Source organism: Beta vulgaris, chromosome 5 (assembly GCF_026745355.1).
Source record: "Beta vulgaris subsp. vulgaris cultivar EL10 chromosome 5, EL10.2, whole genome shotgun sequence".
NCBI lineage: Eukaryota > Viridiplantae > Streptophyta > Magnoliopsida > Caryophyllales > Amaranthaceae > Beta > Beta vulgaris.
The window spans coordinates 5,983,327-6,055,415 of NC_079206.1; the positions used below are offsets into that span (position 1 = coordinate 5,983,327).

The 72,089-nt window shown below is 34.4% G+C and overlaps 5 protein-coding genes across 5 annotated transcripts; 2 read left to right on the forward strand and 3 right to left on the reverse strand.

Moving 5' to 3' along the window:
* The first annotated feature begins 22,650 nt into the window (after positions 1–22,650).
* Positions 22,651–25,190, forward strand: LOC104892409 (AT-hook motif nuclear-localized protein 22). The gene has a single exon (XM_010678335.4). The coding sequence runs from the start codon at positions 23,684–23,686 to the stop codon at positions 24,629–24,631; it is 948 nt and encodes a 315-aa protein (XP_010676637.1). The 5' UTR covers positions 22,651–23,683; the 3' UTR covers positions 24,632–25,190.
* A 6,797-nt stretch (positions 25,191–31,987) lies between these two features.
* On the reverse strand, positions 31,988–37,883 carry LOC104892410 (putative cyclic nucleotide-gated ion channel 8). Its single transcript, XM_010678336.4, has 7 exons — positions 37,342–37,883; positions 35,579–36,149; positions 35,028–35,240; positions 34,271–34,578; positions 34,047–34,158; positions 33,235–33,471; positions 31,988–33,042 (listed from the first exon to the last, which is right to left on the reverse strand). Exons 1-7 carry the CDS (start codon positions 37,392–37,394, stop codon positions 32,314–32,316), a joined length of 2,223 nt encoding a protein of 740 aa, XP_010676638.2. The 5' UTR covers positions 37,395–37,883; the 3' UTR covers positions 31,988–32,313.
* Positions 37,884–45,233: 7,350 nt separating this feature from the next.
* On the forward strand, positions 45,234–47,321 carry LOC104892412 (protein DETOXIFICATION 56). Its single transcript, XM_010678339.4, has one exon. The coding sequence runs from the start codon at positions 45,475–45,477 to the stop codon at positions 46,996–46,998; it is 1,524 nt and encodes a 507-aa protein (XP_010676641.2). The 5' UTR covers positions 45,234–45,474; the 3' UTR covers positions 46,999–47,321.
* LOC104892411 (ATP-dependent Clp protease ATP-binding subunit CLPT2, chloroplastic) lies at positions 47,322–57,660 on the reverse strand. Its single transcript, XM_010678338.4, has 5 exons — positions 57,299–57,660; positions 57,157–57,192; positions 56,903–57,012; positions 49,509–49,688; positions 47,322–47,687 (listed from the first exon to the last, which is right to left on the reverse strand). Exons 1-5 carry the CDS (start codon positions 57,556–57,558, stop codon positions 47,551–47,553), a joined length of 723 nt encoding a protein of 240 aa, XP_010676640.2. The 5' UTR covers positions 57,559–57,660; the 3' UTR covers positions 47,322–47,550.
* A 12,903-nt stretch (positions 57,661–70,563) lies between these two features.
* Positions 70,564–72,028, reverse strand: LOC125497362 (long chain acyl-CoA synthetase 9, chloroplastic-like). Its single transcript, XM_048643929.2, has 4 exons — positions 71,813–72,028; positions 71,329–71,446; positions 70,801–70,932; positions 70,564–70,720 (listed from the first exon to the last, which is right to left on the reverse strand). The coding sequence occupies exons 1-4, from the start codon at positions 71,974–71,976 to the stop codon at positions 70,589–70,591; spliced, it is 546 nt and encodes a 181-aa protein (XP_048499886.1). The 5' UTR covers positions 71,977–72,028; the 3' UTR covers positions 70,564–70,588.
* Between the last annotated feature and the right edge of the window lie 61 nt (positions 72,029–72,089).

Consider the following 72,089-nt stretch of genomic DNA (forward strand, 5'->3'; position numbering starts at 1 on the left):
TAATTAACCACTCAAATGGTGGAGAAGAGAAGAAAATAAAAGAGAAGAGAAGAGGTGGTGCGCAAAGGGTGGTGCGCAAGGGGTGGTGCGCAAAGGGTGGTGGTGCGCGAAATGTGGTGTGCGAATTGGGGTGGTGGTGCGAAATGTGGTGCGAAGGGGTGGTGGTGCGCGAAGGGGTGGTGGTGCGCAATATTGTGCCGAAGGGGTGGTGGTGCTCGAATTAGGGCAGCAATGTGGTGTGTGGTGGTGGTGGTGCAACTCGAAGAAGTGAAGAGAGAGAATGAAGGAATATCGCACTTGGGTAGTAAGAAGTGAAGAGAGAGAATGAAATGGGAAAATAATGAAGTAAGGCGCGCACATAGCTTGTATCGAAAAAAAAAATTTGAATGAAGGGCTGCGCTAGTTTCAAAAAAGCGCAGCCCTACACAAGAAGGGCGCCTTTTAGAAAAGCGCAGCCCTTCTGCATGTGAAGGGCTGCGCTTCCTAAAAAGCGCACCCTTCACCTACGAAGGGCTGCGCTTTTCTAAAAAGCGCAGCCCTTCTGTAGTAGGGCTGCGCTTTTAAAAAAGCGCAGCCCTTCTTACAAAAGGGCTGCGCTTTTTTTTAAAAGCGCAGCCCTTCATCAATAGGGCTGCGCTTTTTTAAAAAGCGCAGCCCTACTTGCGCAGCCCTTTCGATTTTTTCCCCTAGTGCATGTTGTAGGATGACAATGAAGTGGAGGATGCATGCATTAATCATAATCCAACTTATGCTAGTTTCGTATCACTAGCTTTCTAACCAAGCGTACTATCTATATATGCGCCTTATTGTGAGAAAGAGAAGGGTGATCATTTATTATTACTAGCTTTCTCTCCCTTTTTTTTTTTTTTGACCTTTTTGATGGCGGTATCACCCTTGAATGACACATGAGTTCTAAATTTTGGTAAAGTCACTCAAAATATTCAGCACTTAGCAACAACAATAACGTAACTCAACGTATGACATTGAACTTGGAATATTTATATTGGATAGTACAGCCTAAAAATAGTAACGAAATCTTAGCTTGCTAAACCAGTTTCTTCCTCCATTGCCATCATTAAAGAATTATTGACTTGCATTATATATGTTGGAGGCATTAGGCATACTTAATTAGTATATGCTGTATCATATTCATATGGTTAAACAACTTGAGGGTCATGATATAATCCAATTCACTAAAGCCTATATATGGTGAGGGGCATCACAACTTTTTTTTATTTTGTTCTTGGATTGGTAAGAAAAATACGCTAATTGATTAGGTAAAAGAAATCTAACTCGAGCATCTTTAATTTTGGATGATTAATAAACACCACCACCACCACAACAACAGTTAGTGTCATCTTAAGAGGCGGATTCAGGATTGTAAATTTGATGGGGCTCTAAAATCAAATGATCTAATGACGTATCAATATTTTTTTTAAAAAAAAAATCCAACAATAATACAATCACCCTCGAAAAGTTAACTAATTTTTCATATAATTATTTGTAATTTTAATCGTTTTTGGCTTGGCCCGCGAGCTTTGGATAATAGACTTAGCAAATAACGGTCGGTCCGAGCTTCAATTGGGCTCGTGTTGGGTCGGGCTTGAATGGGCCCAAGTGCCAGCGCAACCTACGCATGCCTTGATGGCTTGATCCATGTGACAGGCTCTTGGTAAGAAGGATTATATATTTAGCACATGACATATTAATTCTCTCTAGCTATTTCGTTTATATTTGACATGTTGAGTCCTATATTATATTCTATAAATTGAATTTGACTTCGTTATTAGTCGAGATATCACAATTCTATTCACATGTTAACATGTCGTAAACCTCTTAAGTTTAACATTTACTTTATCCAAGCGTTGTCATATACAATAATTCAATGCCAATCTTTCCTTTCAGGAGAAAAGACTACCTTTGAGATTTTGAATTCTAACCTAAATTGTGCAATTATATTATAGCTCTCCCCTCAACTTCATGAGCTATATGACTTGTAAGTAAATGGATGCACTCGTGCCATGTTAAAAGTCATGAAGCTAAACGCCACAACTATGAACTTTAGGACAATGACTAATGAGCTATAATGGCATAACTTTGGCCAAAACATTATTTTCACGTGTTGAAGTCGTAAAAAGTGGTGAGCTATTATGGGAAGTGCGTCGTCCAAAAAGGCTTATTTTTAGTCTCACTCACACGGTAATAGTAAATAGTAGTAATACCCTTTTGAGTTTTGAGTTTGAACACATAACGAAAACGCCAAAGTTAGACCTAAAAACGTTTCATATAATCTAATAATACTATCATTGGAATATGGTGTTAGGAGTCAGACAGGAAGTAACACACAGAAGCAAAATAATTAATGAATAAGATCCTAAATGGATTAGCATCTAGTCAATGTAGAAAACAAAGCATAAGAACATGATTCTCAACTCATTAATCGCTAATTTCACATGGGTTACTACTGTTTTCTTTTGTCGCTTTGCTTAACCTCTTTTTTCGTACATTTTTTTATTTTTATACTAAAAAGTCATAACTTCTGTTAATCCCTAAATACCGAGTTTTGATTGGTTAGCTAAACAGTTAAAGGGGTAATTAAGCAAATTTCAAGATGATAAAGCAACAGCTTGCAAAAACACATCACAGAGAGAGAGAGAAAATGGCAGATTCGAGGTTTTGGTGGGTGCATGTCACATGGGAAGGACTTAAGTCCAATAAAAATGGTCCAGCCTCTATATGATTTAGTTTCATGCTAAGATTAATTAATAATAATAACAATAATAATATGACGATTAATTATTGATTAGGGCTTTGCTTAAACAATAAGGAAAAATGGTATGTTGGGTTAGAGTAAGATGAAATGACGAATTATAATGTATTATTGGTTTTTAAATTAGAGTCACTAAGGGTCAAATTAAGCTTGCTGACTTTTCCGAAATTCCAAGCTTAATTCTCTCAAAATCCTTACAAATCACTATCTGTAAGTTCTATTGACTATCAATCTAAGAATAATAGCAAACAATAATAGAATATCAAATAATAAAGCAGGAAAGAACACACCAGAAATTTTACGTGGAAACCCAAGAACTGGGAGAAAAACCACGAATCTGCACTAGGAATCGATGAATTATCAAGAAAGATTACAAAAAGCTCAAGAACTCTCTCTAAGCTTTTTCTCTCTCTAAATATGTGTTTAAAGATGAGAATATGAATAAACATAATTAGGGTTTATTTATACCCTCATTAATAACAAAAAACCGGAAAAAATAGGCTTCGGCTCGACACCCGCGGCGCGCTCGACACCCGCGGGCGGACAGAACACCGAACTCGTCAGTTTGTCAGTTCTTCGTAAAACCGTCATAACTTTCTCGTTTCTCACCGGAATTGGACATATGACCTATCATTGGAAAGCTCTCGGAACAAGCTATCACCTCCACTTTGAATCACCTCAAAATCATTTATAGATTGAAAGATATGTCCATTCAAAGTTGCCTTATGTCCCAAATGACTTTTCCTTCTACGCAACCTCATCTCCACACCCATACACCTCCATGAGCTTCATATACTACCATATACCCAACAATCTCCCACTTGGAGATAGGTGTAAGTGAAGAAAACTTCATACCTTCATCATCCTCTCATTCATCTCAACTCCTACACACAACTCCCACTGCAAAAGCAATCTCTAGTCGTGTCCAAACCATGACATACATCAAGCATCCCATGACAACATCTCCTCTACACCAAGGAAACTAACATTGAAGTTTGCACCAACTCCAATTCAAAAGACATCAAAGTCTACACCGATTTTGATTCTTAATCACTAACCTCCAAATCATTGCACCATCACTCCATGAACCTACACACCCTCCTACCCCGGAGGTCGGATCACCTTAGAGACAAGCACAACCAAATGAAGATCCCTTCCTCAACAACTAAAGAAGATATCACTTCCTCTCCAACCAAAGAAGCACATTGAAGTCTCATCAAACTTCAATAAAACCAATTACACCTAAGCCAAAGAAGCTTCTCATTGTTCTAAAACAAACTCACATTGCTCCCACTCGAACAATACACCCTTTGTTCCACTTAGGATTTCCGGCACATCATGCTTGTGTGCCGTCTTCACCTTGTTCGCTTACCGGTCAATTTGCCACCGGGATACCGCTTCACCACGGTTCTCATCCCTTGCCCACTATCGATAGTTTTCCGACCAAACGACACTTACATGAAGTTCTCATCCCAATCCCGGCCCCTTCACTGTGCTCCCCATGGTGTAAAGTGTTCCAGTCCTTGTCCCACGAGCTATGATCATTGCTCCCTTGACAATTTTCCAAGAACCACCATCAAACACAACCTTGTAACCCGATGTAGCAAGTTGGGCTACGATATCAAGTTTTCTTCAACCTTGGGATAAACTTGACATTCTTCAACTCCAACGAGCCACCATGAGTGAGTTTCACACTCACATCACCTTTCCCCATGACTTCCACTGCCTTGCCATCCGCAAGGTAGACCTTTTCAAGTTTTCCGGGTTTGAAATTCCGAAACAACTCCTGCATGGTGAGGAATGATGAGAAGAACCCGAATCCAAGACCCATGAGCCCGAGCACCCAACCAACTCTTCCTGATCATCCATGCTTACCATCAAAGCATCGGAATCGTACTCAGAAATCAAGTTAGTTGATGCTACTTCTTCATCATCACTTTCTTGAACCTTCTTCTTCCCTTTCCCATTCTCTTTCCTAGGACAATCTCTCTTTAAATGTCCTTCATTACCACACCCCCAGCAAGTAACACTAGCCCTGCCTTTTGACTTACTCCGTCCCCCTTTGACTCCATTTTCCCTGAAAGTTCCTCCCTTTTCCCCTCCCTCTACCTTCTGCACTGTATGCTCCAGATGATTCTCCACTCTCTTCCTTCGAATGCTCTCACTCAAAATCAGATCACGGACAACATCATAAACCAATTTCTCTTTACCAGAGGAATTACTAACAGCAGTTACAACAGTTTCCCAAGCAGTAGGTAAAGAGGACAACAAAATTAGGGCTTTCACTTCATCCTCAAAGGCAATATTAACCGAAGATAACTGACTTATTAATGAATTAAATTCATTAATATGTTCAGCAGCAGAACTACCATTATTCATCTCTAAACCAAACAAACGGCGCATCAGATATACCTTATTCATTGCAGAGGGCTTTTCATACATATCTGACAGTGCTTTGATCAATCCAGCCGTTGTTTTGATATCCTTGACATTGAACGCCACAGTCCGAGCCAATGTCAAACGCACCACCGCTAGTGCCTGTCTGTCCAGTACTTTCCACTTAGCCTCCTCCATCTCAGCAGGCTTTTCAGACAAAGGTTGATACAGATTTTTCTGATATAAGATGTCTCTATTTGCATCTTCCAATATCCAAAATCTGTCCCATCAAACTTCTCAATTCTAATCTTTGAATCCTCCATTGTTAATTATTCTAGATCTAGACAATAATCAAACCTAGCTCTTGATACCACTTGTAAGTTCTATTGACTATCAATCTAAGAATAATAGCAAACAATAATAGAATATCAAATAATAAAGCAGGAAAGAACACACCAGAAATTTTACGTGGAAACCCAAGAACTGGAGAAAAACCACGAATCTGCACTAGGAATCGATGAATATTCAAGAAAGATTACAAAAAGCACTCAAGAACTCTCTCTAAGCTTTTTCTCTCTCTAATATGTGTTTAAAGATGAAGAATATGAATAAACATAATTAGGGTTTATTTATACCCTCATTAATACAAAAAACCGGAAAAAATAGGCTTTCGGTTCGACACCCGCGGCGCGCTCGACAACCCGCGGGCGGACAGAACACGAAACTCGTCAGTTTTCGTCAGTTCTTCGTAAAACCGTCATAACTTTCTCGTTTCTCACCGGAATTGGACATATGACCTATCATTGGAAAGCTCTCAGAACAAGCTATCACCTCCACTTTGAATCACCTCAAAATCATTTATAGATTGAAAGATATGTCCATTCAAAGTTCGCCTTATGCCCAATATGACGTTTTCCCTTTACGCAACCTCATCTCCACACCCATACACCTCCATGAGCTCCATATACTACCATATACCCAACACTATCAACAAATTAAAGTCTCTATCTCATAATGGTCATTGTCCTCCTCTTCTATCTATTTGCCTGTTTCTTGTTTCTTGGAAGCCTTCAAACGTCAAATTTGTTGAAAAGCTTACACCTTTCAAGTTTTGGGGGTTACCAAACCTTTAGAGTTTTAGGTTTGACAAAATCATTAAATGTAGTAACATCAAAATCATTTTAGCTAATCTTTGTGGTTTTATGGTTAAACACCATTTTTTTCTTTTCCCTTTTTCAAGTGAATTGAAGATTCGTGGTTTGATTAGTGTAAGTTGAGATGATAGTTGAAAAACAAGAAAAGTAAGTTATTGGTTAACCAAGAGATGAACGTAATTAATCTAGTTGAATATGCGTTAACACATTAGACAATTGACTAATATATATATATATATGTCGGATTCACTGAAAATTATATAGATGTCGGAGTCACTGAATACGTATTTTTGCACATTAAAGATCATTGGACCATGACATACATCATTAAACCTTTGAGCCAAGAAAACTTGTCGCTCCATCGACTGAGATGGTTGCTGGGACATATGAATTTCGAATTTTGGCTCCACGATCTACGAATTGAACTACATTTTCCCCCTTGACGTGCCACTTTAGTCTACTGTGATAATGTTAGTGCTATATACTATTTGTACAATGTGGCACCAAACAATTTGAAATAGACATCTACTTTGTTTGGGAAAAGGTAATCATGGGTCTTGTTTGAGTACTTTATTTTCTTATGCCTAACCAGTTGCCACCTTTTTACCAAAGGCCTTTCCGATCAATTTTTCCTTGATTTCATATCTATAGTACAGTGTGAGGCCTTATGCAGGATCTGATGGAGAATTTGTGAAGACTATTTAGATATAATACTTCCTCTATTCAATAATATAGTGTTTGTTTCTTTTTTGCACAATCTCCTATCCAAAATATATCTTTGACCTTCAATATCTTCAATTCTGCATTAATAAAAAATATAAAAAATCAATATTATAAAAGTACATGAGACGAACTAACAAAATCCTACATAAATATGTTTTTTTTTGTACATACTAATGATAATATATTTGGTCAAAGATTTTAATGTTTAACCTTAAAAGAAATAAACAAGCACTACTTTATGACACGGAAGGAGTATTATTTTGTAAATGTATTAATCGCTACTAGGATTGTATCTCCACACTCATAGAGATCTACAGACGCTCACAATTTTTAATGACAGACCCTCTTGCCCAAAAGAAAAAGGATGCAATAGGTAGAGCGCGAATGAGAGGATATTCTCATGAATGCTTGCTCTTTGTGCCGTAATTTGTTTATTGAAGTCTATCAAAACCATTGTAGGTGTTTCTAGTTTAATTTTGACCTTGGTGTTAAAATTTATTCAAAGTATTGCTTTCATGAATGTACGAGGTAGGAATTTCCGGATATGCTTGTATCGGCTCATCCGCTCATGGTTTATTAGAATGGTTTAAAATTGTAAATGTGCGTTATACTTGGACTCCAATAATGTAGGAAATTGGAATATGTACTTAAGAGTTAAGACTCGTACGCAAAGGTGTTTATTACTTTTTTTTTTTTGGATAGGAAGATGTTTATTACTTCTTTTTTTTTTTGAGGGTTAGAAGTTGTTTATTACTTTAGTACTTGCCTTCAAGAGTATCCAATTTTATAAAGTTCATAGTACTTACAATTTATATTTATATCTTTTAGTGTTGGCCAAATGGATGTTTCTACACTTTGGTTGCTAATGAGTCAGGGTATGCAGTCATCTTGACTAAATGTTTTGAGTTTCAGCTAATTACATTAAGCTATTGAATCCTAATTAAATTATTAGTATCAGAAAGGAAAAGATGTTAATAATTCACTAATGAAAATGTTATATGTAATCCTAATTACATTCAAAAATTATTAAAAGAGACGGTCTAATTTTAATATAAAAGTTTACCTAGTGACTAAATGGATTAAACTAGTCACCGAAAGAAATTAAACTGGTCACTATTGAGCTAATTCTCTTTTAATATTGGGCTTACCATTGCCTAATTTTAATTTAAAAGTAGGCGGTCTCTTACAAGACAAACTCAATTACATTAAGCTACCGAATCCTACTTAAATTCTTAATACTAGCTTCGAAGCCCATGCGTTGCACGAGTTTGTTGCTTATTTTACTTTTTGCGAATTTTGTTTACATTGTTGATTTTGTGTTGTTGTGATATGAGATTTTTCAACACCATTGTATTTATATAATTCCTCTGTCATCTTTTTCTATTGCAACAATTAGTTCAAGATCTATATAATATTCTAAGGTTGTTTATTAAAATCAAACTCTACTTTTTCATTATCCAAACTCTAATATATATGCAACTTTATCGATATATAGATTTTAGTTTTTGTTGTAACAACAAAGTTTCCTTAACAAATTTTATTGCAATCCTAAATTGTTTTGGTTCGTTGAGTAAGACTGAGATTTTGAGAAATAATATATTTTGATCCTGTAAGTCGGACCTATGATCAAAGGCTATAATCACACATATATATAGTTTACTATACTTATTGTAATTATTATATTTATCTAAAAACAGACTAGATAATGTCTTACAATTCATCTAAATTTATATATTTTCATGAGTTGTAAAACTATATATTGTAAATGACTCTTGTTTTGAAGCATATTACAAACACTCTCCAATGGTAAAAAAATTATAATGTTTTGAATTAGGTAGCAAAAGTTATATTTAGTTAGATGATATAATAGTTTAGGTTATTTGTTCAAAACGAAACACTGATTTCTCCCAATTCAAAACTCCTTTTTATGTATTTAACTATATGTAGAACACTACTTTTTAAAAATATTTAAAACAAAAAAATAATGACATGAAAATCCTACGTGGCGCTCTTTATTTCATAAGTTGTAGAACTATATTGTCAATGGATCTTATTTTGAAGCATATTTCAGGGACAATCCAATCGTATAAAAATTATATTATTTCGAATTAAGTAGCAAAAGTTATGTACAATGTACATAATATAATAATTTAGGCTGTTCATTCAAAACCAAATGCTAATTTTCCCTTATCTACAACTCATTATATGTATTTAAATCTATGTACAACTCATTATATGTATTTATATAATAGCAACCCAAACCGCACCGCAAACCGCACTTTTATATGTTTTTTAAAAAATAAAATTGAATACACTTGACAAGGTGGCATACAAGTATAAAGCTGAAAAAAAAAGTTTGAAGTAAAGAACTTTAACACTTTTGATAAATCATTATTTATGTTTAATTATGAAGTCAACTTCATATCTATTTGGACTCTTATTAACAATTTTTTTTTACTCTTAGATTACAAAATTAATGTCGCGGAGGAAAAAATGGTTAAACCGCAAACCAAACCGCACCAAACCGTTTTGCGCGGTTCGGTTTGGGTTGGTTTGGGCAAAAGTGCGGTGCGGTGCGGTGCGGTTTGGTTTGGAAAAATGTCAAACCGTATATTTGTAGTTTGGGTTGGGTTACATCCCAAACCGCACCAACCCAAACCGCGAACACCCCTACTCTTACGTGCAGTTTATTGTCTGTTTCTCAACTTTTATAGCATCATACATTATTATTTACTGACAAGTTTTGTGTTGTCGGATGGTTTTGTATTGGATCATGCACTTTGAAGAACCTGATTGGAGCGGGGACGAGGTTTAATGGAGTCTATATTTTCACACCTGTTCGTACTAGTGGTTTGCAAGCAAATACTGTAAATTAAGGCTCCAGATTTGTATATGTTATGGGCATCGTCACTTAGGTCCCCCCTCTATGCAAGTTATATTCGCTTTTCCTGGTGTAGCTACTAGTCTAAATTCTAATAAGGGTTGTTCTCTTGATTGCCACATTTGTTTAAGGGTAAACAACCCAGAAACAGTTTTCCTTTAAGCAATAATAAAGTTACAGAGATTTTTGATTTAGTTCATTGTGATATTTGGGGTCCTAATCGTATTGTTTCTACTAGTAATGCTCGCTATTTTCTTACTATTGTTGATGATTATTCTCGTGCTACCTAGATTTATTTGATGATTGGCAAATATGAGGCAAAACAATTATTGCAAGAATTTTATGATATGCTTAAAACCCAGTTTAATAAGAAAATTAAGGTGCTTCGTGAGAATGGACAGGAGTTTTTAAGTCTTGCATTTTTCTTTCGGCAGAAAGGTATTATTCATCAGATATCTTGTGTTGATACTTCCCAAAAAAAAAGGTAGGGTGGAGTGTAAACATCGTCATATCCTTAATGTAGCTTGGCCGCCTCTTAGGTTTTAGGCTAAGTTACCTAATTCTTTTTTTTTTTTTTTGGGGGGGGGGGGTGTCCTACTGTCCTTATAGTTGTTTATCTTATAAATACTACCCCTACTCCTGTTTGAAGGGTAAAACACCTTATGAATGTTTGGTGTTTTACCTTCTTATGATTCGATTCGTGTGTTTGGTTGTCTATGCTGTTAATCGTTCTCCTATAAAGAATAAGTTCGATTCTAGATCTCGTCGTTGCTTATTTCTTGGGTATCCGTTTGGTAAGAAAGGGTGGCGGCTTTATGACCTTGAAAGTTGTGAATTTTTTGTGAGTAGGGATGTTACATTTTTCTAGGATAAATAACTAAATTGACACACAAACAAAATAATTCAAGGGTTATGCTATATGCAGCCCTAAGGGTTGCATATAAGATATAAATTATTGCTTAAACTGGAAATTAGTTGTAAATTTTTGCATTAATCTATGTAATAAATGATCAGTTAATGCTTATTTTTTTTTTTTTTTTAGCTTCTTATATACTAACAAAAATAAGTAAAAATAAAGTGGTGTTGTTGACACACTAATAAAATAAAGAATATTAAGGTCTAATAAGAAATAATAATGTCTAATAAATTCATATAATTTCAGCTAAATTCAGATAAGCATGAATAAGCTGAAAAGAATGAATCGGATCGAAGAAATTGACAAAAGGTTGTTCTTTTATGTTGGTTAATTTATTCCATGTAAGTAAAAATAAAATAAAATAAAAGTAAAACAAAGGGTGTCAAGATTATTAAAGAATTATTCAAAATAACCTAATACTTCATCTACCTTAAAAATTAACTATAATACAGTTTGACTCCTCTATGAAAGTAATTTTAGAGATAAGAGTGACTAGTACTACTGTTTACTTTCCAACCTTCCAGGAATATAAATTTTATTATCTGTGAATCTGTCATGGTTGGAAAAAGAAAAAAAAAAAGGGATAGACAGACAGAGAGAGAGAAAGATTGTAAGAAATCATACGAAAATTATTGGCCATTCACGCATCATTACCATTATAGCGTTTTTATTAATTTGATGCGCTCTCCTGGAATCCGGTATCTTGGTCAACTTGGGTTGAAGCTATAATCGAGGGCTAATGTAAACAAATAAAAAATACTACTCCTACTAAATAATAATTATACACTCAAAGAAATAATAGATAGAAGTCTAAAAAGCCAATTATGAATTATAGACTAATGCACGTTTAACTTTTGAGCACCTAAAAAAAATTTATAATTTCACTCTATTATTAATTCTGAATTTTTAAATTTAATGTTAAAATTGTCAATCTTTTGTTACTGTGACCAAATTATTTACAATCCTTTTTATTTTATGAGAATAGATTATTTAACTAACGATCTAATATATAATTCGTATTTTTAAATAAATAATCTTTTAGATAGTTATAATTCAACTTTAAACACTACACTAATTATTTTTTGTGTTAAAGGAGTTACATCTGATGTTGGATCATAAATATGTGTCACACATCTTTATTTTTTTTTGTTTTGAGGGGGAATACACTTCATCTTGTTAGGCATATTCTTTTTTAAGAATTCATATCAATGGAAAACTTTAAAATTTTAATATATTAAATTTACTTTACATGAATAGATAATCTATGTTAAGAAGCCACAGGTTACAGAATTGATCTATTATTAATATTAGCTTTCACCATACAAAAGTAGTAACTTTTCTTCAAAAGCTTTTTATCCTGTTGAATTTTGTGACCTTGGTATATGATGTCCTTTAAAAATCGACTCATATTTTCTAACAAATAGATTTAATTTGTATGCTTTATCTTTAGCTAAAGTGACAATCAACTTCCCTCAAATTCTGATTTCTGCATCCTACTCAATCTAATCCATGTCTAGTAGTATTTGAAACCAAAATTTAGAAGAAATACATACTCTCAATGCTTGTTTACAGGGTTTTTTTTATCGTACGTTGCTTTAACTTTTAAAAGGGGAATTATAAATTAGCAAATGAGCAGATTTTAGTCTTAGATGTACCATGCACATGGTATATTCGAGTGTATGATTAATGAACTCTGAGCCAAATTCTAGCGATATTGACATTATTAATTTCTTTTAATTTTAATATATAATACTACTAATAATGAACATGCATATTTTTACACAAATTTTAGTATGAGACAGGTGTATAGTAATTTATTGTACAATAAAGATAACTCCTACCTTAAATGAATGACTTATAGATTGACCCAATTAAAGTAAAAAAAATTATTCGTCAAATGAAGGTAATTATCTCTTTCATAATTACATAAAAGTGATTCATTTAAAGTTAAAAGTTAATACTCTTTCTTTAAATAAGTGACCCATCTTAATTTGAAAAGTGACTCATGTTAATTTAAAGTAATCCAATTTAACATAAAACAAATTGATCTAGTAATAAATTTATTATACACACGATACACATAAAACTGGTTATTATTATTGTTAGGACTTTGTAGAAAAGAAATGTTCAAAGAACTCATCAAAAAAGTTTTGTGAAAAGCAACAACCATACCTAAAACCTTCCAATGCTTATCCAATTAAGATGTATACATGCACATATCCATATGCATGTTTGATGTGGGGGGCAAAGTCTATGACCTTCATTTGAGGAGGTGTATACATACTACATAGTATGATATTGTCAAAATCAAAATAGTTGAGGATAAGATTGGCTAAAATGAAAGAAATGGGTCCCCACCATGAAGGGAAATAAGCCAGATTTAAAGGAGAGCCCGACAAAGAGCATCTTTATGCATGGGTGTTTGATATATTCATGACCTTTCCTCTTTTGAAGTCAAGCTTTAAGTCATTTTTTTTCCCTTATTATGCAAAATAAAAAATTAGAAGACTCTCACAATTTCAGTGCCCTAAACAAATTGGATTGAGATAATTAAGCCCTGTATTTTTGGATTTAGTAAAAAAAAATTATATGGACTTGATCTATATTAAATTAGTGTGGACCTAATGCTAATTTATGTGATTTATGAAAAAAAGTCACTATATAAAAAAATATAAATATAAAAGATGAGTAGATATAGATTGTGAAGTTTGACTATATGAAAAAAAGTTACTATGTAACAAAGTGAAAATTTCATCACAATAAACTAATGTGAGAAAGAGTAATTATATTAAAAAAACAGTCAATATGGCAGATATTAACTGTATTGTACAATTTAAGATTTTGGACCACAATAATATTATTCCGGATCAGGTCCACGCAAGACTAACTCTTGGATTTATTTTAGTTAGTTTAGTCATTCAAATCGGTTAATTTCCGTTCAGTTCAGTTCAGATTCTCTCAGTTCAATTCATTTCATTTCACTTCAGTTTATATCAATTCAAACGAACGAGGCCTTAATAGAGACAGAGAATCTGAAACAAAATATATATGACATGGTGTTGTGGCAGATTTTGTTGCAAGAAGTAGCTAAACTAGAACTAGTAGTGTTGATTGCTGGCCTGAGTGAGTGGTGTTGAAGTGCGGTTCGAAGGGTTGTTTGCTTTGTTCACGCACACACACTGTCACTGAGCTTTTGTCAGCGCAACTCACGCGTCTTTCTCTCATCTCATTTCTCTCCTCGTGCTCTTGCTGCTGCATGCTGTCTTTGCCTGTTGCTTCCCCTCTGCTTGGGTTTCCAATACAACTTCCCCCCCTCCCTCCTATTCAGTATTCAGTATTCCCTTCTATCAATATGCGGTCAAACTATGCCTCGCACTTCTACATTACCCTAGCTAATTGTTGCACCATTTCAACCAATTATAAAATGATATACTGTTTTATCAGTCTTATGCATATTATCGTAACGATCTTCTTATATAAAAGACTTGCTATCCAATTAACAAATCGGATTTCAATTTAAAAAGACTACATATAACGTAATAATCCCTGTGGTTCATAATTTTGAATAATCATAAAGTTGACATATTATCGATTAACTCAAAATTGGTTTGCATAATAATGATAGTTTTCTAGGGTTGAGCGATCAATAACGATGTAGTAAAATTCAACTTAATTTTCACTCATATGATTTATAGGCCGGGGTAGCTTGATATTGGATACATGATCTAATTATTCTAATTGAGGAAGTTTCTAACCAATATATATGAGATTGAATAGATCGAATTAACTGAACCCACGACACATTATTAAAATTCGAATTTCGACAAATCGTGTTGCTTTTTTGTTCTTTGTCAAAATGATTTTAGTAAAAACCAAAATTGATCTATATATTGTTCCTTCTTTTTTTTTTTTGATAATCATCTTAATATTGTTCCTTGCCAATATATATCGTTTTGAGCCAAAGAAAGCTATGGACAACTACATCAAGGTATATACTACCACGGTTGAATATATAGTATGCCTTGTGAATCATAATGAGGACAAAACCCATCATTCAATTTAGATACAATGCGAAAAGGCAAAACTTTAACTTACTGCCAACCTTACAAATTGAAAGGTTTCAATTCAATCATTAGCCAACCCTCATAATTCTTCACTCTTTTAAAGTTCACATTCATGCAATGGCAATTTTAGCAGAGTGTTGACACCATTGACTACTAGAGGTAGTTCTCTTATATGCCATTTGATCCATTTGTATTAGTGTAATAGAGTGGCATTTCGGCTCCGTTTGATAGGGTGTAAAACGATTTCAGTGTAAATATGATTTTCATGGAAAACAATTCACAATGTAAAACACAATTCTAAAATTAGTTTTCCGTTGTTTGTTTCCATGTAAGAAAAATGATGAAATAAAAGGAAAATAAAAGGAAATGTAAGGAAGTAGTGAGAACAGTGTACAAGAGAGTTAAGGAAAACAGTTTTTCCTTCATTTTGAAGGGAAAATGATTTTCCATCATTGTGAGAGTAATTTTACCCCAAGAGAATATTGTTTTACACTCTTTTGCCAACCAAATAATATACAATTGAAAATAAAGGATAACAGTTTTCCAGAAAAACGTTTCACACACTACCAAACGGAGCCTTAAGGATCTTAGCTGAGGTCTAGTTGCTTAAATAAGGCAAAAAAAATGAGGGATAAAAAGTGGAAGCACATCCAACCTAATGGTAAATTGTGGAAAAAAAAGGACTTAGCTTTTTCGACTTCCAATATTTTAAAGATATTTTTTGTTATCAGATATTTTTAGAAACTTATTATGTAACTATGTTTTAAATAGCCTATTTGGTTTTGTTGACCTATATTTTCTGTATTGTATATCAATATAGTACATATGCGTTGAATTATTTTTCTATATATTCTAAAATTAATAATGTTGTAAGGGCATCTGGGCATATATCAACCTATGTTCAATAGGACTTGATTTATTATATAATTAAGGAAATAATGCAATATAACTTAGTTTTTAAGTGAGGAAATAAGTTTTTTTTCATAAGAAGCTTATTAAGTATTATGTTTCTATAAGCAAAAATTATAGTCAAGAATATACTTCCTCCTTTTCATAATAAGTGAAACACTTCTCTACTTTATATGAGAGCTTTTTTAGAGAAGTGTTTCACTTATTATAAAACGGAGGAAGTATATATACTTCCTCCGTTTCTTTTTACTCGCTACACTTCTCATTTCACGGATTCCTAGGCAATTTTTGGAGAAGAGAGAGGTAGAGAGTAAAAAGAAAAGGGACCCATGTGGGAGGAGAGAGATAAAGAGAGTTTATTGCCCAAAAAAGAAGTGTAGCAAGTAATGTGAAACTTCCTATAATGAAAAGTGTAGCGAGTAAAAAGAAACGGATGAAGTATTTTTTCTCTTATACTTGTGACTGTATGTCTGTATCAACATCAAAATACTTGGTAAAGCTACCAAACTCGAACCTAATTTGGCTAAAATGTATACCATTCCCCAAGAAAAGAAAAGATGATTTCTTACGCCGTACGTTACATAGAAGGTAAGTTATAGGAAGCTTGGTACTTGAGTCTTCAATTTCATCAATTTTCCCAAGTCATATTATACACACTTACGTATTCATCTAAGAAACTTGGCTTAGTTTGACATGTCAATGCACTATGCAGCTGCTAATAATATCTTGAAAGTACTACGGCCAAGTACAAACGAAAAGGATTATTTTTAGGAGTCAAAACAAAACTCAAGCGCAAGAATTCACACATGGCAACATACACAGTGACTTTGATTTGTTGGTACCTTTTTTCATGATACGATGTTTGATTTGATGTCTTTATACCTATTATAAACTCAAACTTATAAATCTTTGACTAATGACTTCCCCTAAAAAAAGACTACTGATTAATAGCAAGTAACAACAAATCTTTCCTCATAGATAAGTTCTTGATAATAGTCCATTTAAACAATATATATTGTCTAAAATATTTCTTGGCAATATTGTCAATTAATAAGTTTAGAATTGATAAAAAAAAAATTAGATTAATCTAGATAGAAAATTCAAATCAAATAATTAGATCATCTTAATACATAAATTTAATTTGTCAATTAGTTAGGGTATGTTCTCCCCAATTTATTTTCAGTTCATGAACTGTTCAGTTCAGCTCCAATCAACTCAATTCAGTTCAGTTCAGTTGTTTTATGCCGAAAAGAACAGGTCTTTAGTATCAATTTTTTTTGATATTATAGTGAAAAAGGGACCAGAGTAAATGATGTAAGAGAGAATCGATTCGATTTCAAGTATGAGAAAAACCTTTTAAGACTAATCAACTATAGAAGATTTTCCCGTCAAGAAAATAAAATAGCTACCGAATATCGATAGGATTTACCAAAGTTTAATATCGATAGTTTCCTTTCACATAAAAATATCGGTAGGATTAAGCAGCAGTTTAACTATAATTACCCATAATTTGACTCATGTTTTGGCTAATATGATTTGGTTACAGGTTAGCAATGGAAAACGATAAGATCAATAGAAATCATAAAACAAGAATCAATCAGGTGACAAGTATTTGGATGTAGGTGCGGGTCCCATTTTAACTTGTCGTTGGCATACAGACATCAGACTTGCAAGTGGGCTCCGTCTGCGTTCTCATTAGCCGTCTCGCGGGCCCCACCTCCTCCTCCTTCCCAGCACTAGAACTTTTGAATTTTTTTTGAAACAGAAACTCGATTTTCTTCGGCATAAGAGTCAAAATTTGAACATTAGACATACAAAGTATAATTGTTTTTAGTTGCAAAATTTGATTGTTTTAGGACCTGTTCTCTTCGGCATAAAACAGTTGAACTGAACTGAACTTGTTGGAGCTGAACTGAACTGAACTGGACTGGATTGAATTGAATTGAATGTAATAAATATATAAATAATATTTTAAACAATAATAATATGAATATTAAATAATAATTATAATGAAAAGTAATAATAATGAATAGTAATAATAGTATTTTGGATATTTTTAAATGATAGTTATAAATAAATAATATTAATAATCATAAATTAATAATAATAATTAATGATAATAATGATAATTAATAATTATTATTTATATTATTTGTATTAATATATTAATACTTGATGATGATATATAATAACAATAATATCTAAGAAGTAAATTAATATTACTATTTTAATAATTAGATTTAATAATATAAAAATATTTAGTAATAAAAATAATGATTGGGTTATAATAAAAAAAATAATATATAGAAACAACAATAATAATATAATACTTAATAGTAATGATATATATTTAAATAATTTTAATAATAATAATAATAATAAGAGTAATTAGTAAAATAAATTATACCAATATAATAATAATATTTAACAAAATGGTTATAAAAGAATCGAGCTGAACTGAACTAAAGTAAACTAAACTGAACTGATGGGAGCTGAACTCAACTGAACTGAACTGAAAATAAGTTGGGGAGAACAGGCCCTTAGTTTCTGTCACTTAAGTCTCTCACCATTTTTTTTGTTTTTTTTTTTTACTTTCCAAAGTTAAATTCTATGAACAAAATTTTTTTATGGAATTTATTTATGATTTCTAATATTATAATTTTTTAGTTGATTTTTGAATTAAGTACAATACTTCATAAATTGTAAAGAAAGTGGACACTTTGATTTCAAGTCAATTTTTTCATAGGTTGTAGTTTGTAAATGAATTTTTAAGTTTTTATAAAGTTTCCTCATTTTAGTGATTTGCATAACGTAAATTATGCAATTTTATGATTTTAGTTGACTTGTGAGCGATTGTTATAATTATATTTTTGGTATTTTTGTTTGAAGCCCCCTTTGATTTATAAGTGAATTTGTAATTTAGAATGGGAAGGGGGGCAAAATAGGCATTTCAAAAGAGTGACACCATTGCTCCCCCCTTCCCTTATATAATAGAGATGTGTATACTCTCTCCACTTTTATTTGAAGTACGGAGGAGGAGAGTTCGGTCCACATACAAGCTCAAAGGAGGTTCCATAATAAAACCAATTGGCAATAGTATGAGTGGCTCCTCTAGCTTATATTGTAGGACTTTCTCTCCTCTTTCTCCAATGTAGGACAACTCACATGTGCATAAAATACATGGGGTTCAACACCATACACAACAATGTAGCAAATATATATATATATATATATATATATATATATATATATATATAAAGCAGAGGTAGTAATTCAATTCTCGTTCTAATCCTTTACCTTCTCGAAACGAGAAATAAAAAGAGGAGTTCATATGATAAATAGCGAGATAGACACAACGCACTATCAAATTTAATAGTGTTGTAAATAATTGAAAATGAAATAAAAAAATTATTGCAAGTAAAAGTAAATGGAGAAAAATACATATACATATGTATATAGGCATATATCAACTAAAAAGAGGTGGAGGATTACTATTCATCAACAACTAAAACAATACACTTTATTTTCCCACTTTTAAACTTTTCATTTGGAGCCAATTTTATTATATTTTTCAATGCACTACTTTGATCAAAATAATACAAATTTTGAACTGTTCTCCTAAAATAATACAACCTTTGAAATATATTTTGATAATATAGACTTTATATAAACTTTTTCTAGAGTAAACAAAACTGCAAGCAACTTGATGAACAGGTAGATCGGGATACATGTCACCATTTCCTTAGTTGGTTTTCTAATTAATTTTAGTAAAAAAAATAATTTTTTTTTCTTTTTCTCTATTAGTCCCCCCCCCCCCAACAAACAACACACAACCACAACATCTTCGCCAGAAGAGTCAATTTCGTCGCTGGGACGGGGTTTCGTGGCTTGGGGAAGGGAGCAGGGGTGGTTTTGGAGGTGGGGATAAAGTTAGGAGGTAGTTTCAGGGGTGCTTTCCTGGTCAGGAGGGTGGTTTTAGGGTGAAGGGTATGTAGGGTGGTTTCATGGGTGGAGGGGTGGTTTAGTGGCTGGGAGGGTGGTTTTGGGGTAGGTTTCACGATTGAAAGAGGGCTTTTCGGGGTGGGTTTCACAATTGAGAATGGTGTTTTCGTTGGTGGGGGAAGGGCATGAGGGTGCTTTCGTGGTTGGGAAGGTAGTTTCAAGATGAGTTCGTGGTTGGGAGGGTGGTTTTGGGGGATGGGTGGGTAGTTTCATTGGTGGGGGAGGGGTTGGGGATGGTTTCGTGGTGGAAGGAGAGAAGGAGAAAAAAGATTTTAGTTATTCAAATATATTATTTTATCTTTTTTGCGGTTTCAAGTTATGTACACCAACTCTAGGAAAAGTTGGCATAAAGTTTAAATTGATAAATAAATAATCTAAAGGTTGTAATATTGTAGGCATGTTTATATTTGCCTACGCGGGACGAATATGTATTTGACAACCTCATTGTAAAGATTTTTGTTTTGTAATACGGTATGAAAAAAAAGAAGTTGCAACAAGTCTTTAAAGGAAGACTCATAAACCTAATTGGATATTGAGAAATCTTAGCTAGGGACAACTTAGGAACTTATCCAACATATATTTCTCCGTCATGACTCCATAATTGATCTTGAACCAAAGATTGAGTTCCGGAAGAGAGGTGCGAATATGATCAGGAATCAAATTCTCCTGTTGATGGACTCAACTTAATACGATTCATGCCTATATTTATTCAGTTAAACAACCACACAATATGTTCATGCAATATAAGAATTAGTCTATGTTGGTTCATTAAACACATAAAAGACTAATTTCTGGTGACATGTTATTATGCAATCAAATTACAAAAAACTTAATAATTATTTAAATTCAACATAGATTACTTATTTAGGTCTTTGATTAGTAGAAATAAACATGCGCAATGATGAAAGAATTAAAACATATTAGCATGCATGTGAATAATATACTCTCTTTGTCCACAATATAGTTTTTAGTAAAGGTACTTATAGTTCAGGCCAAGGTATTGTCTAATAACATGTTCTCCCCAAGTTATTTTCAGTTCAGTTCAATTCAGTTCAGCTCTGGACAATACTTTTACTCTCACATATCACTATTCATTTCATTTCAGTTCAATTCAATTCAGTTTAGCTCTGGACAATACGTTTACTCTCACGTATCACTATTCATTTCATTTCAGTTCAGTTCAATTCAGTTCAATTGTTTTATGCTGAAGAGAACAGGCCCTAAAAGTGGCTCGTTATATGCTAAGAGATCGAGATGGAAGAAATTTTGGGCCAAATTTTCGTCTACAAATCCGGTAAATTAGGGTTATGTTAGTTCAGGTTTAAGCTTATATTAGACTAAAATCTCCATTTTGGGCATAAAATCACTCCTATTTCCTTTGATTGGGAAGGTGGACGACCGAGTGTTATTATTTTTTTTCATTGTTTTTAATAAGTGTGTGATATGGTATAAACGAGTATTATTTGTTTTCTCTTTTCACTTGTTTACTACTTTATTAAAAGAACACCTTCACTTTTTAAGGGATTAAATTGGAAGAATTCCCTAAGAATGAACTTTTTACCCACTTTTTAGGTATTTATTTATGTACAGGCGAAGTGTGAAAATATATTGAAAACCTAGTATGTTATTAGATAAAACAATTTAGCTACATAAACAACTAGTCTTAGCACCCTATTACTTACCTCATCAATTTCATCATGTTATAGAGTCGAGTTACTCAAGACTCGATTCAAAACTTATGAGATCCTTGAATTAATGACTCTTTACACACTAAAAAATTTCTCTTTTTTTCGCATTATAATCATATATTTTTCTTATTTGTTATCATTTTTGTTGGTTGATTAGTTGCAACAACAACATACATTTTTGAGTTTTGAGCATGTAACTTCTTTCTTTTTGTCCTCACTATAGCCTTACAATGGAGCTTTCACTATCTTTCTCTTCATGACATTGTTTCTCTAAACAACGTACTGCTTCTTGTTGCAACTCAATTCAACAAATTAGGTTTATCTTAAAATCACTCCCAAATCCTTGACCTGATCCAAATTTCATGCCAACAATCAGCATAAACTTGGGCTTTCTTCTTGGGCTTAACCGAGTGAGGTCAAAAGAACCGGACACATCATATATTATAAAAATTAATTTGAGTGGAGATATATAGTGAGATACAATTTTGTTGTAGATGAATTGTATGGGTCCTTTGATTGGGGAGGTTGACGACCGAGTGTTATTGTTGCTGTTGTTTCTTTGTTTTTAATAAATGTGCAATGTGGTATAAACGAGTATTATTTATTACATTTTACTTGTCTACTTCTTTACTAAAAGAACACCTTCACTAATTAAGGGATTGGAAGAATTTCCTAAGAATGAACTTTTTACCCACTTTCTAGGTACTTATTTAATTTATCTATGTACAATCGAAAATATATTGAAAACCTACTATGTTATTGAATAAAATAATTTAGCTACATAAACAATTAGTCTTAACACTCTATTACTTACCCTATCAATTTCATCATCTTATATAATCGAACTACTCAAAACTTTATGAGATCCTCGAATTATACGTGGCTCTTTACACACTAAAAAAAATCTCTTTTATTTTTTCGCATTATACTCCTATATTTTTCTTACTTGTTAGCACTTTTTTGGTTGATTAGTTGCAACAACATACATTTTTGAGTTTGAGCATGTAATTTCTTTCTTTTCTTCTCACTATAGTCATACAATAGCGCTTTCACTATCTCTCTTTATTTCATGATATTATTTCTCTAAACAACATACTGCGTGCTTCTTGTTGCAACTGATCAATTCAATGAATAGAATATCATCTTAAAACGTAAATTTACTAAACTACATTCTTTCTCCATATCAACATATGTACATCATCACTGACTTTCACGCATATTAAATCACAACTATAATCATTATTATTTATCACTATATATCAAAAAAAAAAAAACTCAAAAGTCGTTTGTAAATTCTATAGCATGGTCAAACTCTTTCCAAAAGAAAAGAAATGAAAAAGGAAATAATTCATAGATGCCAAAACAAAACCTACTACGAGGAATTGGTTGGGTAATAGTTTAGAAACTATTGGCCTATACTCTCCCATGATACGACTGGCATATAGACAGAAATTTAGAGGGGGATGCGGAACACTTAAGGGGACCCATTCTTAGTTTTTATTCACCAACAAACCAACTCATCTACTCCATCTCTTTTCTTTCTTCTTCTTTCCTTCCTTCCTTCTTTCTTGATCTAACCCTAACCCAAACTCTACCAAAATTCATATACACAAAACAATAACAAAGAAAGAAAAATACTCAAACTTCTTCATCTTTCATTAATCTTCATTATCTCTTCAATTTACACTTATATATATCAATTATTAGAGAGCAAATCCAATTAATTTGTTGTTTTTTGGGTTTGAATCTATTGTTTATATATATTTATTCCTTTTTGTTAGCTTGCTTCAATTTCCAGCTGCAAAATTATGGTGTTTTTATTGATTCAATAAACAAAAAAAAAAAAAAAACACCCTCCAAAGTCCAAAGTAGTATCAAGCTAGCAAGAAGCCAGCAAAAAGGTATAGAGAAATAAAAAGCTTACCAAAAAAGTCTTCTACTTGTTGATATACACCCGTTGTACTTCCACTAATCTAATTCCTTTCTGCTCCATTTGTTAGCCTTTACAAGTCCACTATGTTTGCTAATCACCCAATTACCAAATCTTCTTCAGGCTAGCTATCTATCTAGTAGCTATATACTACCAATCTTGTTATTTGATTTGTAGTTTCATTATTAATCATTCTATTCCTAGTTAAGATTTGGGTTTTTTGTATCTTGTTTAATTAATTTGATCTAGGAGAAGTTGTGGTTGTTGTTGATGAATATGGATCCAATAACAGCATCAGCACATGGGCATCCTCTTCCACCTCCTTTCCATCTTCACCATCACCAATTCCACCAGCTCCAATCACAAAACAACAACTCTGAATCTGATCATTCCCCTCGCCTCGGCGTAGGGAAACGAGAGCGAGACGATGACACCACTAGCACTACCGACAACACCAACAACGAGAACCCGGATTCCAAAGATGGTGGTGCAGATCATCATAATATGTCTATGATCACAAGGCGTCCCAGAGGTAGGCCTGCTGGGTCTAAAAACAAGCCTAAGCCCCCTATTATTATTACTAGAGACAGCGCCAACGCACTCAGGACCCATGTTATGGAAGTCTCTGATGGGTGTGATATCATGGATAGTGTGGCTACCTTTGCACGCCTTCGTCAACGTGGTGTCTGTATTTTAAGTGGCACAGGTACAGTTGCTAACGTTACTATACGCCAACCTGGTTCAACCTCCACCGGTAACGGTGGTCCTCCTGCGGTGGTTACTCTTCATGGAAGGTTCGAGATCTTATCTTTGGCCGGATCTTTTCTCCCACCACCTGCACCTCCTGCTGCAACAGGGCTTAGCATATACTTAGCAGGTGGACAAGGCCAAGTTGTGGGAGGTAGTGTTGTGGGACAATTGCTGGCATCTGGTCCAGTTGTTATTATGGCTGCTTCTTTTAGCAATGCTGCTTATGAAAGATTGCCACTAGAGGAAGATCAAGAAGGAGGTGGTGCAACCATGGGCGGAGGGATGCAAGGTGGTGGTTCGCTTTCGGGAATGGAACATCAAGGAATGCAGCAACCACCTCAACAGCTACTAGGAAATGATCCAAATGGTGGGGGTTCTGCAATGTTCCAAGGAATGCCGCCTAATCTGCTTAACTCCGTTCAAATGCCATCTGAGGGATATTGGGGCACAGGCCGACCTTCGTTTTAATAATAATAATAATATACTCCCTCCGTTCCATAAATAAACTACTGTCTGTAATTTGAAACAAGCAAGAGATGTGATCACAACTAATTCAGGACGGAGATAACTGTAACACGACCACCAACAACAACAGCACAAGAGGATGGAATGATGGATCACATACACCCAAGATAAAAAGGTCAGTCAAGTATTTCGCTTGGAAAGAATTCTTTGGTGAATTGATGGTAGTGCAAGCTAAGTAACTAGCTAGCAAGAGGTGATCATTTAGGACTTTTTTTTTTTTTTTTTTACTTTTCAAATTTTACTTACATTGTAGGTAGAAGATGAGTGATTATGATGAGAGATGTTAATTAGCATGGTTTTTGGGAGAGATTTAGGTTTGGTGCACCATTACTGCATTTTTTTTCTCCTTTGTTTTTTTTTTTTTTTTTTTTTTGGTAGTTTGTTGGTCGTGGAAGTTGACATTTTATGATTTTTGTGAGATTGCATGATGCTTTTATCATTTCGATTGAGGATATCATTGTACATTGTTATTCAATGGAGATTATTCTTGGTCCAAAATTCATTAACTCTCAAATAATTCCAACAATATAATGAGTAGTATATATACTTGTATTTGATAATTGAATATTAACTTAACCAACTGAATAAAATGCGGGTTAATTAATTAATTCCTCCTTTTTTTTGTTTGTTTGATAAGTAAATGATAATATCATCATCTTTGAGTAATTTTACTTTATACTAATAACCATAAGAAACTACCAACATTCCTTCTTTCATGCATGTAAAATCATAAAATCATGGAAATTACAACAATGTTAATGAAGTAGTGGAGTAATAAATATAAATAGAGCTTAGCTTGGGATCCCTAAAAAATGGGGGTGGTGCATTAAAAGCAAGGTGAAGATTTCAATGGAGGTCTGACAGATTATTCCATTTACGAGAATGAATGAGAAAAAGAGGCGCACAGAGAAACACACAAACATTAAGTTTGTTAGAGAGGCACGCATGAATATGGTCATATGGAAGAAGAGTCGACAAGATGGTGAATGAGATTGTGGGGGAAGTACTGTGCTGCTGATGCACGTGCACTGCCGTTACACTTACACAGAGCGAGCTCCTTTTCGAGGCAGCCAGCCCAGCAGTACTGCAGCAACAGCAACAGCAACAGTAGCAGCAGCAAAAGGGAGAAAGAGGATGCTTCCATCTTAAGTGATTAACCCACCTTAATAGTATCATCACTGCCTCAAACTAGCTAGTGATCTTATGCCTCCATTCCTAATTAACCTCCTCTTTTTAATGCATATGCCCTAGTGTAGGTATATGCCTTCTCGCGTTATAATATACTACCTCCGTCCTAAAATATAGTTTCCATTTCCATCTCGGGTGTCCCAAAATATAGTTCCTATTTCCATATTTAGTTCCATATTTTTCCGTAATTTGTCTAGAAAAATCATGTCCTATCATTTATTTGGTTCTTGAATTTTGTTTTTTCGTTTGTTTATTCAACCAAAATGTTACAATTAATGCCCTTTCACCAATTATTCTACATTCTCTTTTTCCTAAAATCATCTTTTCCCATACAATATTTATTTAAATAAATAAAAAATTTTTATTATCTCTCTTAGACTCTACTTGCATAAATTAACGTCAAAAAAGAGAAATGAGAACTATATTTTGGGACGGAGGAAGTAGGAGAGTGTGAGGGGTTGTATCATATTCTGGGTGATTAGGTATACCTAGATGGACCAGATATATGATGAATGAACTCTAAAAATAAGCATGTATGATTAACATTTGTATGACTGATTTTAAGTTTATTTAACGACTTATAAAATGTAACTCTATAAATCTATAACAAAGGAAGGGAAAAAAATGTCAATCATACAAAATAAACCCTAATGTACTATGAAACTAACTAACATTCACTTACATGTCACCCCATGATATTACAAAAACAACTAACTAACTAACCTATTATGTTTATTTGAGAAGTGATAACAAAAATATAAAGTAATTTTATAGTTTCCGTATTTTTTTGTTTATATTAAAAAAATGTAAAAATGCCCAATGTTAAGGTTCCAATTTTTCTTAATCTACACACAAAAACAAGATAAACTAGTAAAAAAAAACATTATCCAACTAAGCTAGTTGAATCATGGTGAGCAAACTAAAAATATACAAAGGGAGTACTCTATATCATAAGAAAATAGTTATCTAAAAATGCTTGCTCATAGGAATTTAATGATATAATTTTTACTCCTTCCAATATTTTATTGTGTTGACATTGAGGAGGGCAGCATTTATTAAGAAAATCTCACATGTAAACCACTTTTATACATATTAAGAATTTAGTTAGTTTTAGTTAGATTTGCATAGGTAATAAGAATGGACATTAAATATTATATTGATAATCTTATCTTGATAATATAAAGTGTCATTTAATTTTACAATGATAATGGAAAATGTCTTATATCTTGAAACAAAATTTTTTAGCTAAAATGCCTTATAAATTGAAACAGAGGGAGTATTTTGCAATAACTTAAAAATAATACTCTCTCTGTCCCAAAATATAGTTTTTGATTTTATTTTTTCACGGGAATTAAGATAAGTAGAATCTAAGAAGGATATTAATATTTTTTTATTTATTTAAATAAATATTGTATGGAAAAAGATGATTTTATAAGAGAGAATGAAGAGTAATTGGTGAAAGAGCATTAATTATAACACTTGGATTGAATAAACAAAGCAAAAGCTAATTTCAAGAAGCAAATAAATGATAGGGATACAACTTTTCTGTGCAAATTTTGAAAAAAATGAGGAACTAAATATAGAAACAATAACTATATTTTGGGACACTTAAAATTGAAAATAGGAACTATATTTGAAACGGAGGGAGTAATATAAAAACCAAAGGATGAGTATAACAGTTATTTACATAATTTTTTTTTATCAAGGGCGGAAATTACTATATAAAATAATTTTTTTTTCCAAAATACAAAGCCTGATCCTCAGATAAGGGCTTATATTTTCTAAAAAGGACTTGTATGCAGGAATTCAGCTAATTTTATTGCAAATGTGTGTGAAGATCGAGTGAAAATTCTTATCTACATATTTTATGAAATGCAAGAGTCAAAGTTGAAAATGGAAAAACTTTTTGTGCCGTACGTTATGAACCAAATTGAGGAGAAGAAAGCTAAACAAATCCCTAAGGGCAAGGCCATGGATAAGAAATTAGTACGATCATTAACATCGAACGAAACAAGATCTTATCATAAGCTCCCAAGTCAAACAATATACTGAGAAATAAGCTACCTGATCAATCAACTCAAAGTAATAAAATGCTCTCCTTTCTTTTTTTCTTTTTTTACAAAGGAGCAATACGATTAAATTACGTTAACGTTAACGTTAACGTTTAGTACATCCGATAAAGTAGATAGATCATTTAATCTATCATGTTTATAAAACTTAATACAGTCCGGGGAGGGGTGCTCCAAATACACAAAGTGTAAGCCATCCGTTTTCCCTTTTGCATCATTTGCTATACCATCCGCAAGTTTGTTTGCTCCTCGTCCATTGCAGGTGAGCCTAAAGCCTTATTGTCCTTGGAGCAACTCCCTGCATAAACATAATACATCTAATTCGTGACTATTAACAGTATCTTCATTTAAGATAGCCATCTTGGCTCGAAAACAGTCCGTCTCCACTATTACTTCAACCCAATTTCGTTCTTTTGCCCACTTTAAAGTTGTGGAGATCAAATTGCTTTTATTTCAACCTAAAACACATTATGCGTGTAGGTAGAGAGTTGGGAACCCTCAATCCAAAACCCATTATGATCACGACAAGTAGCACCAAGAAAAGCTTATTTAGTAGATAAAAAAACGCAACATTAGTGTTAATTTTAAGGTGGGAATATGGAGGGGGGTTGTCCAAAGAATGGTCTCCTTAGAATGTCCAAAATCACATATACTTACCGCATTTCATATATATTGCAGCATGTAGAATTGGAGAACTTTATACATGTAGGGCCTGTTCTCCCCAGTTTATTTTCAGTTCAGTTCAGTTCAATTCAGTTCAGTTTAGTTCAGTTCAATTCAGTTCAGTTTAGTTCAGTTCAATTCAGTTCAGTTCAGATCAGTTCAGTTCAGTTCAGTTCAGTTCAGCTCTTGACAATACTTTTACTCTCACATATCACTATTCATTTCAGTTCAGTTCAGTTCAATTCAGTTCAGTTCAGTTCAGATCAGTTTAGTTCAGATCAGTTCAGTTTAGTTCAATTCAGTTCAGTTCAATTCAGTTCAGTTCAGTTCAGTTCAGTTCAGCTGTTTTATGCCGAAGAGAACAGGCCCGTAGTCTATTATCATAATATTGCATTTGTTTTGCACAGCTATGTGTAAAAGTCCTATAATTATCTGACCTAGTTGGTTGGAGTATGGAAGCCCTCTTTTCACCCCTGTATTGATAGCAGTCTAATCTTTGTAACTTGTAAAGTGGAATCTCCAAATTTTCCGTACTTATAAGAGATACTCATCTTACATTAAAAAAAAATGAGTAAAGTTTATATTATTCTAGGCTTCTAGCCAAATTCCTTTATTGGGGAAAACCGCAAAATGTTTCTAGTTCATAATGTTTTGATACCTTATCTTATTTGAGGTGTTTACTTTATGTTTGAAAGTGGAATCTATAATCTGTAAGCTAGCTATGCTATAGTTTAGCTAATCTTGTCTGCTATTCTAAGCAAAGAAATCTGCGAGGACTTTTTTAAGGTTATATCCCTTTCATTCGAAGCTCTCCCTATCATAAGAATCAATTTCAATCAACATAAATCGATTTAAATTAGTATAAATGAATTTCAATGTATAAATACAATTTCACTTAATTAAATTTAAATGGAGTGAACAAAACCTAAGTATGAATTTTATACCCATGAAAAGCTAGTCCAATAACTATGCATGAGACCTATTCAATTCTAAAAATAACAAGATTAATTTCTTGCGGAAGGTAAAAATGATCTCCAAATATAAAAGAGTTTATCTTTCAAAGCTTAGGCTATGTTCAGTTCACCTTATTTTTGCTTATTTCAGATCTAATCAGATCAGATCAGATCAGATCAGAAAAAATAAGTTCAGATCAGATTAGTTCAGATTATGCTTATATTTAAAAATCATTATATCTTTCATTACATATTAGTAAAAATTATAATAATTGAATAATTAATAAAGTACTCATTGAGACAAATCAAACAAGACCCCACATGATTATATTTTTTCTTATATATTGAGAAAAATCTAAAAGATAAGATCTTGTAATCAGAAAAGATAAGTTCAGATCAGATCAGATCAGAAAAAATAAGTTCATATCAGATCAGATAAGTTCAGATCATAAAATTTCAGGTGAACTAAACATAGCCTTAACCTTGTTTACCCACTTAATTGGTTTTAATAAATATAAATTTTAGTGCAATTCTTTAAGTATGAAAAGATCCATAACAATGAGAATCCATACCATACATGTGTTTTCCTTGATAATCGTGTAATATCATCCATTACTACTTTAGAATTAAGTGGTATTTTTTTTTTTTTTTTTTTTGATTGGGAAATTAAGTCAGCCCAAGGGCTAACCCCCTACCAAGGCTACTAGCCTTGTAGGAACAACCAGCACATTGGCTGGTAAAGCATGCAAAGCATGCTAAGGAAATACCCCAACATAATGCTGGGGGTAAGGATCGAACCCCTGACCTCAAGGATCAGAGGGGAGTGCTCTAACTCTTGAGCTAACTCCTCATCCTTTTAGAATTAAGTGGTATTGATTGAGAATGAACATACTTTTAAAAAAATCACATGTTGGAGATAAGAACCCATTAGTCATTACTATGGTAATAGTTGAGATATCTTCTTTGCCATTTACAGAAGTATAAATTTACAAAAATTATTAAAATAGGCGGTCTAATTCTAACATAAAATCAGACGAATTCAATATTAATTTATAAACAAGTCTATTGCATTTCACTCTAACCCAACACTATTGTAGTCATCCCTTCTCTTCTCCTTCATTTGTTTTCTTGATTCTCGAACTACGACATACAATTTCAAAAAATAACTCGGTAGTCTTACTAAACGGATTAAACTAGTTACTAAATGAATTAAACTAGTCACTGAATAGGTTAAAGAATATTATTACTCAATATATTAAACTAGTCACAAAATAGATCAAACTGGTCCCTAAATAGATTATACTAGTCATAATATTAAAAAAAAAAGATGGCATATTCTCTTCTTAATATTGAACTTGGGCCGCGCTTAATTATAAATTAAAAATAAACGGTCTCATACAAGACCAACTGATAAATTTATTGCCATTACCACCTTCTAATACCGCATACGAAACTGCCCGTAAGTATTTATACAATTATACTACTGTACTGTACAGCTAAAAGATCAACTGATCAAGGTTCAAGATTATGTTATAAATTTCATAACAATGGTGCTTAAGCGATTTCAGAAGAAGCCCTTGAAAGACAAAGCCCAGAACATGCATGGTTCAACTTTCAATGAGCATGGGCCCATTCGAACACAGTCCGGGTCAAGATCTATAAGAATGAAGTTGCATCCACTTGTGATTCTTGCCACTTTCCTTCAAAACAACATTCAACCTTTATTTTCTCCCATCAAGATTCAAAGCCGGTGTTATCCATAAAATTGTGGGTAGATCAGACTGGTAACTGGACATTCTGCCCATAACACAAACAACTATTATCTAAACCGTGAGGTTGGGGGTTCGATTCTCGTTGCATTCAACCAACGGTGGACATTTTATTATCGAGCTATATATGTTTTCTTGTGTTATTAGACTATACTCCTATGATCGATGTACTTCCTTTGTTTCATAGTTACAACCAATTTGTTTGACACACGGTCTTAGAGATAATAGATGAGGTAAACACATAAATTAATTAGAATAATTCAAGTACCGCATGACCAGATCATTCCTCTACCAATGTTTGTATTATTATAAATAATTTATCCGTTTACCTTGTCTATCATCCTGCTGAAATTGCGTGCCAAAAACTTGGTTATAAGCATTATATAAAGAACAATATTACAGACGACAATGTTTTTTTTTGTACTGCTAGGTAAACAATGGGTGGAGATGGTAAAAGTATTTCCCATATTCTTAGTTTCTTACTGAGGATTTAATATGGTTCACAAACAATGTGTTTGGTTAATCCTAGCGCTAGATAATTAATTCAAGACATAGTTCAATACTTAAAAGCGAAGAAACACGAAAGACACAAAACTATAGTAGTTTTGATGCTAAGAGTCAGAACTTTAATCCATCAAAATCATGTAGTAAAAGCTAAGTTTCACGTACACTATCATCGAATTCAAACTTCATAATTTTATATTGTCTCAAGTTCTTTCTTTGATTGCCTTTGAAACTGACGGCATTTTCTTGGGCAATTATCTCCAACCTTTCACTATGTACATTTTAACCCAATGTGATCAATCCCAACTAGCACAAGTCTGTCACTAAACCTTTTCCCCCAAGATCGTTTCCTAGGCTAAAAAGAACTAAACTATACAACAACAACAACAACAACAATAATCCAATCAAAAGATTCTCCCATTGTTTTTACTTCTAACTAGCTAAAAACCCATGAGTCCATGTCCATATGACCACAGCCCTCAATCAATGTGGGAAAAGTCGGGTTCCGGAGGCTTCTGCAGCGACAACCCGGTGGTGCTAGATCCACTCCGAAGTCTATAGACCCCACGAAGAGCCTTCCTAGCGAACCTGGAGACATACATAGTAGTAGCAAGACTAGAGCCACCACCATCAGAACTGGCATGACGCGGCCTAATCAATCTCCTAATCTCTCCTGAGGAATCATCATCAAAATCTTCTTCTTCTTCGCCTTCTTCTAAACGTCGAAGCTCAGCTATTTTCCTCCTCATGTGGCGTCTCCAAGCAGCTTGGATAAAGCAAGCTGCCCAAGTCCTCCATTGCTGAGAGTAAAAACGAAAAGTATGCTGCACTTGTTTACTGTGAAGTCTTCTAAATTGACCAGCAACGAATTTCAACTCTTCTGCTCTAAGAGCAAAGGCCTCTACTTCTGTTAATGCTTTTACTGTTCTTGTTGATAAAGGCAAGTTAATGGCTGATTTTGGGTCTAAAGCCCATGTTAAAAGCTCTTCACCACAAAAGTCTCCTTCCTTCAATAACCCTCGGTTGTAAAACCCACTTCTCCCTCCATCAGTAGTGACACTCTCTAGGTGTCCCCTTATAATGAAGATCATTTCATCCACGGGGTCCCCTTCTCGAACGATGAAGGTTTGCTCGGTGTATAAGCTAGGCTTCAGTCGCTCACATATGGCATCAAGCAACCGCTCATCCATATTCGCAAATAGGGGGACCTAATGACACAATCATATACATTAGTGATGTACTTTAGGGTGCGTTCTCTTCACCCTCAGAATAAAAAGGTTTCAATGCTAATCAGATCTAATCAGGTCCAATCGTGGGTAAAAGTGAAACGAAGGCCGATCAATTCCAATAAGATGCACACGTATGGAAATTTGTCCCAATAAAAAGTTGAAGAAACTTACTCTTCTGACTAGATTTAAACAAAGATGGCGTTTGATGTCCCTCCTAAGGTCTTTAGGTAGACTTTGGACCAAGCCCTCTTCATCTACTCCTCGTGTTTCCAACCACTTGTATTGGTTATATCGCCTAACTCGCTCCCTAAGAACTTGTGGAAGTAAACGATGATGCATCCATTGCTCTGAATCACGCCTCTTTATTCTCATTTCCTCGAGCCTAACAGTCAGAGATTGAAGATACGTCTGCAAGATAATGACTTTAGGTTTTAGCCTTCTTTAAAATCATATTACTATGTCTCTTTCATACTTCTGAAAACAATAAGAATTCAAAACACTCAAAGTCAATGAATTTATATGACTTGTGTCGTAATGCCTTTCAATACATAGCCATAGATATCAATTTACAGTTTCCATGATTAGCGCGTAATAAACAAGCTCAAAGTCTGTATGGTAGATGGTAAGATATTGTGGTAATAGTATTGAATTTGTATGTAGTTTTGTGGGTACAGTCTTATGTCAATGTTCAAATAATATTGATCAACCCCTAAATACTCTTTTTTTTTCCTCAAAAAATTTATTACCATCTATTACAACTTTAGAGACCGTATTAAGTGGCAATGCAAATTTTCGGTATAGTGGTAATGAATGAAAGCAATAGGGGATAAACGTACTTATCATTTTGTGAAAATAATCTCATGTCCATGGTAGTAACTAGTAATTACAGTTGTTAAACAGGGCGAGTCGGGCTAGCTTACACATGAACACATGGAAATCATTTGTGGCATGAACATTCAATAGGTACGGTGTTTAGGAATTACCTGCATGTTTCCGATTAGAAGCGCGAAAAGAATAAGACCAGATATAGCGAGGCATATGGAAAAGATGATCTCTCCAGGGTAAGTACTAGTCTGTAGCCCTTGACCTAGTGTACTGCATCATACAATTAATGAAGTTGTAGAATTGTTAGATCAACAAATTAAGCAAGTAAAATTAATTTTTGTAAAACAACATTGTAGGAATAACAATATTGTTACACGATCACCTTAGATTTTGTAAACCCCACCAAAGGCAGTAGCAGAATTTGTTGACGAAAGTTTGAGATTCAACAATTTTAGAAGATTGTGCTTGTGTATATATTCCAAAGTTGAATGAAGAAACTTCTTCGTCTACTGAACACACCTTACCAAGAACTTCCACGCTAATATTTCTCCATGTTTCATAAGATTCCAAATCATGATTTCCACAATACAAGAAATCTTCTTTACATTTATCACCTTGACTTCGACATGCATTTCGCCAGCATGTGTCGATACGTTCCACAGCAAATAAGTACCATAGTGCTCCAGCAATCTGCAAGGACGCCCTACTGTACTTAAACACATATGGTATACTATGGCCTTCAAGACTAAATAATTAACAAAGAAAGAGAAATGTGCAACATGTAATCTTCGTTAGTACCCTTCTTTGGATTAATTACACTTTGGCTCTATACATAATACATTGGTGACTTAAGCAACAGAGTAAATTTCCTTGAGCACCCGTATTACATAAGAGTTTTTTGTATCTTCTTGTTGCAGGCTTACAAAATTTTACATTCAAGTTGTTGGGTTTGGTTCAATTTCCATATTTAAAGTGCACTTTTTTGAGATAGTAAGTCCTTCTAAACTGAAAATTTCTAGTCAGTTTTGGTTATGTTATAGCGTATACAGGTCAAATTCGTTCTAATAGGTCTTTCCATAATAACATGGAAAAGCAATTCAAAATCAACACAAGGTCATGATAACAATGAACGTACTTACATGACTAGAAAGCAAGTACCACAACAAGTAATATGCAGCTCCAAGCCAAGCACTTTCGGCAAAGACACCGGCAGTCTTTTTCAGGTCAGACGTTAGGGGATAAAACCTGGCAAATCTAAAAATGTATTGAGCAAACACAATTATTTGCAACCACTTCTTTGTTTCCATTATACCTTTGCCTCGTGCTTTGACAAGGTATTTCAGCACCACAATCTGCACACAAGGAAATTGGATAAAGAAGTCTTAGTAAAGTTGCTAAAATTACATAAAAACGGTAGATGTGTCAAGTAGAGTCTTAGAAAAGTTGCTAAATTACACTAGAATACGTCCCACATCAGTTGCTAAATTACACAAGAATAGGTCCCGCACTGTTGACTAGTTGGTGCGGGACCTATTCCTAGTTCCTAGTGGATTTATGCCCCCTCTTTACATGTTTAGTAGAGAACAGTTTTCCAAATAGCCGGACTTAATATGTTAAACAGAATACCAGCCATAAACTGTAAATGTATCACAATTACAATAAGAAAAGTTGGTGAAATTACAGAACAAACCTGTGGTAAAGGCAGAACAGCTAAAAGATCAATGATAAAATAACGCAGTAAGTAACGTTTAGCAATCTCTCCCGTATCAATCACAAGTTCCCCTCGTCCAAACACTCGAGAAGATGGTGCAATATACGCAGTACGAAATTGGAAAGCCATATGAATAAGATAGAAAGCATCAACCATGGTACGCAAACTCGTTGTTGTAATAGCTAATCCATAATCCATTCCTAGGCAATCTTTGTGATGTTCGACGATAGGAAGATAAAAGAACAAAGGATCTATAGAAACTGCAATAATGCAAGATATAACAAAGAGTCTATTCCAAAGAAGAAGAGATTTATCTTGAGGATCAAATACTTTTCTGTCAGAAACTTTAAGATCTTCTGGGAATACAGCTCGAGTAACACCTGACTTTAATTTACCAATTGTTTTAAGGCCTTGGGATCCCATCATTCCTATGTGAAAAGACTTTGCTGGATTCTGAGCTCCATAAACTGTACGTTTTATTGTATTTATGTTGAATGTGAACTTCTTTGTTGCAGGGGTGGCAGCGGAGAACGAATCCATTTTGTTTAACCTGCAAAATTAGATAAAACTTACTACTTACTAATGTTAAGATTAGAAGTAAGAATACCCTATATTGTGAAGGTAAGTTGTAGCATAGAAATTTCATGAAGAAGCATAAGTAGGGTAAGACATATGGATTCAGAAAAATAACAAGTCTAAAAGATTAGCGCGATACTTGTATCAAACAACGTGATACAATCAAACCAATATTATAAGTTAGTATGTGAAAAGGAAAATGTCGAAGTCTTAAAAGATTAGTGCAATACTTGTATCAAACAGTCTGACCCAATCAAACCAATATTATAACTTAGTATGTGAAAATTCGATACAAAAAGATCTTGAAAGTTTAGAAGTTATACAAAAGTACTTAAAAGGTAAGGAGAACACATAAAAGTTCAGAAAGCCCGGTCCAGCCCAGCTCGAACCGTACGGGTCAATCCAACAGTGCGGGCCAATCCAGCCCATCCAACCCAGCCCACCTCGTGGGTCGTGTGGGTCGGACCAGCAAAAAGCCCGGTCCAGCCCAGCTCGAACCGTGAAATTGGTGGGTGGGCCGTGGGCCAGATTTCTTGAGCCCAACCCACTAAAGCCCACTACTAAAACCGCCCAGCCTGGACCATGAAACCAGTCCAACCCGGCCCATGAACCAGCCCAGCCCAATCCAAGTAAATATTGAACTAAATTGTGTATATTTTAATCAAATTGTATATATTCTAATCAAATTGCATATATTATAATTCAATAAAATTTAAAAATAATGAAATTATTCATTAATATTAATATTTGTATATATTTTTAATTTATTTTAAAGATTTTATATAAAATAATGAATAATTTCAATGATTAAATAATTTTGAAAAAAAATTCTCATGCCGGCCCGTCAGCCCGGTCCAGCCCACCAAACCCACGAACCGTGAAAACCGGTAACAGACCGGTGTGGGCCAAGATTTTTCAACCCGCAGACCAGCCCGCCCACCCCATATATTTCATGGTCTGGTCCTGGGCCGTGAAATCTCATCCCAACCCACTACAGCCCATGGTCCGGCCCGTCCAGCCCGCACCAGTGGCCGTCACTAAGCCGGATTATATCTTAATTATCACATACGTTAAATTTTGTATAAGAATGATGCTAAATGAAAGCATAATGTATAAAACTGATGATGGACTAGCTTGTAATGTTAAAACATGATGAGATGTTATACCTTACGAACTTTTCTCTTTGACCACCAATGACCTGTGACTTGTAAGCCGACATATCCAACGGAGAAGTTCATCAACTAAAGCAAATCAACAATTTTTTTTTTTTTTTTTTGATGGGAGCAAATCAAAAAGTTAGCTCCTCCCTTTCTAGCTTCAAAAGGTAGCCCAATTATTCTAAATTTAACTGTAATTATCAATTATCTTCATCTTTTAAAAAAAAACCTGCACTAGAATAACACAAGTGATACTTACGCAAAGCCAAAGTGATCAATTCTTGTGAAAGAGACCATATTTAAACCAAAAACACAATAGTGCATCTCGAGTGTAACATGTTATACCAAAACTTATTGTGTAACATGCATAATGACATAGAATCCAACAAGAATGACATGAAGTCATCAACTGTACAAATAATGACATGAATTTCATGTCATTTATTTCATGTCATCGACTGATTTGTGGACCAGAAATTATGATGTAACAGTTACACTTAAGAATTAAATGGGAGACCCAATATCTAAAAATATGTAATATTGCCCGAAGAAAAAAAAAAAGCATTTGCATTTGCACCAATAGTTAATAGGATTTACAATTTGCATGTTTTAAAATGCCAACATTCATGCAAATCTTCCAATTAGGAAACACTTCAATACATGCTAGATATAAGATTCAATATGTTCATGAGCATACAAAGATTTTTAGATTGTAATGTCTTAATCTAAACCGCAATCTCTAATATTTGTAATTATTGTTATCAATCATCCTTTTCTCTTTTTGCCTTTCTTATTGATCAAAAATCGATTATGAAAATGAACAGAAAAATATGAAAATATAGAAATCATTATAAGAATAAAAGGACGTTGAAGATAGAATGAGTCACAAAACCTTAATGTGGAAAGGAGAATGAAATATCCGCCATTATTGAAGAACATATTTGATTGATTATGGCACCAACATAGATTGTAAGAGAGATGATCTGGAAATGTAGGGAGGGGGGAGCCAATGAAGAAACTGAGAGCATTTTTAGCAAATTAGTTAGAAGAAATATTATGATTTTATTTTAAACTTGTAAAGATATACCAATAATCTATTTTTTTTATAAGAAAAAACACGTACTCCCTCGATTATTCATGTTAATATTTGGAATCTTGGAATTATTTAGAATTACCTAAAATAATTTTCTAAATTTTTACAAATATATAAGAAAAAACATAATCATATAGGATCTAAACTGATTTATCTCAATTAATAATATCAAACTTTTATGATTTTTTACTAATACATAATTGCATATATTATTAGGTCTCGTTCAGTTCAATTTATTTTAACTTATTTAAAATTTTATAAGATAAGATTAGATCATATTTTCGAGTCTAAATATTTTCTGACTGCTGGAGTTGGACTCACCTTTTGGTGTCCAATCAAGTCCAAATATATTTTACATATATAGATTTTCTTTTTTTCTGTTTCTTCCCAACTTAGATCAAGCTATGAATCTAATTTCACTTTTATTCATAATATTCTACTTTAATTTAAGCTTTCCAATTTTATTTTTCATTTTTCTGATTCTAATGTTGTAACTATGTTTTAATATTGATCTTAATTATTATTGTGCTTGATCCTCGGTACAAATTGGATTATGTTGAATAATAAAGATAGTCTGAGGTGTATGATCCTCATGTTTCTTATGCTATAAATATTATTTTGGGCTGGATCTTGTATTTTTACAATTTGAATTTTACTATAAATTTTGAAGATGTATATAACGTATTATGAAATGGATATAATGAGTTTATATTTCAAATTTCAATCATAAGAAAATTTCGTAAACATAAATCAAGAAAAATTAAATATAATAATTGAACTGTATTGGATTGGATTCGACTCAAGATTAAGGTTTCAGACTAAAGTAGACCAGACTAAAAAAAGTTTGGATCGAATTTGGACTCAATATTTTGAATCTAAAAACTTTTCAATTAGATTTAGATTTAGCAAAGTCCAATTTACTCACACCCCTGGTCATTTTAGACTAATAACACTCTTTAATTAGCACTTAAATGAAAGTATATATGTAGGTAATGTAGATTCTACTTCATGAATTAATACTATCTCATATATTAATTTACAAAATTTTGCATGTGTAGAATATAATGAGTCCTTTGTTGCGTGTTACCAAATAGCTAAACTATAATGATAATTTGTCCGATTTATGTAGTTCATATCGAGGGTGGTTCTTGGTCCATGCAATCATGGTGGTGAAATAGGGCCTCCAAAATATAAGGTCCCCAAAATATATTTATCTCTATTATATAAGCCAAGGGAGGAGGTGTGGTGTCCTCTTTTGAAGTGACTAAAATACCCTTAATTATCTAATTAATGGAATGAAAAAAATTACAAAAGCAAATCATTTAAAAATTCTCATTCCAACTTGCCATTCAAAACAAGTTTAAAATGGTATATGCATCAAATACTTCAATCAAAAATTAAATGGACAAAATATTTATACCTTATAAAAAAAGATGGCATACATAACGTGCACATGAAAAGTCTGAACATTCACTACCTTTGATTCTCTTTAATTCAGTTAAACCAACTCATTATTTTTGTTCTTTCTGTTCAATATTCATTCACAAAAAATTAATGTTAACAATCACTCACAACCTTTTTATTTTTTTACATTAGCGAATTAATATATCTAAATTCATCTAACTGTTGAATTTTTCACATTTAAGTTTAATCATAAATAAAGTACGAATGGAGTATCTAATAGAATAACAAATTTTGAAATTAACGCACGCATCGCGTGCATATGAAGACTAGTTTTAATTGTTTGAAGATTTGACAAAAGAAAACATTTGGATCAGTAGTAAAAGTGTAAGGAAAAGAATAATGAGAAAATGAAATTCATCAAAGTTTTGTTGCTTAAACTTTTGAAGATAGTCGTCATTAACTAGTTATAAATACGAATATTATACTTCTATCTTTTTTGAACTACAAATAAAGGGCCCAATTAAAGAAATTGTACAGGACCCTCATTATTTTCGCACATATTTGCCTCGCTTCTGATTCGTACTGGAATAAAATTCAACTAACTAATATGCAAATTTTACGAATTAACCTTTGAAAAAGAAAATAGAGGTTGAATTTATCATTATGGACAATATTGTTTAACACTTTTATCCTCTAATATAAATTATAATTTTCACTTCTTATTCCTCAGCATTTCAGCAACCTACAAGCAATCTAATAGAGCTAGTCAGACGTATTAGTTCGATTCTCCGGTTCATGTTTTCTCTTTGATCATTCGAAAGGACGATGCTTTAGGATGGTCCCTCTCGTCGGATCTTCCCTAGTTTTTTATTTCCTATGGAAATAAAATAAAATAATAGAGCTAGTACTTACGCCTCGTCTTCTTCATCTTCATGGATCCCACACGTTAGTCCTTGGTTCACTCAACTACTTGCTCTCTATAGTCATAACTCATAAGGTTTTAACATTATGTGCTAGTGTATGGTAGGGTCAAAATTTAAATTTGGAGGCGTTTTACTGGGATTAAGATTTAGGCCGTCATATTCTTTTAGACTTATTTTCAGTTTAGTTTAGACATTCTCACATGATATTTCATTATTTTCAATTAAGTTTAATTTAGTTTTTCATTGTAAAATTTAATTCAGTTTCTTCCAATTCAAAACATCGATACTTTATAGTTAGTGACCAATATTGTTATGCTTCTAAGCTTTCTTAATCTTGCAAAGTTTCTTTTTGCCGAAATGGAGCCTTTTCTTCTGTGATTGGAAGATGATTTCTTGAATTTAAGAGGAATGGACAAAAAAAAAAAAGGGTCTTTACTTTAACCCACTAAGAATAAAGGTTAGTTAATTAATGGCCAACTTGTGCAGCAATAAGAGAGTAATAATGAAGTAGCTAGGGCCAAGAAAAACATCTTCTCTTTCCTTCCTCGAGATATAGTCTGATGTTCTCTTTTATTTTCTTAACTATATAGAAGTACTAGTTTTTACTACTAAGTATAGTCCTATTTGAAAAACAAACAAAATAGTTAGTTAATATTGACTGTGAAGTGTGAATTGGCTCAAAGCCGAGCTAGGCTCTTACATGCAGGAATTGAAACGATGGGATGCATAATGGTCTGTATACGCCATACTTAAGTGGAATTTGATCTAATGTCCCAATTTGAAGTAAGACTAGAGACAATTGATAATAGACACTAGAGTACTGTGCCACTGACCATATAGAAATCAGAAGGATCTAAAATAAATTGGTTCACAATCTATTTTTACTCTTCAAATTTGCTCCAAATTATAAGTGAAAGTATTGGGTCAGACCGTCTGACCATAAGTTATGGTCAGACGAGCCTAACCCAATGCGTCCTTCACGCTCTTTGGTTCTATGACTCTATCACACTGAAATTTCATTAAAAGAAACAAATTCAAAGCATAGAATTTGCAAAATTACCAGGAGAGAGAAAAGAACCAAAGCTTCGATTAGATATAACACCACCAATTGTCATTGTTATAGCAGCATACAATTTCAATTTGCAGAATGAAAATCATCTCAAACTTTTTCTGGTTTATCTTTAAATTGCGTGCAGAAGTAGAAATTAGTTCTGCAATTTCCTTCTTTTTTTCAACTTGGTCACAATCCCTCAGATGAATGAATTAAACTTGGTCTTCAACTCACTTTGTTCACTGCAATCGCTTCAACTCAAGTAGTGGTGCTTTGAACTAAAGTCATTGCCTGAATTATTACGCCAGATGAACTCCCTTACAGAACTTGTAATACATTGCGGCAACAATTCACAACAAATCGAGGTTTTTTCTTCATTCTTTTCCTATTTTCCATTTTCAGTTGGTTTTTTTTGTTTCAGTTGGTTATTGTTTTGTTTCAGTTAGTTATTGTTTTGTTTCAGTTGGACTAGTTATTGTTTTGTTTCAGTTGGTTATTGTTTTTGTTTCAGTTGGACTTTGTTTTGTTTCAGTTGGTTATTGTTTTTGTTTCAGTTGGACTTTGTTTTGTTTCAATTGGACTTTGTTTCATAATATGTATACCAACTGAAACAAATAATGGACCAACTGAAACAAAGAATGGACCAACTGAAACAAAACAAAGTCCAACTGAAAGAAATAATGGACTAACTGAAAAAAAATGAAGACTAACTGAAAAAAAATAAAGACTACCTGAAAAAAAATGAAAACTACCTGAAACTCAAGTGAAGTCGTCCGACGAAAATATTGTGTCGGACGAATCCGACACAATACAATCTCAAATTATAATGGGCTATTTTTTTGAATAGCAAGTCTTAGAATCTGTTGTCTTCACGTTATACAAACAAATTCAGGATTGATTAGGTTTAGATAGGTCCTTGCGTAGCTGTTTTACATGCATAATTCGCTAACGTAATTGTCTTTTTTACTTAGTTGGTTGTGCATTTATTCTAAATTTAATAAACTAATGGTTATCACTAGAACTTAAGATTAATTAATCGTACGTTAGTGAGTAACTCTACATTATATGGATGGTAGATGATAACCCCTAGGGTCCTAAACTCCTAATACGAATATATTATAAACCCTAAGCCACAAGGTGATTACTCCGTTTGCAATTCTACATCAATATTGTCAAAAATAAAAGTCAATATGAAAATAAACTCATGTGCAATAGGAATAACAATGGAAAAAAGATTTGAAATATCATTAGGAGAAGTTTGATGTGTTTTCTCAATAACTTTCTCCTAAAATCGATAATACCATAATCTACTAAAGGCTAGAGCTACAATAAAGTCAATTATTCTGAACTTTATAAGATTGGCTGTCCTTGGCATCTCTATGAATTATGATAAATTATAATGCTCAATTCTAGCAAAGTCGCACCAAACAAAGAGTACATGTACATTCGCCCTTAACCTTGTAAATGACACATTAATTCGTATCAACGTGACCAAAATCTCCATGTTCACAAATTCCGATTCTTTGTTTCAATTTATTAGTTCAATACAAATCTTATCAATTTGTTTGATCGCATCTTCGAAATCCTTAACATCACATCAGTGCCACTAGGTCTAGGGGCTTATTACAGCATATTATAGTCGAATCCATTAAAAAGTTAACTTTGTAAATTCCCCTCGTGTGAGCTTCTGAAAAATCAATTTAATATTGGGAATAAACGACATATCTTAATATGAGGGTCTAAGACTCTAAGTAGATTTGATGTTATCTCTGAGGAGTATTTTGCTAGTGGAATAACTCAAATAACACAACACGACACGACACAACAAATACGGTTTTCAAAAAAATCGAATCAATTGAGTTCTTTTAGCAGCTCTGCGTTCATCCGTTGCAACCCATTAATCGTAAACCTTGTTTCTGGATCCGTTAATGATATTTCACTAGTGTTTATATAATTCATGTATTAATGAGTAAATTTACCTAATATAAGAAAGTTTTCATCTAAGCATTGATAGCATATATCACTAATAGCTTTTCGGATGAGAAGGGATTATCACTACAAGATTTTCAGTTCATACAATCTATTTTATCATATTAATATTAAGACACCAAGCTAAGTTTGGCCTACGACAAAGGCTAGAATCTTCCAGACTCAAGGTTAGGTGTTCAATTCCCCGTCTATTAGAGGCACTTTGGGAGAAGGAATTCCCTTACCTTCTCATCCCCTCTAAATTGTCTAACCTGATAACCTGGCTTGTGTTAACTTGCAAGAAATTTCCATCCAATATGATTATTCATCTTACCTACCTAAAAAAATAATATTATTAAAATTTGACATTTTTCTTATTGTGAGGAAATATAAGTAAACTTTTGATCAAAAAATTCTACACGTGATATTCCATATCTTAAAAGTAAGCAAAGCAAACACTATATCTTTTTATCCATGCAAATGCATCGTCCATTATACTAGACGTTTGGCGTGAAGGAAATATCAAGTCACTTCATCTCTATAGCTTAGATACCTAAGTTAAATTTCACATCAAGATTGCACAAGAAATCTTTAACAGAATAATCTCGATTTTAACCAATCTTCTCCATGTAATAAATTATACATTTACTGCAAGCTGGAAGGATACAATAATAAATAATGGTAATAATTATAGATTTGTCTAACTTGTAAGAGCCTTATGTCAAGGACTTTGAAAAGAAAAAAACTTTATTTACTTAGTGGGTCAATAACCCACTACTAATAGAAATAAATAAATAGTGAAATCCAACTCATCAGTTCTAATAGGCTTTTAATGCTCTATTTCTAGTGGGTTAACTACCCACCGGGTGGATGTAGCATTTTTAAACTTATTTTCACCTCAGCTCAGTTAATTTCAGTTCAATAATTTACTATCACAGTTTTTATTCAGTTCAGCCCAATACAGTTAAAAAAAACAATGCCACAGTCAAATAATCAATTGTCCCACTTTGTAACAGGTTGTTAGCCAACTTACTTTACAACTCAGATTACTAGCTACTTCCTCCGTGTTTTTATTCTTGCTACATAGAGAAAGTGGGGGGGTTTTAAGAAAGGTAGAGAGAGAAAGTAGGGGACCACCACTTTTTCAATAAAAAATCATTTGTTAAGGAAAAAGTATGAGTATTTTAAAAGAGAAGGTGGGGGACCACCAACTTTTTAATAGTATTTTAAGATTTTTATGGTGAAAAGGAATCCATTTATGGTATGTAGCATCTATTATGACATTTCTATTTAAGGGAAATGTAGCATCTATAAAAAAACGGAGGAAGTATAATTTAGGGGTGGGGGTAAATGGCTTAATGTATAGTATTCATGTAAAAACAGATATTAGCAATGCCCTACTCATGATATATCAGTCATCACGCACTATATGATCTCCCTTCCCTCCCAAAAAAAATACATTATTGGATGCTCTTTAAATTCCATAATATAAAGTATAAACCAACTCACCTTTACTTCATTTCTTTACACTTCTCTTTTACCAACTAATAATCAATCACGAAACTCATGCACTTACGCTTAATCAACCTTATCCGACGAGAACCCCACCCCTTCACTATCTCTTGATACTCATTTATCAAAGATTAATCCATTAACTTTTACCATACCAACATACCATCCACACTTCCGAATCCAAAACAACCATGTCTATTACACCACCATCACCGAAACCAAAATTGAGTCTTGAAATTCACCCATCTCTACCTCCTTCTACAACGGTCTCATGGGCAAACAATATGGTTCAAAATGTTACTTGCGAGCTAAAGAAGCAACGAGGGATGGCGGTCCCACTAGTGGCGATGAACTTGACGTGGTTTATTAAGCAGGCAATCACAACAGCCTTCTTGGGTAGACTTGGCGAGCTACAACTGGCAGGAGGAGCTCTCGGGTTCATGTTTGGCAACGTCACGGGATTCTCGATCCTAACGGGCTTGTGTGGGGCCATGGAACCAATATGTGGACAAGCATATGGAGCGAAGAACTTCAAGCTTCTTCATAAGACCCTCCTAATGGCAACTCTTTTGCTGCTCCTAGCCACCATCCCAATCTCTATACTTTGGTTAAATGTTGGCAAGATTCTTCCACTTTTTGGGCAACAAGAGGATATGGTAGCTATGGCTCAAAAGTACCTTCTCTATTTGCTCCCTGACTTGATAGTAACTGCCTTCCTTTGCCCTCTAAAAGCCTACTTGAGTGCTCAAGGGATCACTCTTCCCATAATGCTAAGCTCTACTCTTGCAGTTGCTTTCCATGTTCCCATCAACATATTGTTGTCACAAGCAAAGGGTGTTGAAGGGGTAGCCATAGCAGTTTGGGTAAGTGATCTTCTAGTCATGCTACTGCTTGCTTTCTACGTGTTACACATCGAGATGAGGGAGAGAGAGAAGTGGCAGCAAGGTGGGTGGTGGGATCAAGGGACCAAAGAGTGGCGTGCCTTGCTCAGCTTATGTGGCCCGTGCTGCCTGACAGGCTGCCTAGAGTGGTGGTGCTACGAGATTCTAGTCCTCCTTACCGGGCGACTTCCCAATGCTCGGGAGGCTGTTGGAGTACTCGCAATTGTGCTCAACTTTGACTACTTGCTCTTCTCAGTCATGCTCTCTTTGTCTGTTTGTGCATCAACCCGAGTCTCCAATGAGCTTGGGGCTAACCAACCTAAAGCAGCTTATAGATCCGCCTATGTTTCACTCATTACAGCAGCCTTCTCGGGATGTATGGGGGCCACGATCATGGTTGTAGCCCGGGGTTGGTGGGGCCCACTATTCAGCCGTGACAAGGGAGTGATCAAAGGAGTCAAGAAAATGATGGTCATGATGGCTATGATCGAAGTGGCAAACTTCCCGTTGACAGTTTCTGGTGGGATTGTCAGAGGAACAGCAAGGCCATGGCTTGGTACATACGCTAGCCTTGGTGGGTTCTACTTGCTGGCTTTACCCTTAGGGAGTGTCTTGGGTTTTAAAGCAAAGCTAGGGCTTGGGGGACTGTTCTTGGGGTTCTTGGCAGGGGCTTCGACCTGCTTGCTTTTGCTATTGGTGTTCATAGCAAGAATTGATTGGGCAGAAGAAGCAAGCAAAGCTCAAATACGTGCCTCAGCTGGGGAAGAGTTTCTGACAGAGAAGAGTGAAGATAAAACCCTGGAACTAAGACAGAATCCTGAAGTTACAGCTTAACCAGCATTCAAACACACAGAATCAAACAAGTTTAAACCTAAAAACTGAGCATTTTGATCTTATTTTTTTTGCAGTGCAATCTTCTATTTCATGAAACAATGAAATATGAAGGATATACATGTCAGTAAATATCACAACAGATTCAGTAACTTCTAGTCTTATACTATCTCAAGCTTCTAAACTTATGTTGATGCATAAATTCACAATGTTGAGCAGTATAAGTTAAGTACTTCAGTTTCTGATGCATATCAAGTCTGAAGATGGTATTCATAATTTTAAGTGTGATAAAGCTAATAACAACGGTGTAAGTTGACGTCTCTCTATACGATACCAATAAAAATTAACATTTATAATTTGAATTTAAGTTTCATAATTTTCTGAATAAGATGAAAATCATGATTTTCCCTGCTGAAAAACATCAGGGGAATGGTAGTTAAGCACGTTTACGAGATTGGTCACCATTGACATGCATTTCTATGATCAAAGAATTACATTGTTAGCAATATCGGAAAACAAAAAATGAACAACTTTTTACCCTTTATCAAAACCAGGTTAAGAACCTAAAGATTTAAGCTTTTTGGCTTTCTCATCGTCGAAGCCCAGGGCAGCCAATATTTTGTGACCAGGTGATTCGTCTTCGGACCATATGCCAAGAAGCAAATCAGTTGTAGTAATTTCTCCTTCATCACCTGCATACAGGACAATGCTTAATAAGACAATTGAATATCACTCTTTTATCGGTTTACAAACAGAAACAGAGCAGTAAAAGATTGACAGAATTCTTAATTCGTGTAATATAAAGAAGAACATATGGTTTTCTTCTTTTCACTTTAAAAAAGAAAGTTACATAGAAAATAAGTTCAAAAAAGGATTAACAAGTTCAGAGAAGTTCATAAAAGTTAAGATAAAGACTACCCAAGATCAATTCACAAGTACAATAAGTTCAAATAAGACCTTGTTCATTTCACTTGACTTTTACCAACTGAAATTAATTTTACTATTGAAACTAATTTTTGCTCATTAAAACTAATGTTTGTTGATCTCTGGCATATTTGTCTTATGCACTTTACTAATTTACTGATTAATATCGAACTTTAATTGATAAAAATGACTTATGATGAGTAAATTTGAATCCTGCTTATTAAAACAGAATTTTACATTTTAAAGCTGATTCTTTTTTACTCGAAGCTATTCATTTTTAAGTTGGAGGGAGTGAAGAAGGCCTAAGGGCCAATAAGTACAACTTAGGTTTGGCATAAAATGAAAAGAGCCAATGAGTTCAAAAGATCAAATAAGGAATACTAATATGTTTAGATTTACCTATAAAATAAGGAAAATGTTTTAGATATACCTATAAAAAAAAAAGGAATATGTTTGGATATACCTATTAAAAACAAGTCCGATTATCATCCAAAATACTTTATAGTCACTACTTTGTACAGGCAATATTGCACAAGTGGGGTGGAAAAGTGTAGATATGCTCATGAGCATTTGAGCAAGCTCGGCCCAAGCCCAGTCAAGACTCATTCGTTAAGTGGATGGATGAGCCCGAAAAGATTATTAAGAGATGTTGAATTAACAAACCAAGTTGAGCAACTTGCTGTTCAACACGTTAAGGCTCGTGAATGGCTCATTCGTATTCACTTAAAACTTAAAAGCTTGTTCATGTATGTTCATACGTTGCTTAAAAATCGTCCAAACTTATCAAGCTTAGCTCAAACATATTATTAATCCTCCACTCGACTTGACTCAATTACACCCCTCGGCAGTCGGCATAGCCACAACAGAAGGATGTGCCACTTGGGTTCTTTTTTCAGATTACTATAATTAAACTCCAGAAGTCAACTGTAACTGAGAGCTTCATAATATACCCTATGATTACCAGATCTATTAGCATATACTGTATGGAAGAACCATTTATTAGGCATGTCCCATTGAGATTACTCATCATGCACTATAAAACCCCCCACCAAGCCAGTCCCTGCCACCAGTGATTGACAGTTACGTTAGTTGCCTTCTTCCCCACCCTTCACTTACATTCAATCAAAAGCCATTCTACACAAACCAAGCAATGAAAGCAAATATCTTTCCAAAAAATTATTGGCCATCAAATTACAAAATCTGACAGTGCTTTCATCATCACAGAAAAATGGAGACGTCTTAAATAATACTCCCTTCGTTTCTTTTTAATCTACACACTTTCCTTTTTAGCCTGTTTCTTTTTAGTCTACACGCTATTGCTTTTTCTATTTCTAGTAACATGCCACATCTAATTTATCCTCTTTTTCCACCCATGTCATTCATTTTTTAATATTTTAACCCACTTTTTAATTTCTCTCACTTTTCAGTTTCTCTCTCCACCGTTTCACTTTATCTCTCATACTTTTGTACTTCCTCCTTGGTTCTCCCCCAAAATGAAGTGAGTAAATTAAAAAGAAACGGAGGGAGTAGTAACAAAAATCTGATAAAGCATGCTGAAGAATGCCAACATAAATGGTAAAAAGGCATACCAGATTTCAGCTTCTCATCCGCAGCCCAATCAAGTGCTTTCTGGGCGGATTCAGTTAAAGGGGGATGCTCTGGGCTGAAGAAGTACAAGTCTCCTTTTCCAAGTAATTTTATACTTTCCACTTTGACCTTGGTGAGAGTGATTCCATTTTCCCTCAAAAACCTTGAAGCAGGACTAGTTCCTGCAGTCCAAAAAGGTAAACCTCCAACTAAAATATCCAAAGAAAGCTTAAATGTGAAATGCACCTAAAACAATCAAGTACTTTGGTTACTGGAGACAACATATTGAGGCCTATGGCAAAATTCCAAGCTAAAACAATCATTTTGCATTTTCTCATTCATTTTTCTAGTTCTCTTTTATTAATTTAAAAAAAAATTATCAGAAAGCAACTCATGTAGTCTACGAAGAGATAGGATACACTAAGCAGAGACAAGCATAAAAGTCACTGTAAAAAGTAAAAAGCTTAGCACTTTACAGAAAAAATATACTCAACAATCACTGGCTCCCTGACAAGTATTTGTGCAACATCATCATCCTTACAATGACATTCTTGAAAAGAATTATCCTACATCATCTCTAAACTTAAGGAAAAACACCCTTAACTGATGTGAGCTATTTGCATTTCAAAAGTGATACATAACAACAATCAACTCAGGCCCTCAACATTGTGGCTTTAAAATCTGGTTCTTCATCCCGCACAACAAAGCAAGACAATGTTTAAGTTAAGGTCTTAAGTTAAGGCAGATGACAATCCACATCTGCAACCAAATTAACATTTTTCCCATTATGTGTGTCTGCACTCTGCTCAAAAAAGCTACTCTTAGTTACAAGCTGAAGGCTGCAGCATCCATGCTGAAGCTTTGCAAGGCTATTCAACTGTTCTTACTTAAGATTCGAAGGAAAACCTAGACCAAAGAAATAGTTCCAAAAATATCACATATCATGTAAATGATGACTGATTCCAAGAACATTAAATATTGCTCCTATCATCATTTACTATTATTCATGACCAACATCCAAATGAGAAAGACAAACAAACTAAGACCCTGAAGAATATCTTCCAACTCAATGCTCATACATTCCCATTATTAAACCTCCACCCAAGAGCTAAATGTGAAAATCAGAAAACACAATCAAATCTATCTGAGCATCACTTTGGGAAGTCTGCAAGATAAATGTCCTAAACACCAAAGCCGCGATACTCTTAAGAGGAAAAATATAAACATCAATGAGAAAACCAATCCATAATGTCCTATAACTCTATAGATCTGCGAGCAACATCCATTTGGGAATGAGAAGTGAGAACAGACGCTAAGACACCTAAGAAAACATCATAAAGATTTATGGTTCCTTTTTTTCCCCAAACCTCAATAAAGATTTACAGACAAGAAATACAACTGAAGAAATCTAATCATCTCTTTGGGAAGTTTGCTAAAAAAAGTCAATACACCAATAGTCTATTCCAATTTCGCCAGTCATTTAGGTTTAGAAGAAGGTTTACAGCTAAGACAACACGGAAAGACAGGTGTTAGTAACTTACAACACCCCTGCTGAATTCTACAGCAATAAGGGGGAATTTGTGTGCAGCCTCACCCCCTAAACAATCTTAACAGAGAGATTGAATTCCACTGATCCAAAATAAACATTCTGTGTAAAGTAACAAGGGTGAAAATTGACTTAGTCAATCAATGAAATGTATTAACTTAGTCAAGGATATAACGTGAAATAAAATGCTAGAACTTGCAAAGGTGTAACGGAAGATTTTGCTAGCTCAACATCATGAATATGCATAAAGTCATGTCCTTTACACACAAAATTAGATGATATAAATGCCCTATCCACGATGATATATCGTGGTGTATGTTGTTTGCAAATGATATTGTGTTAGTGGACAAGACTATAGATGGGGATAATGTTAAATCAGACGTAATGAGCACATGAACTGCAATATAGCAAGAGAGAAAATCAATCAAGGATGTAATAACATTGGATGATAAGGAGTTTCCCATGAGTGAGTGTATAATCTATTTAGTACCTCGGGTCAATCTTATAGAGCAATGGAGACAAGGACCAAGATGTGACTTATAGGATCCAATGAGGATGCCTCATATGAAGAAAAGCAACTGGGAATTTGTACGACCATATCTCCAAGGTTGACAGAAAAATATAGGACAGCTATCAAAATGACATTATCATAGGGGCCCAAGTGTTAGGAATTTAGAAAGAACCATGTTAGGAAGAACATGGTAGCAAAGATCCCCATGTTGATATGGATGTGCGGGAACACCTTAAGAGATAGAGCAGAGTGAAGATATTTGAAGAAGCTTGGAGTTGTTGATATTGAGAATAAGATAAAGAGAGAGCCGAACCGACTAAAGTGGTTTTGGATTTGTGGTCATGTGAGATGTTAACTAGATGATACACAAGTAAGGGGAGTTCAGAGTTGGATAATGGAGATTTTAGAAGATGTCGAAGCGGCCAATATGACTTGGATAGAAAGCATTAAGAATGATATGAAGATATTGAGTTTGCCGGAGCGCTTATTATTTGACATAAGAGAATAGAAGAAACTATATGTAAAATCACCGCAGATAAGACTTTGCCTCATGCAGCCACCAGGTTGATGTTACTTTCCGAATCTCAGACTTCGAGTTGCTACTTTCCGAATCTTAGACTTCGAGTTGCCACAGCGGAGAGGAGTGGCAGAACTCTTGTCCATACTTTACAAGGACACCCCTAACTAGATTCAAATTCTTCCTCTCAGGGGAGAAAGGTAAATGCATTCCTTTTGAATGAATACCCGCTAGCTGTAGCAAAGAAAGAAGGCGTATAGGCTCTGCCTGATCTGATCTCGAGAGATGGAAGAACTTCTGACCCTGCCTGGCTTAACCACACTAAGACTTATTCAGTCGAATCGGAAGACTGCTATTGAATCATCAAAAGAAGACTTGAAGCTTGTGGAAGCGGCCTATCTTACTGAAGATTTTATTGTGCTCCCGGGAGCACGGTGTACACCATGCATCCAGTAAATTTGTTCCATTTCCGATAAGTAAATGTTCTATTTCAACAAATGTTCATTTTAAGCATATTTTTCAACAAACAAATATGTTGTGGTTTTCGTAAAAATTGTTCTATTTTCAATAAACAAATGTTATATTTTAACAAAAGTTCGTTTTGAGCTTATTTTCAGCAGAAAATTATGTTCTATATTTTGTGAATCTGTTTTATTTTCGATAAGCAAATGTTCAATTTTAAAAAATGTTATTATAAAACTTATTTTTCACCAAAAGATATGTTCTATTTTCACTAAAAATATGTTCTATATTTGATAAGCAAATGTTCTATTTAAGTAATTGAATTCTAGTAATGTTCCACTTCAACCAAAAATGTTCATTTTCGCATTTGGATTCTGGTAATGTTCCAGTTCAACACTAAAATGTTCTTTTTCATAAATGAATTCTTGTAATGTTCCATTTCAACAATAATATGTTCGTTTTCGTAAATGAATTTTGTAATATTCCACTTCAACAGTAAAATGTTCATTTTCCCATTCATAAATGTTCATTTTCGTATTCGTAAATAATCCTTCATGCATTATGGCTGGTATAATAATCCTATAAATTTAGGCAGTTTCTCACTCCATCTGAAGCCCTTTTAGTGCACTACAATATTATGAATATATCGTTGTGCATTCCATTCGAAGTTCATCTACAACTATTTAAGAAAGAAGAGAAACCAAAGTTGAGTGTACTTTAATATTTTGATGCACACACTATCAACAGGCAATACTCTGTATCAAACAAAACAAAACCATCCAACCCCGAATCTACCTTCATGTCATGAACTGAATTCTTAGAGAGAAGAAATTGGCATTGATATTCAGAAAAAACAAAAGCAAATTGAAGATAAGTCCATCTTTCAAGCATCAAGAAGCTTGGTCTCTCCCATAATCCAAAACAACTAAAGATACACTCTCACAAATATTTTTCATGGTTTTCTCTCTGTCTACTCTTTTCTTTATAATCCTTTTGAATCCCCAGTTTTCTCTCTCTCCTCTAACTATCCATTTTCCTTCAGAAGCTTCTCATTTTGCTTCCCACAATAACCTCCCTTTGCACCGGTTCCTCACTTTCCATCATGCAAATCTCTAAGAGCTAACTCCTAACTGAACAATATGCACTACTAATAGTATTTCTCTCCCTTAGGTCATAAGACCTTTGTTGTCACTTATTACCCACCAGCCCCCAATATTCCACCATGCTAGGTACCCAGGTAGCCTAGCTGACAGTAAACAAAATGAACAAGAGAAAATAGGCAAACCAGTGGATAGTAATTGTATAAAAGAGTAAACTCAGCAACCTCTCAATACAATCCTTACAATTCGAGAAGTAAGGAGTCTCCCAAGCCTTCCTAATCTTTTACTCAATTTTGGGATAACTTTTCTCTCACCTCAAGTCTCCTATTTATTCTAATTACAGCCATTCACTCCCACTACTCTGACAAGTGATGATTCCCCTAACTGATTCTGTTATCTCAATCCACTCCTTGATTGCCATCTGTAGCTTCTTGATTAATGACCTCAGTGCCCCCTGTCCCACTATTTTTCTTCTTTCTCCTTGCATACGTGTATATATGTTAATTTTTCAGATTATATGAAAATGGGTCTGGGTAACCCAATAAGGAGGAGGAGAGTTTAGCCCACTTACAAGTTAAGAGGTTCCATCCTAAAACCAATTGGTGATAGGAGGAGTAACTCCTAATCTTATAAAGTGGTATATTCTCTCCTCTTTCTCTAATGTGGGACACTCACAAGTGGGCATTTCATGGGTTTCAACAATATAATTGGGTGCTGATGTGTGGGTTTAGCACACCAACACATCAACCATCAACCACCACCATTCCCCAGTGGTCGACACCCAGGATTTTTCTAATCACCAATTCAACCATCACAGCCATTTGTAGTGATGACCCCTAACTAGCACCACGTCCATTACCACAATTGAGAACCAAGCATCAAAGTGTATGGATTTGAACTATAAAAAGTAGCACTCCCTGTTGTAGCCATTAAACCACAGTATACAAGAGGAAAGCTAAAAAATTTAGAATACAAAATTTTCATTTAACCAAGCAACAATGAGATGCAACGATAAAGGGTAGTTAATCATTGATGTTATTTAGAAGTTAGAACCTTTGTGGTCAAACTCAACCTCCAGTTAGTCGGATGAATCTAAACGTGCCAAAGAGAGGAATGTCATAAAGTCACTATGGACAAAGTTGTTCACTTTTCCACAGTGGAAGTAATGAAGGTGTTGCAATGAATACGGGAAGGAAAACCACAAAGGTGAAAGGAACAAGATTGTTGGGTTGGGTTGGAGTTGCTATCGGGAGTGGGATTTTAAATCCCTTCTCAAACCAAAAAAAAAACCCGAAAATTTGAATTATTTACCCTTTTAAAGTCCTGACAATATAGAATAGGGAACTAATGGGCTTTATTATCATCCTTAGCCTCGAGTCCTTCTCTTCCCTTTCTCCTTCTCCAGCCAAACAATCCCTTAATTCTAAGCTAGCTTAAGTGGTAAAGTTTTTGGGGAGTGTTACATAAGAGTGGAAATTTAAGTTCCAAAACCATTCATAAGATTTAACCTTTATAACCACTATGAGATCCACCCAAAAAAAAAAAAGTCATACTCAAGCATTATAGAGAACTCAAGGGTTTTATGCTATCTCCTGCCCCCTCCTTAGTCCTTACCCTCAAATCCTTCTGTTTCTCTTATAGGCAAACAAACCCTTTAATCTAAGCTAGCTTAAAAGGTAAAGTTTTAGTGAAGAGTTGAAACTTAAATTTATCCCTGTACAAGATTTACCCTTTCTAGACCCTATAATAGCCACCCAAGTCAAAGAAAATGATTCAATTGGCAAGTGAACAAGGAAAGAATGGCAACCTTAATGCATATAAAGCATATATGAGTTTTGCATCACTTCACATAATGTATGATTGTCCATCAATCAAAGTACAAGGTGAATTGCTTCCATTCAAATCCTTTTGGCATGAAACATACGTTTATGTGGAATGGAAGTGTCTCTCTTTCTACTTAATCTCCCTTTTCAATTTCATCACCATATGACTTCAATGTACAATGTAGCAACTCATAATTGAGATAGATATTACATTTTCATGACCTGCTATTCTTTAATAATGGGATCAATTCAAGAAGCATCATACCAACTAGAGAATACTATTGGACAAGCTTTAAGTGACTATTATATGAGCCACTAGTGAGCCAGCTCAATTTGACCCGATCCAAGCTCCTACAATATATCCCACCCTTTATATATTGTTAGCTTTAAACCACAAGCACACCCCTTGCATTCTTCAACTCCTTGATGCCAAAACACTTGATTTCAAATCTATATTACTCTCCTTGTTTTCCATTGCATACTAAGACAATTCCTTCTACCCCAAAAGTGCCTATATTAGCTCTTAATAACTATCCAATTCATTGAATAAACACACTCCACAGCCAAACCCTTAGCAATATAAGAAACTTGCAATCATTGAATAAACACACTCCATAGCCAAACCCTTAGCAACATAAGAAACTTGCAATCATTGGATAAACACACTCTCCTTATATCCCTCTTTCTCCTTTGTATTACCCTCACATAGCTATTCACACCCGTATAAACAAGAAGCTAACAACTCCTAACATAAGCAAGTTTAATGAAGGAGTGTCACTCGAAACTATCTAGCAAGCAAGGAGTATCGTGAACACTAAGAGACTGCATCCTCTCCGGACAAATGAAAAGCGGTGAGCATTGTGTTTTTAACCATAATTTCTGCAATCCAAATTAGTTAAAAATAAAGAGTCCAATTCAAACAAACTTTCACTGGCCTAGACTGAAGCTACACTGCATAACCTTCCACCAAGACGCCCATGAAAGCCCCCAACATCCATAAACAATGCATAATATTCTTCACCACGAAAAAACTAAGTCTTAGTCGCGTGCAGAACTTGAATACAACAACAAAGACCAACCAGTACAGATCCTCTCCATGGCATTTGGCAAGGTATGTAAAGATGTACACCACTTCAGCTCAAACTAGTTTATACATAAATGTTTTTCGGTTCGCAAAGACCAATAAAATGAAGATATCAGATTCAAATAGCAAGCAAAAAATCTACTTGTGAGCAACCCTGAGGCCTGAAGCATATGATTAGCTCTCACTATTATTGGTTCGCCTAAATTCATCTGACTTCCCACAATTGCCATCATGATCTCAATTTGAACAAAAAAGAACACAATGGAATTTGAAACAACACCCAATACTATAATCTCACATCATAAGACCTATAATTATCACATTTCACCAAGCCTTGAATAGTTTGGACTAACCTTCTATAAGTATACCCATAAGAAGGGCTTCAGTCCCAGTTGTAGGGTATTTCAGCTTCCTAGCTTCTAATTCACCCATTGCATACGCCTTTATACCCGTACATGACCACCTGCTCCAATTCATTTCCCAAACCCCATTATCACAAAAACACTCAAAACACATAATCAAATAGAACACATACTTCATTACACTAAAAATACAATCATCAATTTCACATACTAAAAGTTACAATAAAGTACAAATTTCAACTCACTGTGGAACTTTATCACCCTTTATCCTCTCTGGACTCCTGCCCATCACAGAAAATGAAGCAAAAATTGAAAATTTAGAATTTTCAAGGTAAAAAAAAAAGTGTTCTTTTGAAATTTAAGAAAATGGGAAAGACAAAATCTTACGCAGTTGGAAGGCCTAAGGAGACAGCAGCAGAAATAGGGCGTTGTTTGGTTGGTATTGAGGATAAATGGATTATTGTTGAAGAAGGGTGTAGGAGAGAAAGAGTTAGTGTGCCTAAAAATGGATTTTGTGAAGGTTTTGAGGAGAGAGAAAATAAGGGAAATGAAATGGAATTGTATGAGTTTGTGGGTGTTTTGAGCTGAGGACAAGATGCAGGTGATAGAAGGTGTATTCTGGAGAGAGAGTGGGAAGTAGCAGCCATTGTTGAAGATTGGAGAAAATTGTGAGTTTGACAATGGTGACAGGTGAGAGTAATTGTAGATTGGTCTTTCTTTCTTCAAAATTTTCCTTATACGACGTCGTTTTGATTTTTGGGGATCTTTTGGGTTGTTTTTATGGTTGGACCTTCATTGTAAAGACTTTGTCTTAAGAACTTGTTGCTCTCTATTAGATTGGTATCTGAGCCCATGTTTCCAATTTGCTATTTACCTACCAATTGTAAGTGGAAGTTTATCAAAGATGAAATCATGGAATGGCCTCTTGAACTTGATAATTAGATTGTAAGTGGAAGTTTATCAAAGATGAAATCATGGAATGGCCTCTTGAACTTGATAATTATATATGGTTAAAGGAGGTTTGGATGAGATATTTTTGACAATTTGATCGAATAAGAAGTCTAAATACAGATGTTAGTGGGACTGGTTTGATGGAGACATGTCCAACATTCGTTTGGATTAGATAGGAATTGATAGAGGTTAAATGGGGAACGGGACAGGGATGGGAATAAGAATAGTACATGTAGTGGTTGATATGGTGGGAGTTTATTTTAGAACGTATCCTCCCCCATTTTCAAGTGGTCCACGTCTTACCTGTCTTTTATGTTGTTTTATTTCTTGAGGTAATTCATCCATTATATTTTTTTTCTTAAAATATATGATTGAAAATAAAATGCTCCTTCTATAAAACTTAAAGGGATTTTATATCAAGTAACTTATGATTTAGGTACTTTATTTCAAATAATCTCATGTTTGCCCACTTCCTAAGGTATTATATAACTTGTAAAATGTCATTAAACAATACAAAATTGGAATCACGTTCCTTTTTTAATATTCCAGCATCGCACTTTTAAAAAAAATAATCATTTAAATTGCCCTTTTATATGTCGTATGAAAAAGTCATTTGCAAATTAAAGAATTTGATAAGCAAGTTAAATTTTTGAAAGGTAATATGAGGTACTTGGTGTATTTCAAAAGGATATTCACCTTGGTCACGTCATTCCCAAATAGTTAATACTAATTTTATTACTTTATAAGTTGGAGGTACCAATATAAAATGAATATCACTAAAAATAGATACACTACAAATAACTTTTAAATCAATGATAGCTATAATTCAAGCATTAGGTTCATAAATATGCTAGCTATCGTATATTTTGGTGCTCTTAATTTAGCCTTATGCAATACATATTTTGTAGTTATTCTATCATGTTTTATATTGACAGGGTGGATGAGTTTAGTTTGTAATAAATCCTGTGGAGATAGTAACAAAGACATGAGATTAGATTTCGTCCACATTAATGCATTTAGTTGTTTCTTAACACACACAAAAAATGATCATCTCATATATTGATTTAAAAATATTATAATTATAGGTAATCTATGTATAATTGGAAAGAATAAGAGCGAAGTCAATTCACATAAGAGCATATCTTTTTTTGAAGGGAACATGAGAACATATCTTAAAACAACAAACAATTAATATAAAGAAAGTTCGATGGAAAATAGAATGATAAGGACGAAGATAAAGAAGTTGGTATTTCAATTTGCTTCGAACTATTTTAGTTCGTGAACTTGTTTAAATGGGCTGCCACTCGCCCATTTGAGATATAATTTCTCAAAATTCATTAGTTGGGCTTTTTGTAAGAGCTTATTAAACTTATTCTTCTTCTTTGATAGCCAAGTCAGTGATTCAGTCCTGTTAGAAAAGTCTTGCATACACTCCCATTGATAATAATTGTATGAATTGTTAAATCAATCATATAAGTGCATAATTAATTATTCATGATTATTATCAATTCCTTATTAACTCTATGAAGAGTTGTTGGCAGTTTTTGTGGGAGATTTATAACATTGTGAAATATGCAGGTGTGGATATTCTTAATTTTTAAGAGTGTCGGTTCTTCCACTATTTTTCAGAAATTAATAGAGCAACTGACTTTATGGCGCAGATTTCAGTGGTAGGGGTACTGGAGAGGTGTAGACCCCTCAACAAGTTGTGCACTCTCCCCTTCCTCAAGGCTCTTCCCCACTAAGGCAATTTCCAGTACCCTATGAGGTGGCTAGTGCGTACAGGGAGGTACGTACTGTTCCCCCAAGGCAGTTGGGTGCTATCCCCAGTTATGCGGATGATGAAGCAGTGCGGGCCGCGCTACACAGTGCCATTAGGGTTGAGACAGGCCTGACCCTTCCATAGAGGACCCTGGTGTCCGAATACGCCATTTCACTTATCAGGTATTTCCCCGTCTGGCTATCTTGATTTTTTGTATATTTCTGTTATTTTGTCCTCTTCCCCTTTTTTACCTGACTCGTTCTCTCTCCAGCTTCTCAGAGTTAACTTAGAGGGCAGTGAGCTACTTAGCTTCTACTTGCCCAGAAATGAGGCATTAGAAAAAGAGAAGGAGAAGCTTAGAGAAGATATGGAGCAGGCCAATAAGGAGCATATGAGCGCGTCCACTGAAGCGGCCACCATCATTCGTAACCTTCAAGAGGAGCTGGACTCTGTAAGGCGGCAACTGCGCACCGCTGAGAACGCAAGGGCACAGTTGGAGGCTGCCCACAAAGCAGTTGAACAGGCAAAGCAGGAAGCGGTGGAGGCCAGGACTGCTCAAGGCGTGGTAGAGGCCAATCTAAGGTCAGCTGAACAGAAAATGAAGACCTTAAACAAGGTCATTCAATATAGGGCTGAGGAGGTGGCTCAAGCCAACGAGCAGAACAGGAAGTCCAGGCTTGAGGTGGATGGACTCAGGTCTGCCAACACGATGCTGACCATAAAGATGGAGGAGCTGATAATTTTTGGCACCAAAAAAGGGAGTAAAGACTCCGGGGTTTAAAAAACCCCAGAGCCAATAGTCATAGGCTCTGGTTAAAAAAGAATTGTATCCTATACTCTATTAATTATAAAAAAAAAAAAAGAAACAAGCCTCGATCTGATCTCCGCAACCCAAAACCAAATAATGAAAGCCCAATTCTAACTAAACAAACATTACTTGGCCCTAGGATGTCAATTTGGGTTGAGACCCGTTGGGTCAACTGAACTATTCATGACCTGAATTGAAACAGACTGAACTAAAGTAACATGTAGCCTGAAATTGACATGAACTGATCGAAACAAACTGAACCGTTTATGACTTGTAATTTATGACCTGAACTGACTTAAACCTGAACTGATAATGAACCGTCTCAAACACAAAGATTTAATAGACTAAACTGAACTGTACTCAACCTGTTATATTATCTGACATGAACTGGACCGAACTGAACTAAACCTGAATTGAACTGAAATTGAAACAAACTAATAAATTTAATTAGAGCGTTAAAAAAAATTACCCGAAAAATATTATCAATTTAAACTGTACTGGACATTCTAGTAAAACCCGATAGAAACTGATTCCAACCTGAAACATACTGTTCCTTATCGTTAACCTGTATTAACCTGAACCGTTTTGAACTGAACTGATATTGATCCGACCGTCAATGACCTGAACTTGAATTGAACTGTTACCGAGAAAAGGGAACCTATTATGACCTGTTACCGAAATGACCTAACCTGAACTTGAATTGAACTGTTACCGAGAAAAGGGAACCTATTATGACCTGTTACCGAAATGACTTAACCTGAACTGATCTGAACTGTTAGGTTGGTAACCTGATTCAACTTGAACTGAAAATGAACTGAACATGTTTGGATCAACCCTAACCTGTACCGATAACCTATTTTAACACCTGTACAGTTGGCCCTAACCAAACCCTAATCCATACCCTCTATCTCTCTATATATCGTCACTCTCTCATCCTCTTTCTTTCTTACACCTCACATCCACTAAAACTACCACCAACTCATCTTTTTTTTCTCACAATGGTTTGGTTGGTCTTACTTGGTTTTTGTATTTCTCTTTCCTACTATTACCATACCCCACCATATACTTTCTCTCATAGTTTTACCAAACCCCACCATATACAATGTTTATTTTTTATATAAAATAGATGATTTAAACTAATAAAAGCTAATTATATTACGTTAAATTAATTACAATCTAATTAGCTTACGTTAAATTAATTGCGATAAATTAAATTACGTTAGAAGCTAATTAGCTTATTAGCTTGCGTTAAATTAAATTAGCGTTAACTTGAGATTATAGTAAATATGTGTTTATTAGCTTACTTTAAATTAAATTACGTTAACTTGACATTATAAATTAACAAAAAAACGAACACATTACATAAGATAGATAATTTAAAAAACACACATACATGAAATTTGATACATAAAGATAGATAATTTAAAACACAAATACATGATAGATTGATACATAAAGATATACATGAAATTTGATACATAAAGATAGATAATTTAAAACACAAATACATGATAGATTGATACATAAAGATATACATGAAATTTGATACATAAAGATAGATAATTTAAAACACAAATACATGATAGATTAATACATAAAGATAGATAATTTAAAACACACAAATACATGAAATTTGAAATTACTTAAACCATAATTAATTAAATAAAGTAGTTAATCAACTTGACGATTAGGCCCAAACTTACGCCATATGTGTTCAACCAAGTTATTTTTTAGTGAGATGTGAGTTTCCCCATCTCGCATCTCAGATCTTCTCTCCATGTATGCACCTAAATTTCTCGCGAGTCTTCCGTTGTGCACAACGAATGAGTCTTCTCCGGCTTTAGATGACCCCTTGTTATTTTGAGTTTGAAGTTGATCATATTCGTTTGGATCTCGGTAATTTTGATAAGTATCACGCTCATCTTCAACAATCATATTGTGCATGATGATACATGCCATGATTATTTTCCACAATATGTCTTTATCCCACGCGAGAGCGGGTTTCGAATGATTGCAAATCTAGCTTGCAATACTCCAAATGCACGCTCTACATCTTTTCTAACAGCTTCTTGATGTTGTGTGAATAGTCTTTGTTTGGGGGTTTGGGGGAGCTTTATTGCGGGGATGAATGTTGACCATCTCGGGTAGATGCCATCAGTAAGATAGAACCCATGTTATAAGTTGTCCGTTCACTGAGAAGTTGACCTCTGGGCTCTTCCTTGTAGGACATCATCAAAGACGGGAGACCTCTGCAATACGTTTATATCATTGCATGAACCCGGGGTGCCAAAAAAAGCATGCCATATCCATAAGTCACTTGAAGCAACCGCTTCTAAGATTATGGTGTTGTTTTTGCTTCTTCCTTGATACATTCCTTTCCACGCCCGAGGACAATTCTTCCAGTTCCAGTGCATGCAATCGATGCTTCCCATCATGCCTGGGAAGCCACGACGCTCGCCTTCATGTAGGAGACGCTCAATGTCATTTGCATTTGCCTTCCTCAAGTATTCAGGTCCAAATCTAGCAACAACCCCTTCGACAAAATGAAGAAGGCATCTCTAGCGGTACTTGAAGCAATTTTCAGGTACTCGTCAACAGCATCAGAGGATGAACCATATGCCAACATCCTGATAGCCGTGTGCATTTTTGTAGTTTAGATGCACCCATCCTTCCAGTAGCATCTGGTTTTTGCTAAAGAATTATCATCTTGAATTGTTACACCTTCGACAATACGAAGGAAAACATGTTATGCATACGAAACCTCGACGAAAAATATTTTCGGGGTATAGAGGTTCGTTGCTGAAATAATCATGAAACAATCTTTCATGAGCTTCCTCACGTTCCCTACGCACAAATTTCTAGTGCGGGGTACAATTTCTTCTTCATTTTGTTGCTCAGCATCAACGGACTGACTCCATTCTATGTAATCTTGAACCATGTAATTAAAAAATTCAGAACCTGAACTAGAAGAACTTGAATCATAGTTCATTTTGGAGTGGTGTTTTCTAGAAAATAAGAGATTGAGAAGAAAAGTGAATGGAGTTGTGATTTTATTGTTGAAGTTATGTCCTATTATATAGGAAAAATCCATCATATGTACATACAATGTAATGATAGACATTCAATGCAATGTAAGAGTAGACATATCAATGTAATGTAGGAGTAGACAATTCAATGCAATGTAGGAGTAGACAATTCACTGCGTCACTATTTGTCATACTATTCAATGTCGGGTGAGTAGAGAATTCAATAGTACTATTTGTGACATTATTCAATATCAGGTGATTAGACAATTCAATACAATAATAATAATAACAAATAATAATAATATAAATAATAATAATAATAATAATAATAATAATAATAATAGAATAATAATGATAATAATAAATAGAATAATAATGACAACGATGATGAGATAATAATAATTATAACAATAATGATAATGATACATTCATAATCTAAAGTTCTGACACATACATATTCATAATTAAAGTACGATACAACTAAATTTTAAAATAAAACAATTAAAAACTTGAACACTAACTAAACTATTTATCCTTAAATTGTAGCTTAAGTTTTTCATACATCTCTCTCTCATCCGGATCAAGGGAAGACTTAGCCATTAATATATATTCCAAATTTTGAACTTTCTATCTTCCTCTTTCGTTGATTCTCTCAAGGCATCACGCTTCTTTTGATACTCAAGTAAGTCCTCTCCCACACTAATCCTCCTCGTAAATTACAAAGAGGATGGAGATGTAGAACTGGATATTGGGGCCTTTCTCCTACTCTTAACTTTCTTGACGCCGTCAGGACGTTTTGAGCTCACACCTTCATCTGGACCAGACCGTTTTGAGCTTCCGCCGCTCATTTGGGTGCCATCGGTCCATTTGTCGTAGTGTTTCAGAACATTCCATGCATGCTCCAATGTAAATCGGGGCCCATGGACTTCTATCCACATCTCACGGGCTTCAGTCGGGACGTCTTCAACATTGCAGCCGGACCCCTTCTTCCTTTTTGCCTCGGTATATATCCCGACCCATGCATTCACATCTCCGTTGATTTTTTCCAACGACTAGTGAGAGCTTTGAATGTCCTTGGTCGTAAAGTTGGATTGAGTCGTGATGACTTTTCAACCCTCTCAAATACCGAACCCCAAAAACCGTCACCATTTGGTCGGTTCCCTTTAACACATCTCCTCCGCACTCTAGATATGCCGAAATGAGGGCATGATCTTCATCTACACTCCATTGAAACTTTGATGTTGTGGTTTTTTTTGAAGAAGGGGTGTTTTCAGTTTCCTATGATTGGATTTCAACTACATCGTCGTTTTCGTTAGGTTGTTTATGTTGTTGTGAAATATGTTGGGATATAGGAAAAGATGGTTGAACTTGTTGTTAGGATAGATGATTAGAACTTTGTGGAGATTGTTGTGTAGCTTGTTGAGAATTTTGGTAATTCGATTGGTTTTGGAAAAACATAAACATTCTTTGAAATTCCGAATTTTGTAGCACACTTGGATCAATTTGGAAATTATTTTGGGGATTTTGTTGGTGGTTTGGATTATTTTGGGAGTAATTAGGATTATTTGAATCCATAATATTGACTTAGTTTATAGATAAAATATTTTATAGAAGACAAGTAGGTAGGAGAGTGTAATTAGAAAAAAAAAATATTAGGAAGTGGTGTGGTAAAATATATGGTAATTTGGGCTCATTTTATAGATAAAAAAATTTTATAGCCGTTATTGTAATTTTTTTTAATTTTAAGCTGGTTATTTTTTATTAACGTTACAAAATTTTGTTACGTTAATAAAATAGCCGTTGCATAAAATTACCGTTGAAAAAGAGGAATAAATTAAAAATTAGCTCCTTATCCCACGCGTGGCAGCAGTTTACTTGCTGCTCAGTGGGGTCTGACGCGCGTCAGACCCACTGACAGCAAACAACCGATGGGCCTCAATCCGCGCGCTACTTTCCGGGTGGCATCATCTCGTGCGAACCAGCTGCTGAAATTCCCACATGGCAGCATCTCCCTCACCCCAACTCAGCGTGTGTTTTTTTTAAAAAAAAAAATTGGGCCCAGCTTTTTTGCCACTTGTCATCTTCTCTTTTACTCAAAGCACGCCATCCGATGTGTTGTTGATCTGGAATTCTAGACCAACCAGCTCCAAGGACCAAGTTCCCCAATGTTAAAACCAATTAAAACTAGTTTTACTATTTGCTAGACTAATTAAAACTCACCCATTGTGGATGCTCTAATCCCCCTCTCTCTCGCCTCTCATCAACCTCGTTTCTCTCCCATATTCTATTCTTTACATCTTCAGGTTTGTTTTTCCTCAATTTTTTTGTACTATTTATTTGTCGAAATTTATTTTAGATTATTTGGGTTTTGTCAAAAAATTTAGGGTTAATTTCGAGAAAGGGTTTTTTTCAAAAAATTTGGGTTTTTTCCCAAAATTTTAGGGTTTTTTCCAAAAATTTGAGGGGCATTTTTTTGGAAAATTTAGGGTTTTTCTTTGGTTTAACATTGTTGGTTTTTTTGGTTCAAAAATAGGGTTTTTTTTGGGCCTTTAGGTTCGAATATCTTGTATTTTTTTGGTCGAAAATGTGGTTTTTTTTGCTGAAAAGGGGTCCTTTGCCTTCAAGTCGAACTTGGGTTGGAATTGGGTTATTATTGTTGAATTTTTGGTCGAAATTTTGGGGTTTTTTTGGTCTGATTTTTTAGGGATTATTTTGGTCAAATTTTTGGGTATTTAGGGGTTTAGTTTTGGCCAAATTGCATTTAACCACCTGAACTTTGCCAACTTTTAGAAATAACCCCAAACTTTCAAGTTAATTAAATAACTACCCAAACAATCTGTTGAATCGAAACAACAAATCAGACTAGAGACAAACTCAAAGCAGGTTGAAGCATATGATGTGAGAAAAGCGCAAGAAATAGTATAAATCTCTTAATATCTTTTCATTTCTGCTTTTTAATTTTTTTTAGTATCATAATAATAGGTATATTGCTTTATTTTTTGAGGTTTCCATTGGATTTAAATTTGTTATTGGAAAAAATGTTGGAGGGGTTGTACGAGGGAATGATGATTTCTCCAATCTCTGACTACTTAGTTGCTTTGATTAAACCGAGTGATTCTCAAAGAAAAAACATAAACAACTTACGAGATCTCACTGCTAGTTCTCCATTTTTTGTTACTGTTAATTTTCTCATAGGAAAGTCTGACAATGTCGCATTATTGGTAACGGAACCTGTTATGCCTATTGATTTATTTTTTCAAAAGAAGCTGGAAACATTTCAAATTTTGGGATTTGGTGAGCAAAATAAAACTGAATGGTGGAATCAGATCAAAGATTGTTTTACTGAAATTTTTCGGTGAGTAATTATTATGAAAAAATATGGTCATTACATTATTGTATTAGATAGCTTTTATATAGGTAAATAACCATTGTATATATATTTGTTAATTTTTTTTCAGAGATGTTGTGCATGTTATGATTTATCTGTCGTCTTTAGACTACATTTGTGGTGATGTTAGAAGGTTGATCTATGTGGATAAAAGAAGCCAAGGAAAGACCCTGTTGTTGATGGATGATAGCAGGTTGAAGTATTTAGATATCAAGAACTTAATAGGAAAGATGCAAGAAATACTTACTTTTCCTTTCAAGGGAGTGTTGATGATTCATTTAATCTGCCGCTTCCATTGAGGAGATTTCTTGCATTTACAACTTCAGAGAAGTTGTAAGTTTTTAGTTTAATTTAATTTTTGTAAAATTAAAGTTTTAATTTCACCAAAACCATATGAGTTGAATCTAAGGAATGTGCAACCCATTTTTTTCTAGAATTTTAATGCTGCAATAACACTTTGAGTATCATCAATCACACCACATATATCACACATATATGCTTGATAGACAACTGTATTGCGAAGGCATTGTCTCTAGTTCTAAACTTATATAGGTTCGCAATCTACATAATGAACCTATGTTTAGGGCTTTAGGCATTGTTGTTCTTATGCCACTCTACTCTTCTGTTGTTATATACTTAGATTGTTTTTTCTAATCTTTGAGATCATGTTTTACTCTACATAACAGTTCTATGATCCAACTTGTTGATTTATTCTCTCATTTATCATAATATAATATATGGGAATGGTAAATTTAAGAGTTATTTTCAGGAAATACTTCCCCATATTTTGGTTGGTGAACCATCCTTTTTTCTGGTCTAAAAAGGAAAGGATTGACTTTATTATGGGTTTACAAACAAACTTGAAACAAGACGTGTGGGCGGAGTCTAAGTTGGAACGAACAATTACAAGATATGCAAGCCTAGGTCACTGGACAACTATGGTTCAAGGCGAGGTGTTTATGAAGATTCTCAACAGGCCAAAAGTAATGAAGATGAAGCCGTATAATCTCAATCATCCTATTCAGATAATTCGTTTCATGACAGCATGTTATAAGCATGTTAATGATAAAGGCAACATCAAACCGAATGAGGTTAATTCTCTTCTACATGTCCTTTGAATTTTGCCTTTTTTTATTGCAATTAATGGCATTTAGCTGTCAATTATCATTGTTATATAATTTCGTTTTCAGAGAAATGATGGCAATAGTACATCCAATAGTTGGATTAAGTCAATATTATCACAACTTTATGGTAATTGGTAATCAAGAAGGCTCACACTAGTAGAAAAAACCTCAATTGCTCCGGTTTTTTGGGCTGCAAATGCTCCGTATTGCACGCGTAGCAGACGCCATACGAGCATTTGAGACTCTTACAAATGCTCCGGTTGCAACCGAAGCCTTTGGCAACACAAATGCTCCGGTTTTTAAGGAAAACCGGAGCATTTGAGGCCCAAAAAAATATTAAAAAAAAAATTTTTTTTTTTTTGCTTTTTTTTCTACACTAAATTAATACATAATCAATTATATATAGGTAAAAGGTTATATTTCATATATTTTTGTTCCTGAATACAAGAAATACTACAAATAAACAACAATTGCAAATTATAAAAAATACAATTATGGGTTTAAAGAAACACAAACACTAAAATTATTCCATGAGAGTTTTCCATGTTTACAAGCAGCTGCGTTACAGTTTTTAAATGAGGAATGCTGCACATTTAAACAAACAAGATGAGGATATGGAAAGGGGAATGACCAAATGATTTAACTGGCAGATAATTTACTGATTCAATAAAAATCTAGTCTAACTCCCTGGAAAAAAAAGAAATACTATCAAAATACACAAACCTGTGTAATCCATTTTCCATATATGCATCAAGTGATGAAATCACTAGTGCCAGCTGCTGTAACACCTGCATGGCTGCATCATTGCTAGAGCAATTCAGAATAAAACTTGAACTGAGGCAAACTGCACTAACGTGTTCCTACAAGAGAATTTAACATACCAATCAATCACTCTATCAGTAGAATATATCTCTGTTACTCTTTTTATAGATCTTACTACAAATGTCAAGGTTCGGTTATCTTTTTATATGTGAGCCTTTCTCTTTCAGGAATAATGAGACTGCATAACAGAGAAGGATAGATAAGGTAGATCACCTGCCATTCAGAAACAACTCCAAAAATTGCTATTTGAAGCAACAGTAATCCAACATATGCCTCGAAACCCTGAAAATATTTGGAGAGTACATACGATCAATAAATCTAGGCTTCAACTGAGTTCACATTTGGCAATCTAGGCTCTCATCATTAACAAGCATACATCAACATTAATTATATCGACGCCAACTCGCCGGGGGGGGGGGGGGGAACCGGGAATAAGAAAGGAAACAGTAAAATCCCATTTGGTCTGTCAAGAGTGAGGTACAAGTGCAACAACACAAAAACACTGACTCCCAGGTAGGATCAAGCTTACATTATTTCCTTACATCAGCTTCATGATGAAATAAAATATGTTGTTTGTTATACCCCAAACTTCCCAGAGAAACCCTGACCTTCAGTTGCAAATATCAATTTCCTCATTTATCTATTAACTTTGACTATATATAAACTTTCTATGATATTAACTAAGATGCTAATGGATTCGTCCCAATATGTATTCTCCAAGTACGATAGTTGATAGCCAATTACAACTTACAAGAGTTGTTGATTTGCAGAATGGAGCAAATAACTGAATTGCAGCTAAACAAGATCTTTGAAACTTGAAAGACACATGCATTATAACTTATAAGTTGACATAAAAGCAATATCATCAATATTTTGTATGTCATTGATCATGTTTATTTTGAGATGTGTAAAATTCATTATTTTTGGTTTTAGTTTAACATTTGCGCATGATTTGCCGAAAAAGAGGTCTTCTATCTAATAAATAAGAAAGTTATATTTGTTCCTTGTTGATGTATGGATCAATGCTGATCATGACCCTCATGCTGATGAGAGAAGCAACTGACTATTTCTTACTTCGCAAGCTCAGCAGTTTGTTGTAACTAACTCCCTCTCTGCTGTAACTAACTCTAGATATATTCTAGATTCCTGTATGTAATGACAGTACTATATAAATTGTCTCTTAGCTTATTTTCAGTAATGATGTAATCATTTTCATTCTTCTCACATAATAATAAAAACGTTTATTGTTTAGTTGGACTAGTTTAGGAACTCAACGTTTATTGTTTACCACCGGTAGGCTGTAGCACAATGGTTAAAGTTATCAACTGGAAGCATTTAAAAGAAAACATCACCATAAGGGGCCCATGACCTATGCTAATTTAGTAGTATAGGAGGGTGCACAACAGAACCTTATTACCCTTGTATAACTGCAACACATTAAGCTCATGGCCTCATTACAGATAAAACAAGTATGACTATAGAGTTTGCTCACATTGAGCAAAGTACGTTACCTCCTTGCAGGTAGAGTCTCTGATCCTTGTAATTCGAGAATACTACAGTATCTCCAGAAACTGCAAAGGCACCATCTCCATATTCTTGAGCACGTGTGCGAACAGAAAATTTTTTAGAATTCATGCCCAAGTGAACTGATGGAGGTTGTGGTGGTGAAATGTAGCAACATGATGTTCTCAACACAGGGACTCGTAATTAGAGCTGCCTCAACCTGCACGAGAAAATTTACTCAGGTTTTGGATCTGAAAGAGTCAGGAGCCATTGTCAGTGACAACTTACCTTTCCTAAGGAAACATATTCCCTGTGCTGAAGAGCTTAACAATGTCCTTTTTACGGTCGACGATCTCAAGGCAACCATCATCATGAAATTGTCCTATGTCGCCAGTGTAGAACCACCTCATCCCGGTCTCATCAACCTTCCAAAACAATAAGATAAAACCAAAGTGCGTACTACCATTCTTTTCACAGAAATTAACCAACATAAGTCAAAACATACCTTGTACACTTCGTTGGTTTTGTCTTCACTTTTGAAATATCCAAGTGTGACATTAGGACCACCAATAACAATTTCACCCCTAGACATTGGTTTATCGCTTAGAAGATATCCCCCTTCAGACCAATCTATTAACTGTTACACAAGATGTTATACTTCAATAAATAGACAAGATAATCACATGTAAAATACTAACCAATATCATATTACAGAGATTATAGATGCTGCACCAGGACATGAATTAAAACACCATATCTAATCCTTGTTCTCAAGTCAAGTTAGTTTAATTTATGACATTTATTAGTGTAGCTGTGTAAGTGACATGATTGAAATAAACCTTGGTGTTAAAGTAGTACATCACAAGGAATGCAAGTACATAGAAAGAAGCCAGCGGCGGGGATTTGATGTCTTACAAAATGGCAAGGAGAGGTTGATAGTCTACTTAAGAACAGGTGCAGTAATAAATGTAAACCCACAGAAAAGCTTACAGTTTTTTAGAATATATAAGAAAGAGTCAATAATGTCCCTCACCTTTATGAATGAGCATGGAAGAGGAGGACCAACACGGCCAACAGAAGTATCGTCATACTCTGTAAATGTTCCACCAGCACAAGTCTCGGTGAGCCCATAACCTTGACCTATTGGAGCACTAAATTTGACCAAAATGTTAAATTCTGCAGAATACTTGAGCAGTCTGATACAGACAATTAAGACTAGTAGCATAATGTTGCACATAAATGCAAAGATACAGCAGCTAGATCTGGATGTTTATAGGTAAAATTTGGGATAAGAAAAGGTTTTTTTTTTTATGTGAATGGATAAGAGAAAGATAGTCCCTATACATATACGCCACATACAAAATAAAAGTAAAGAGGGAAAACATGAGACATAAACGGAAGGAAACAAACTTGTCCCTATCTAGCTTTCCGTCAGAATGCAGGTGTAGTCATGTAGATGCACCAAGACAGAGCAGAAGATCAATTAAGACACATGAAAAGGCTATGAACATACTAACCCAATACAAATATTGGTGAATCTTTGAGTATCACCAGAAAGAGGTGCACCGCCGGATAAAATGAGACGTATTTGACCTCCCAGCACTGCTCGGACCTTTCTAAACACTAGGAAATCCCAAAGAACCCTTTCTGGACCCCTTGCACCAAACCATCTTCCGTTCATTGCAGATAAGCGGCGGTTGTATGCAAATTCAAATAATCTTTTGGACAGTGCACCCTTGGCATTATTGAACAACTGCAGCTTCACATTCTTCAACACTCAAACGTGTCTTTTGC

Bases quoted from the DNA above. Each gene is read 5' to 3' on its own strand.
- LOC104892410 (XM_010678336.4), bottom strand. From the start codon at position 37,394: ATGTCGGCTTACAAGTCACAGGTCATTGGTGGTCAAAGAGAAAAGTTC. The intron at 34,579-35,027 runs GTAAGTACGTTC...GCGTCCTTGCAG, and splicing joins GGTACTTGCTTTCTAGTCAT to ATTGCTGGAGCACTATGGTA. The intron at 34,159-34,270 runs GTGATCGTGTAA...TGTATGATGCAG, and splicing joins TGGGGTTTACAAAATCTAAG to TACACTAGGTCAAGGGCTAC.
- LOC125497362 (XM_048643929.2), bottom strand. From the start codon at position 71,976: ATGAACGGAAGATGGTTTGGTGCAAGGGGTCCAGAAAGGGTTCTTTGG. The intron at 70,933-71,328 runs GTGAGGGACATT...CTTGTGTAACAG, and splicing joins TTCCATGCTCATTCATAAAG to TTAATAGATTGGTCTGAAGG. The intron at 70,721-70,800 runs GTATGTTTTGAC...TTGTTTTGGAAG, and splicing joins AAACCAACGAAGTGTACAAG to GTTGATGAGACCGGGATGAG.
- LOC104892412 (XM_010678339.4), top strand. From the start codon at position 45,475: ATGTCTATTACACCACCATCACCGAAACCAAAATTGAGTCTTGAAATT.
- LOC104892411 (XM_010678338.4), bottom strand. From the start codon at position 57,558: ATGGCTGCTACTTCCCACTCTCTCTCCAGAATACACCTTCTATCACCT. The intron at 57,013-57,156 runs GTGAGTTGAAAT...GAATTGGAGCAG, and splicing joins AAGGGTGATAAAGTTCCACA to GTGGTCATGTACGGGTATAA. The intron at 47,688-49,508 runs GTATGCCTTTTT...TCCTGTATGCAG, and splicing joins GGATGAGAAGCTGAAATCTG to GTGATGAAGGAGAAATTACT.
- LOC104892409 (XM_010678335.4), top strand. From the start codon at position 23,684: ATGAATATGGATCCAATAACAGCATCAGCACATGGGCATCCTCTTCCA.